Source organism: Vigna unguiculata, chromosome 4, assembly GCF_037176805.1.
Source record: "Vigna unguiculata cultivar grain cowpea cultivar isolate G323 ecotype 2 chromosome 4, ASM3717680v1, whole genome shotgun sequence".
Lineage (NCBI taxonomy): Eukaryota > Viridiplantae > Streptophyta > Magnoliopsida > Fabales > Fabaceae > Vigna > Vigna unguiculata.
The window spans coordinates 21,533,090-21,605,178 of NC_140795.1; the positions used below are offsets into that span (position 1 = coordinate 21,533,090).

Sequence of the window (72,089 nt, forward strand, 5' to 3'; positions counted from 1 at the left end):
CTCTTGAGCTTTGTGAAAGGAACCTTCACATTTAGATAGATTGATATCTTAATGTCCAATGGGGATTTCACTTAGCTTTCTTAATCAACTCACACCATATTCAATCATCTTAAAAAGGAACAAGATAAAGCTTCATCATTTGGTATCTAGAGCCTAGGTTATCTTGGATATGGTGTTTTTCATGTGCTAAACTTGTCTTGTTGTAGCTATCTTGGTATGGTTCAAATCCACTTCCATGACATACAAAAACAGTGCTGACAGAAAACGTAACAATTTTAAAACATTAAACTGCACCAGCTCAGCGGTGTCAAAAGAAAGCTCTTTGAGTCTATTTTCCAGAAAAAAAAGAACCAACGCATTTGGAGTTCTATGGAGAAAGTTATGATCAAATTAGTGAGCAAAGGTTAGATATGCCAAGAATACGTGAATCAGCGTTTTTAGGTTTTGTTGTGGTAGTTTGGCTACGGTTTTTACACCTCTTTAAGCTCCTAAATGTGGTTGGATAACATGTCTTTGGATGCTTAGTCTTTGAGCCTCAAATCCATGAGTTTAAATGCATGATAGCTACATGTTTGTGTCTTTGTGTATGTCATGTTGAGTCTTTAAATGTGCCTAACTTTTGCTTGAATCATATGTCATATGTTAACTTGAAGTTTTCTTATTCTTGTTTTTCCAAGTATTTGAATATTGCTTTAACTTTATGTCTTTCTTGATGTAAGCTCCATGAAATTGATTTTGGCCTATAACTTGAGGAACTAAGTGTCCAAGCCACCTAAAACTCTTTCTCACCATTTTATGAAACTAGTTGTGAAAGAAGAAAATTTTACACCAATTTTTGCCTAAAAACCAAGAGCAACCTTGCTCCAGTGTGAACTAAAAGTGTGTTTTTCACTAGGTGTTACTAGTTTTCATACTAGAGAATTGGGTGATATTGGCTAATTAGTTCCATATTTTAACTTGGTTATGATCTTTCTTGGTATATGCATGATTTAAGACTTGAAGATGCTTGTCGAGTACTTTCCCTAGAGTCTTTAAAATGTGCTTTTCTTGTTTTAGTCTTGCTAAAAGTTTTGTCTCAAACTCTTCTTCTTTAGAGTTTAGCTTTCCTTGTTTTTGTGCTTTTCTTGCTTGTCACTAGGTGTCCTTTGTTTTGTCTTACTAGTTTTCTTTTCTTGAAACTCTTGGGGTGTTGTGGCTGAATCACTTGTCTTGCATTTGAAAGGTTTTGCACAAGTTTTTAAAAGTGTTCTCTTCAATCCTTTGGTGGATTTTGAGTGCTAGCCTTGCCTTGTTACTTTGAGAGTGTGATCTAAACACTTGGGTTGCATTTTGGGTTGGAATTGGTCTCGGTTTTCATGTTGTCTAACCCCTAATTCATTTATTTTGTCTTGGCTTTGAGTGTTTTGTTGTAGGAATCATGGCAAGTTCATCAAATGCACCTACTCCAAACAAAAACAATACATTAATGAGAGTGCTTCGGGATTTGGAGTTGTCTAGGAAGGAGTCCTTTGAACAATTGAGAAAAGAAAAGGAGAAAAGTGACCTAAGAATCCAAGAGCACATTCAAAGGCTTGAAGCTAAAGAGCAAGAAAGAGAGGCTAGGAAAAGAGGACATTCTAAGCGCAACCCATCACAAGAGAAGCAAACTCCAAAGATTCCTAAGTTCTATGGTGGAAGTGATCCAAAAATCTTCCTTGATTGGGAAGCTAAAGTTGATCAAATTTTCAATGAAAATCATGTAAAGGATCAAGCACAAGTTGATCTAGTAGTTTTAGGATTTTTAGAGTATGCCAATACTTGGTGGCATAAAGTTTGTAAGAATTATGACCAAGGGCCACCCGCGGCTTCTTGGATGGACATTAAAACTCTTATGCGTGCTAGATTTGTTCCTCCCTCCTATAGAAAGGAACTTCTTTTGAAACTCCAAAGGCTTCACCAAGGTTCTATGAGTGTGAGTGAGTACTTTAAAGAATTAGAGTCTCAAATGCGTAGGGTTGAAATAAAAGAAACTAACAAAGAGAAAATAAAAAGATTTGTGAGTTGTCTTAGGAGAGACATACAAGACCAAGTAGAGTTGTATGAGTACTCCACTCTTGAAAATGTTTTCACACTTGCCCTTGGGATTGAAATTCAATTGAAAAGAAAAAGAAGGGCAAGGAAGAGTTACTCACCCAACCACTACTTTAGTCACTCATGGAAGGGAAAGGATAAAAAGAAACATTATAAGTTCCCTTCTAACTCTCATCAAGAACCACCAAGTAAAAGTAAGTCACCAAGTGATCACATTCACCATTCCACTTCTTCAAGATCAAGTTCCATTAAATGTTTTAAATGTTTGGGTTATAATCACATTGCTTTAAATTTCCCAACCAAGAGGACCATGATCTTAAAGAAGAGTAATGATGTTGAAAGTGAACACTCATCTCCCCTTTCTCTTTCAAAAGAATCTTCTTCCTCTAGTAAAACAAATTTTTTTGAGAAAGACCCTATGTTATTAAGGCGCATGATATGTCAAGATCAAAGTGAGCTTGAGCCAACTCAAAGAGAAAACATTTTTCAATCTAGATGCAAAATTAACAAATGGGTTTGCTATCTAATTATTGATGGAGGAAGTAGTACCAATGTAGCTAGCACAAGGTTGGTGGAAAAGCTTAGCTTAGAGACCATTCCTCATGCTAAGCCCTATAAGCTTGCTTGGATAAGTAAAAAGGGAGAAATAGATGTCAATAAACAAGTCCTAATTAACTTCTCCATAGGAAGCTACAAAGATGAGGTGCTATGTGATGTTGTTCCCATGGAAGTCACACATATCTTACTAGATAGGCCATGGCAATTTGATAAACAAACTTTATATGATGGTTATATGATGAGTGCGTATTTTTGCCCTCATTCAGTGTTTAATTCTGGGTATTTAATTGAATTTATGTGCTTAAAGAGTGATTTAATTGATAATTCTAACAATTAGGCTATTTGAGTTTGTGTGATAAAAATGTCTTAAAAAGTGATTTTTAGCTGCATAAATTATTTTTGGATATTTTAACGTTTGTTGATGCAGGTGAAGTTAAGATTAAGCTTATTTAAAGGTGGGAAATTAAATTGATTGAAATTACAAAACACCTTTTAATAAGGCTGAAATTAACAAGTTCTGAAAAAATCACTTCTGCACCGAGTTTTTACTTATACATTCCCTTCTTCCTACAAGTGGACCACAAAAACCTGTTATGTACCCCACTTTCTACTAAGTTGCACCCCTTCTATCACTTAAACTCCACTCAACCAAATCACACCATGTGGCAATCCCCACCTTTCAAATCAGGCCAACCATATGCTGACACGTGTCATAATCCTCCACTCACCAAATTGACCAATCAGATCTTGCCACGTCACCATCTCCCAAAATGGAACCCTAACCCTAATTTTCCTCCTCTCCTACCATCACCATGGCAGCCGCCGTCCGCCCTCCATCATTCTCACCGACGGCCACCGCCTGCACAACATCACCACTGCAACAACTCCTCCAACCTTTCGGCCACCATAGCTCTCGTCCATTTTCTCCGCAACGAACTAGTCACGGCCACTACACCTACTACAGCAACAACGCGAACCATCACCATGACGGAGTGCAGCAGCGACCCATGGCAGTGGAAGCTCGACCACTGCTCCATGAGCCATCAACCTTCAGCACAACAGCCGTGAAAAGCTTCAACCACCAGCGCACCACCTCCACGCAGCCTTGTCCCCAGAATCTGCACCACAAAACCGCGAGCAAAGCTGCAACCATCGTTCTCCACCACTACGCGCACCTGAACCCGAAACGTCGTCCCTCTAGTAGCCACAACGAATCAGATCTTCACGCACCACGCACAACTTCATCCATCGCCGGAAAACGCACAGGCAACAGCGAACCACCACCAAGCTGGACCACCACACCGTCAGCCATGGAAACGCAGCAGCCGTCACGAGAAACTTACCTTCATTATGTGGCAGAAACCCTAATTTGGGAGAGAGAAGGAGCTGCCATGTGTCATACTCTCAATGGACACTGAATGGTCAAAGTTTGTCAAATTTGGTCAAAGAGTCAAAGATTGGTCAAAGGATAGGGGTTTAATTGCAAATATTGATATTTTTGGATGTCTCTGCAAATTTGGACTACAGGATTAAAAATGGGATATTTAGAAAATTAATACAAATATTATTTGGTGATAATTTATCAGATATCTTTAAATAATTAATTTATTTAATTATATCATAAATTATTAACCAACTATATTTGTCAAATAGTCTATATCTCTCCATATATTTTTCAATATTTATCTTTATCTTTATTTTAAAAGATATTGGAGAGGTTTTAGCAACAGAAAAGCCTAGTCCAATTTCTGTATAAAGAGACCAAGGGAGAAGCAGAAAGGAACAAGCTCGGCACGTCGGAATTGAGGAACCCTTAGGGGGGCCTACTTTCTTTCTCTCTCTTTTCTTCTCTCTATTCTTCTTTTATTTCTTTTGTATTTCATGGAGTGCTAAACTTCTTGGGTTGATTCCAATGTAATTTCATTATGGATTCTGAGGTTAGAATGAAATAATTTCTTTGTTCTTTTTATTATTGTTGAGGTTTTCATTCATCTATGTCTTTTATCTTTAAATCACGTAAAAAGTAATGATTTTAAATCTACACGCATGTTAATCATATGAGTTAAAGGGTTTTTAATTTCAATTGAGACTTTACTTTGATTTTATTTAGAAACTTTCATGTGATTGAATGAGTTTTACCGGTAATTGAGACTTTACTTTGGTTAAAGGTATTTACTCTAACGAAAATTAATCGAGACTTTACTTTGATTAATTAAGCTTTTTATTTGGTGAGGAGATAAAAGAATAGACATGATTAGGCATAGTAAAATTTGATTGAGACTGTACTTTGGTTGAATTTACTGTGGATAATCTAAAAGTTCTCACTTTTAATTGAGACTGTACTTTGGTTAAAAGTGAGAACGCCAACAAATTAATTGAGACTTTACATTGATTAATTTGCAAATCTACAACAATAATTAATTGAGCAATAATCTTTAGATTACCGATGATGAATCTATTTTGAAAAAGCAATGGAATCAATCTATTTTCTTTACAATTGTTTTTATCTATTTTTATATTTTCTATTTCTATCTTTGTTCATCTTAATCCCCTATATTTTTATTTTATTTGACTAACCGTTTTGTATAGATTTTATAAGAACTAACTTGTTAAAAATCAATTTCGTGTTCGTTGGGAGACGACTTAGGGTTACTTTACCCTTTCTATTTTCTTGACTACTATCTTAGCAATACTGACGTTGCTATAGTTTAGTAGTATTAATTTGATCGCGTCAACGATAGCGTTATCAAATATGAACCAACCAATACATTTTCTTCATAAATGGGAAAAAGACCATTACAACCTCTATCACCTCAAGAAGTTAATAAAGATAGAAATATAATACGAAAAGATAAAGAAGAAAAACAAAAGGGGCAAACTTTCACCAAGGTGTTACTTGCCTACAAAAAAAATCTTCCAAAGCAAGATGTGCATCACCCTTCCTTCTCTTCCCAAGCCAAAAAAGAAGGCCCAAAGCACAAGCAAGAGAGGAAGAGTACTCTAAAAAATAAAGATGGCCTAACCAAAGCTAAGGGTAATATCCTTAGAAAGGATGGAACAAGAGCTCAAAAAAGGGAGGCGCAAATCCTCTCCCAAATCAAGTCAAGCTCCATCTACAAAGGCTTAAAGAATTTGTGGTCAAATTCTCTCCAAGGAGGGGAGGATGATGAAGGATTGACCCCAACCAAGGATGAAGGCACATGCTTAAGAAGACTAAGAAGGTTTAGAAAGAAAGTTCATTAATCCTCCATCCCTTTCATTTTTGTTTGTTACTTTTTATTCCTAAAGTTGACTTAGTTGAATCAACTTTAGTTGACTTGTTGACCTTTGACTAAGTTTGACTTGTTGACTATAGTTGACTTGACTTGAGCCAGCATGTTAATCTATGTTTATTTGCTTTGTAGGTTAATTAGGAGTAAGAAAGCAATGCTAGGTGGCCCATGGTGATTGGGGAGCATAAATGATGTGGAGGAGAGAGTAAAGCAAAGGCATAAAGCATAAAGTAAAAGGCATGAAGCAAGTGTACCTATGTACCTTTGGTCTCCTTTGTTTTTAGCACACTTTGGCCACTTTTTGGAGACATATGAGACACATTCGTTGTCTCCTTTTGTGCTAAAACGAAATTAGCCTTGCAAACACCATAGTTAGCTCTTTTATCTCTCATTTTTTGTAACCTTATTTGACCTAGTTTTTAGAAGCTAGGGTTAGGTTTTTGTAGAGACATCCTTAGGTATCTTTTATTTGCTTAGAGGCCCCTAAAATCTTCTATAAAAGGGGTGCTCCTAGACATGTAAAAGGGTTGAACATTTTGAAGTAAAAACACTCTTGTGTCTCAACCATTTGTGAGAGTTTCCACCCTTGGAAGTGAAACTTTTAAGCCTTATCTTGCATAGCAAGTGGCGGCACACATCCACTCATCTTCAAGGGTGCCATGGCTTCTAGCCTAGCCTTGTAGTGGCGTGCTTCTCACATTTTTACCATTTCTTTCCTTTCCATTTTATGTTTTCTTCTTCCTTTAATTCTTCTTGGTTTTCTATGGTTTACGTGCTTTCCATTTCCTTTTTGTTTTGAATCAATCCATCATCATCTTCTCTTGAGCTTTGTGAAAGGAACCTTCACATCTAGATAGCTTGCTATCTTAATGTCCAGTGGGGATTTCACTTAGCTTTCTTAATCAACTCACACCATATTCAATCATCTTAAAAAGGAACAAGATAATCCTTCATCACCGAGGAACTTACACGTGGCACCTCATTTAACACCGTTATTACACCACTACCGGAAAGGACTTGATTACATCAAACTTCCCAAAATAGGGACCAAATTGAGATAAAAAAAATAAAGGGACCAAATTTATATTTTGCTACGAAAATGGGGACCAAATGTATAATTTAACCTAACTTTTTTTATTGTATAAAAAAGAGATTCATTAGAATTTAAAAAATTGAAGTAAACAGACATTTAAAATATATTTTAATTTGAATATTTGTTTTCCTTTTATATATTTTTTAAATACTTTTTAATTTTATCAACTAAGTTTCATTAATGTTGTATAATTTATGTCAAAGTATTTGATATGGAAGAAACAATCACCTTCCTAATACTGAATATTTGAAAATAAAAGTAGAAAATAAGGTGAAACAAAATTTTCTTTAAATATTTTCAAACCTTAATTTTAGAAAAAAAAAAGAAAAAAAAAGAGAGAAAAAAAAAGAAAAAAGGAGGAAGAGCCCAATTTGTTATTAATTTTCATGAGCCCAATAACTCACTCAAATATTTTCTACCTTTGTTCCTATTAGAGAAATTAATTATATAATAATAATTAGAAGCAATATCTCTTCAAATGGTAAGAATCAATATTACTAATTGGGATTGATTTTGTGCTCTGATTTGTTAATGGTTAGAATCAATATTATTAATTGGGATTAATTTTGTGCTCATTTGCTATTGATGATGATTGATTTTGTACTCTGTTTTGTTGCGATTTGATACTCATAATTTGCTACTATCATGATCAATTTCTTCCTTATATTGTTCGTTACAATTAAGGCTGAGATTGCATTGACATTGCAAGTTGTGAATATAAATACGCACTCTATCATGACCGAAAAAAAAAAAGATTCTCTACACTTCTCTAATTCTTTTCCCATCATCACTCCCACATACACATCTCCTCTCTCATCTCTCTTTAAAAACACAAAACATATTGAAGGAGGTAAAAAAAAAAAAGAGAGAAGAAGATTCTCTATACTCCCTCTTTCTCTCTTATTGCCACTCACACAAACGCATCTCATTTTTATCTCTCTTGGAAAAAATACAAAAATATTACAAAGGAGGCCAGAAAAAAAAAGGGAAAAGGTACGTCATTCTTAGTTTCTTTTTCTTTTGATTTATTTTATGTTTTTTTTTTAATTTTCATTATTTTTTTAAATCATAGAAAAAACATTCATTTCTTTAGTGTGTGTCCGACCGCTCGCGTCGCATGACATCCAATCTAAGAATAAAAAAATAGTTTTCTTTGTTTACTTTTTAATATCTATGTGGTTGCTCACGTCGCACTAACATCCACATCCACTCTTAAATAACTAAAACAAATATAAAAAATTATAAAAGATTAAAAAGATAAAAAAATCAAAGAGTAGAAAAAAAGAGAATTTATTTAAAGTGTGTGTCCTACCACTCGCGTCGTGTGACACCAATTTTAAAATAATACTAAAATTTAAATAAAAAGGTTTTCAAAATTATAAAACAAAATAAATCATTTTTCAAATAGTTTTCCAAATAGATTTTTCAAAAAGAAATACGTAACCCTGATTCTCCATTCACATGGAGATACGTAGGAGTGAGGATTAATCCTCGTCGGGCCCAAAAAATCAAAAAAATAGTTTTGTTATTTTTTGTACATTCTTTTATTAATATTTTTGGGGAAAATTAAATATTTTGAAAAAACCACACAACTTTAGCACATTTAATTAAAGGTACCGTCTTAAGACGGGCGTTGTGGGATGCTAATACCTTCCCCACGCGTAACCGACTCCCGAACCCTGGTTTTTCGCATACCTTGCTCTTTTTTATAGTTTTCCATAGTTTCCTATAATAACTATGGTGCCGATTCCAAACTCTATTTTTTTACAAATTTTATTTTTTGGTTCGTCGTCCCGTCGCGATATCGGTTGTGACACTTGTCATGATGAGCATCTTGTCCTTCCTTCTTTTTTCTCTTTCCACTTTCCATTATGAGAATCTTGTCATATATTATTTTTCGTCTTCAAACTTTACTAATGGAGATCTTGTCATATCTTCTTTTATTCAAACATATCATAAGGGTTGAATTGACTATTTTCTTCTTCAGAGTCAGTCTTTGATGTTGTTGATTTTGCCTTGATTACTTGCTCAAATTCCTTCATACTTGTTGCTGCTAATTCTTCTAATAACTGTTGTTTTTCTACTAGAAATAATGATTCTTGAGTCAAGGATAAATTTATTTCTTCCTTCTTTTGTCGATAATTTGCTTGCCATTGATCGATATTTCTTTTGCTGATGAAACCCATATTAAACTTTGACAAGCACTTGATTTTTAACTTTCTTGATAGAGATTTGATGTCTACATTTTCATATGTTGGTTCAATAATGTAATCCCAAGCCATAATCCAGGTTATAGATTGAGTAGCAACATAGGATATTAATCTATATCTAGATTCAAGCGAAGTTTTTTCTGGAAAATAAGAATACACTTCAGTAACTTGAGAGGAAGATTGTCAGTAATGGACCAAATTCAAAAAAGCATTTAATGAACCACTTTGGAAATTTTAGGGAGATTCCTCTCCTAAACCATACGAGAACCAAAGAGCTCGAGACCTGGTTTGAGAGAAAATTGTGAGTTGGTGAGGGATGGAGGCACGACGATACGAGACTAAAAAGAGGAGTTTGAAGAGTGGCCCGATGGCACACATACAGGAAGGAAGCCTAGCTAGGTCAAAGGCACGTTGGGTGCCCTTGGGTTTCAATCTGATTTATTACGAAAGAAGAGTGTTAATCGAGTTCTATAGGGGTTTTTCCCTGGTATAAATAAAGAGAACCGAGAGTTATGAGAAGGGAAATTTTTTTTGGATGTTCTAGCATACAGGTTAGGTTATTCTTTCTTTTGGGAATGTTTTTAGAGAGAGTCACTATAAAGTGAGGGTTTCTTCTTTTGCAATGAGCACAAAGTGGTCGGTGAGATTGGAACTCCTTCACTGTGCAAGGTAGCTTTGCTTGGTTCAACCACAAGCACAAAGTGATCAAGGCTATTTAGAGTAAAACTTCTTTGTACTATTTCATTCCTATAACTCGCGTAATGTTAATTTTTCTATTTGTGATGAAATACAAGTTGCAACTAAGTTTTAATGCTTACTTTTAAGCTTATGAGTTTTGTTTGTTCAATTTAGTTTCTTCTCATGCTCTTCATCTTTTAATTGTTGGTTCCTTTAATTTTCATTTTCTATTTTCAAATTTATGATTCAGTCTTGTGCTGTTGTAATGGTGTATTGAGCATTGGAATCATGAATCTCACTACAGCATTTACGGGTTATAGTAACATTTTCTTAGTGACATTTATTAGAAATGTTACTAAATATATTTTATAGCTACATTTTCTTAAAATTGTTACCATAGAGAATATTAACAAAATGAAATGTAACATTTTTAAAAATGTCACTATAGATTATTAAATTTTTTATACTTTTAGTAACATTTTTTATATTATAATTATTAAAAATGTTAATATACATAATTTTATAGATTGTAGTAATTTTTTTAAATAAATATTATTGTAAATTATTTAACATTTTTTAAAAGACTATACTGTTTTGTTCTTGTCCTTGATTTATGAATTTATTTAACACTAAAAAAAATCATATTTAATAGAAGTTATTTATCAGTAATTAGTTTAAGGGAGGTTTTTTTAACTTTGGTTAAATTTCAAAAGTTTAGTTGTAAACTCCAGAAGATGTCTTTAGTTTTGTTTTAGACCTTAATAAATAAATACAAACAAATAATTTTTATTTTATTTTTTTCCTCTACTTTTTTTTTTTTCTTTTCCCTCTTTCTCTTCGTTCTTTGTTTAAACCCTACATCCAAATTTCCAATGCCTTCCATCTCTCGTGCACAAACAAATAATCAACATTCTAGCACCGTGCTTTTTTTTTTCTTTTCCCTCATTCTCTTCGTTCTTTGTTTAAACCCTACATCCAAATTTCCAGTGCCTTCCATCTCTCGTGCACAAACAAATAATCAACATTCTAGCACCGCGCCTCACCGCTGCCGCTGCACTGGAGTTCGGATTAGAAGGAAGTTAGATTTTTGCATAGCTTCCATAAAAAGGTTAGTTTCTTCCATAAAAAGTTAGATTTTAGACCAATTTCATACATTAGAAGGTTAGGTTTGTCTCTCAATGAGGATTCATCTTCATCTCCATTTCCACCAAACTTTCTTTTCGGACTGCATCTTCTTCGTTTCAGGTTCTTTCTCTGTGAAACACTGTGATTGGTTATTCTTCTTATTTTCTCCAGTGATTTTGCCAAACAATGAACGATTTCGCAGATTGAAGGACCTTACTTGGCTGATGGAAAGGGGCTAAATAACTGGGATGTTTTCTCTCACAAGCCAGGTTCACATTTCTTACTCATTATTTTCTAAAACATTTATTGTTTATATTGGGGAAAAAAATCCAATGGTATATATGGTTGTACATTTCAGGAACTGTCACTGATGGAAGTAATGGTGACATTGTTGATGACCATTACCATCATTATAAGGTATCATCTTCTAATATGTCTCATTATTCCATTCCCTAGCTACATTTTCTTCTCTTTATTAACCGTTTGATAAACATTATTACATCCTTCATTTTTTTTTCTTCTCTTTATTAACCGTTTGATAGATACATTACAAAAGTAAAATTTTTCTCTTTATTCACCTATTACTTCTATTTTGTTCAATTGTTGTATCTTTTTCTATATTATCTTTAGCTTCTACAAATTTGTTAAACCACGAGCTTTACCTAAACGATGTTTGTATATAACCTTCTCGGTTTTATTTTCGTATCGTTTTGATTTAGGTAATTGATGGATTCAAGCCATACAGGGCGATCTAAGAATATATAAACATGGACAAAAAGTGGATGGTAGCACCTAGATCATCTACTAGGTATTTGGATGGATTGGATTTTTTTCTAAATTTTGCATTTGAGAATAGTGCTCAAGGAGATCAAATTCTATGTCCTTGCAAGGAGTGTAACAATTGTAGTTGGGGTAGTCGAAAGGAAGTGCATGAGCATTTAATGTGTGTCGGATTTGATAGAAACTATACAAAGTGGGTTTTTCATGGAGAATGTGGCTCTTCAAATAAGATGTATAGTGATGAACGAGAGAAATTTAGTATGCATAATGATTTGGATAGTTTGTTAGAGGAAACGTTCATGATTCCCCCAAATTTAGGAGAAAATGATTTTGATGACACTATAGATGAAGATAATTGTGAGTTTGACACTGAAACAACTAGGTTTCTCCAAGTTATCAATCATTGTTCGATTGCTACATATTAAGAATCTCCATGGGTGGAGCAATGTGTCATTTGATATGTTGCTAAAATTTTTAGAAGAGTTACTTCCTGAAAACTCTTGTTTGCCATCATCATATCAAGAATGCAAGTTGATCATTAAGGACTTAGGTTTTAGTTATGAAAAAATTGATGCTTGTCCTAATGATTGTGTCTTATTTCGAAAGGAGTATGAGAATGAAGTTAGATGTCCTAAATGTCATGCTTCTAGATATAAAGAAATGAAACATCAAAGATTTAGAAGAAAAGTTTCTTCTAAGGTAGCTTCACTTCCAATTCCAGCCAAAGTTTTGAGGTACTTTCCTTTAAAACAAAGGATCAAAAGGCTATTCATGTCATCAAAAACTGCTAAATCAATGAAATGGCATGATGAAGGCCGCACCAAAGATGGAAAGCTAAGACATCCAGCTGATTCACTTGCTTGGAAAACCTTTGATTCTCTCCATCCTAACTTTGCATCAGATCCTCGAAATGTGAGGCTTGGGTTAGCAAGTGATGGATTTACTCCATTTAAGATGATGGCCAAAGGACATAGTATTTGGCCTGTAGTTCTGATGACATATAATTTAGCTCCATGGGATTGTATGAAACAACCTTACTTGATGTTGTCACTGCTAATTCCTGGTCCTTCTTCCCCTAAAAGTAGTATTGATGTTTATTTGGAACCTCTTATTGACGAGTTGAAGGAGTTGTGGGAGAAAGGGTTTGAAACTTATGATGCTTCTAATAAAGAATTTTTCCAGGCACATGTTGCAATACTTTGGACTATTAATGACTTGCCTACTTATTCTATGTTATCAGGTTGGACTACAAGTGGAAAATTGGCATGTCCTGTATGTAACTACCACACATGCTCAAGGTACTTAAACAATAGTAAAAAGATGTGTTATATGTGTCATCGAAGGTGGTTAGACTCAAAACATAGGTGGCGAAAGGATAAAAATTGTTTTGATGGTACCCAAGAATTGAGAGGAGCACCTACTCCGTTAACAGGGTCTAACATATTGGATATATTAGGTGATAGAAAAAATTCATTTGGCAATGCTCAAAAAAAGAAAAGAAAGAAGGGTGATCCTTGGTCAAAATTGAGTATATTCTTTAACTTGCCATATTGGAAGACTAATTTGCTTCGTCACAATCTTGATGTGATACATATTGAAAAGAATATATGTGAAAATGTAATAAGAACAATACTCGTATGTCTTTTGTGAACTCACCAAGTCATTTGTCAAGTAAGAAAATATTCATATTTTTGTCTTTTGTGTGAGATTTTAAATTTTGTGAACTTATTCATTTTTTTTTTGTAGAGAACATGAGGAATTCCTCTCTAGTAATGTTTATGAAAATTCAACAAGAACATGGAATATGACAAAAGATCAATCTCTTACATTTCACAAGTGGTTTGAATACCATGTCAAAAATTTGGTTGAGTGAGGAGGTTAAATGGTTGGCTAAAGGGCCTAATACTGTTGCTAGAAGATTTTCAACTTTTGTGATAAATGGTTACAAGTTCATTATTGAGGGTTGTGAGAGACAAACACAAAACTTTGGAGTAATGGTTACTTCATCTACTGTGAGGTTTCGAAATAAAGAAGATGAAAATCCTGACGTAGAAAATGTTACCTACTATGGAGTTTTGAAAGATATAATACAGTTAGACTATTATGGACACTCTGAATTTGTGTTATTTAAATGTGATTGGTTTGAAAGTAAGCAAGATCATTTTGGATTAACACTTGTAAATTTTGGAAAGTTGATTTACAAAAGTGACCCTTTCGTATTTGCAACCCAAGTAAAGCAAGTATATTATAAAGAAGATCCAGGGGATAATTGGCAAGTTGTCACTAAAACTACCCCTAGAGATTTGTTTGATGTATATGGAGATTTAGAGAATAATGATTTGGAAAAATACTTGGGAGATGAATTAAAGAGTCCACTTTTGTATCAACCTGTGATTGATGAAGATGAATGTGAAGATGTTAGTTGGTTTAGGGATGATGTGCCTGGAACAACAATTGACACAAGATGAATGTGGTTTAATTCGGCATAGGAGGGTCTCGTGGAGATAAGGGAAGATAATGTGGAGGAAGATTCAAATGAAGGGGAATTCGAATCAGGCATGTTCCAGCTTTACATATATATTTTTTTCCAATATTTAAGATTGATATAAGATGATAGTTAAAGTTCATGATAAGTGGAAACTGGTAGAGAGAAGGCTGGAATGTCTGGATAAATTGAAGTCTTTTGTCTAAGATTTTATATTTTTATTAAGATTATAGATATAACAGTAATTGCCATCCTCATGCAAATCAAATTTCATTTCTGCTTTACTTTGACTTTTACATTCTATTACAATTTGATGGCAGTAGCATTTATGATTTATTATTTTGATGGATATGCAAATATTTTGTTTGGATTTGCATGGAAGACTTGACATTTTTTACCATTCTTCTTAAACTCTGTATTTATGTTTTCAATTTTATGATAAACAAATTGCAAAGCCACTTCCAGTTCTTTTTCCATTTCACACACTTATGTCCAAGCTATTAGCTTTCAGATACTACTTATGCTTATTCAAATAAATTTTATATTTGAAATCAGCCATGTAGATTCTAATATAGTGTTGAGTACTAATCCCCTATGCTTTGTTTCGTTGTTTCTTTCACTTTCTGAGTACTAGTCAAAATATGTTTGGATTAAATCAACTTTTTGTGTTTGTTTTACTTTTGTAGGAAGAAACATATATGTACATTGTTTCTGAACTATCAGAGAGGGGAAAACATGTAGAATCCATTATCCTAGTGAAAAGTATAAATGTTACAAAAAATCAATAGTAACATGGGGAATACGTAACATGTGATAAAATGTTACTAAATTCTATTAATAACATTTTTCATGATTTAGTAACATTTTTTTAGTGTTAGTGTACATTATATATCTAGTAGTGTATGCACACACTATTTGGAAACCATGTGACCCAAAAGTGGGCATAGATTATTGATATGTCTTCTCAACTACAAAAGAATCCATGTTCAGTCACTAAAGTATTTTTTAATTGTATGTTTATTCTGCAGTGTTGATTTCGTGAACTTGTTTCGAATTCTAGATTTACTATTTTGTGATTCTAATCTTAGTTTAAATTTTTTTGTTTTAGGGATAGTGTTTTCCTGCTTGGCATATATCAGTCGCTTTATAGTTTTCTCGCATTTTGAATTTTATAATTTCTGCTTGGCATTTCTCATTATTGCAGCATAGCATACAACATCATTTCATGCATATTTCTGTTTCGTGCATCTATTTTACATTCTCGTTTGAATTTGTCAAAGAGTAAATAAAGTTAGGATAGTTTATTACATTGCATAAATGATTCTATATATATACATAAGTAGTTCATTCCACATTTGCATTGAATTAAGCCACATTCATCATCTACTATAGTGTCGTCTGCATTCTAAAAGAAAAAAGAAGAAATGTATGTACATTAATTTACTTTTTCTGCATTAAACACAATTTCCACCATCACGTATCATGCATCTAGGTTAGTTTAGGTTTATATAATTCTGTCAATTTTGGCTTTTATTTCATTTTCCCCAATTTGTATTGTGTTTCTTATTTTAGTAAGGTTTAATTGTACAAGCTAAGCTTAATATGCACCATTCCCTTGGGTTCAATCCTCAGTCATCTTCCCTACTACAATACAGGGGTAATTTTGGTTTGTTAGCCTTTAACGCGACTAAAAAGGTAGATAACGAATATCTTTCAAAAACCTACTCTTGATACCAATTGTAAGTTTTAAAGGACTTTCTTAGCCAAGAAAGGGGGTTGAATTGATTGTGATTGAAAATTAGTTTCAATTCAAATTTATGAAAAGTCTTTACTTTAAACTAGATTGATCTATAAATCAATATGCAATTATTACAAGAACACACATTTTCAATTGATTGAAAACAAAGTTAACAGATTGATTTCACTTAACAAACAATCAGACATATAGACCAATATGATTAAACAAATTAAAATATTGATTCAACAAATTGAAATACTGGGAAAATTATGTAGAAAAATGCAATTGATGATAAACTTAGAAACAACTTACACAACCAATCAAGATTGATCTCAATCAGTAGAACAAACATAGTTACAACTCTATATTACATCAATTCACTAGAATACCATAAAAAGATTGCTTATTACAAATTTCTTGAAACTTTTTATCAAAGAACAAATAAGGAGAAATGACTTTGATGCATGGAGATTTGATGATGATATTACATAGGAACTTGTTGAAGATATTACATGGTAAATTGATGAATGTAAGACCCGTGAAATTTAATTAATTAGCTCAAGTGGTTGAGAGTACTTAATTGTATGAGAGGACTTGGGTTCAAATCCTATGTATGTCAATTGTGTGTTATTTAATTATCATTGTTTAAATAATATGATTGAGCATGTTGAATGATGAGATAATTACTATAATACAAGAATACGATACGTGATTCCTAATTAGAGACCAATTATTGTGGACAAATATAATAAATATATGATTGTTAATGTGTGAATCCAAAATTCCTAATTAATTAGAGACCAATTATTGTGGTAGCCAAAACTTAGTAGTTAATGTTAGTGATCAATTTATAATTGAAATTATTTTAATTATCAATTTAGAAACTAATTATAATTTTTTGGAACTATTTTAGTTGTCAATTTGGTTACTATATAGTGACTAATTATTTTTTATCACTAAAATTGTTCATTATTCAAATATTTTATTGTAGTGTATTACGACATTATAAAATAGATACTTCATTGATAAGTATTGTTAAAGTATTCTAAAGTATCAAACACGACACGATATCTTGTTTCCTTTTAGAGTTATGAATATGGTGAAGTTGTTTAAGAAAGCTTTTTGAAAATTCTCACTGGACATTAAGATAGCATGCTATCTAAATGTGAAGGTTCATTTCTCAAGCTCATGAAAGGAAGAAGAGAGTTGGATTCAAGCTTAAACACACACGACACCTAAAGAGCAATAACAACACCTAAAGAGCAAAATGAAAGAAGAAACAATAAAAATGGAAAGCATAGAAGATGAAGAATGGAAGAAGCACGCCACTCATAGGGGGATCTAAGCCAACCAAGCCCTAGAGATGAGTGATGGTGTCGCCACTTGCAAGCAAGATAAGGCAAAGGTGAGTTCACTTCTAGGAAGGAGAGCTCACGAAAATTGGTGGTTGAATGCACAAAGTTTATAACAAAATGATCAACCCTTTTACAAGACAAGGAGCACCCTTTAAATAGGAGTTCATAGGGGTCCTTTAGCAAATACAAAAACATGAAAAAGGATTAACTAGCAAACCCTAAACCTAATGTGAGAGTGAGTCTTGGCCAAGTGAAGGGAGATGATTGGTGGAGGCATTCCCATGAGGATTCTAGGCCAAAAGAGGAAGGAGACCAAGTGACCTTCTAAGGCATAAACCACAAAGGCAAAAGGAGACAAGGTACATGTCTACTTTTGCTTTTGCTTTATGCTTTATGCTTTTTGCTTTCCTATCTCTTCCACTTCATCCAAGTGCTACAATCACCAAGTGCCACCTAGCCATGTCCTACTTTCTCTTAATTACCTACAAAACAAGACAAACAAGGATTAACATGGTGGTTTAAGTTAATCTAATATTGGTCAAAAGTCAACTTTGGATCAAAGTTAACTATTAAATGGGATGAAATATAAATTGCTCAATTTGATTTACCATACAAACTTTGAAAGATGAATATAAACACTTTCAACTCTATAATACATTATCTCTCTAAGTTAACATTTCCTATAATACACTACATAAAGTTCCTTCAATAAATCAAAATTATTGACGAAAGAGCGACAACAAAAAATTAGTCGAAAAATTTTAATCGATGGATAGAAAAAATTCGTTGACAATTATTGATGACCAAAATTTGTTAGTAAATATTGTGATTTGATTTCTTCACCACAACCGCCTTTGCCACCGCCTCCAACTCCTCTTTGCTTCCCCTCTTCCTATTCTTCCTCTTTTTTCTTTTCTTTGTCTCATCAATCTCCAATTAATTTATAAGAAATGTTTTGTCAGTTGATGAGAAATTTGACATCCATTTTATTGATTGATTAAAAATTATTTACCAACGAATCTCAAAAAATTAAATTATTGATAGACTTTATCGATAAAATTTTAAAAAAATTAATTATTAACAAATTCATCAACGAATTTTCAAAAAAATTAATTACGAAGAAATTTACAAATGAATTGTAAAATAAAATTAATTATTCATTAATTTTACTAATAAAATTTAAAAATTTGAATTATTAATAAATTTGTACACAACTTTTAAAAAACATTAATTACCAACATATTTATTGACAAATTAAAAACAAAATTAATTATCAACAATTTTACTAAAAAACAATTAAAGCTGAATACAAAATATTTGACGGTTCATTTTACAAACAAAATTTACAAAAAGAACAAAACCTCAAACAGGTTTATTATCAACAAAAACATCACAAAAATAATTTTTTATTATCAACAAATTTTATTATGCTCCACGATAATAAAGGGGTCCCTACGTATTTAAAATAGCATTACCATTTACTAATTAGGTATGTCGTACAATAAAGAGTCGTTATTTTAAATGCCATGTGTTACCTGGAATATAATATTTGAAGCTAGAAAATCTATTGACTTCAGAGTTCCCATGCCAATTTAAAATGGGATTACGTCTTTAGCGCATATATATCTATATATATATATATATATATATATATATATATATATATATATATATATATATATATATATATATATATATATATATTAATTAGAGAAACAACTTCACAATTACAATTCCAGAATTAATTTTAGCACGTTATAATACTAATTATTTCAGTTAGATATACACAGTTAATTTGGCATTTCTTAATTCATGTCACACGGGTTGGCTTATCACGAGCCGGGTTGAAAATGAGTGAACCTAACCCGGCTCACTTTATGGTGAGTCAGAAATTTTGTAATCTGCCTCAACCCACCACGGGTTGGTGGGTTAAGTGGGTTGACTCACCAACCCACCTAAAAAAATTATTTATTTATTTATTTATTAGTATTCAAATATTTAAATAAATTTTTAAGTAACCCATGAGATAACAATCATAGCAAAATCAAGAACCAATATTTTGATCATGCTCACCACCAATATATGAAGAATTATTTTCAAGAAAGTATCCATATAGTCTAAGAAAGAATGGTTAATATTACAAATTTTCTGTCATGCTATTCAACAAAATATAAATTAAAAAACTATACAATTTTTTTCATGCTAATTTAGAAAAAATTGTTTATAAGACCGTTACTTGAGTAATTTAGTATAAAGATTATAATTAAAGATTAAAGTATCAACATATATAACTCGACAATTAAATTAATTAAACATTCAAACTATTTAAATATAATTAAGCAACATTTTAGCATTTAAAAATATGACATTGTGAACAAATATAATAGGAGTAGTAAATAATTATTAAAATAATTAAAAAAAATTAAAAAAAATTAAAAAAAAATTTAAAAAAATATTTGTGGGTTAAGTGAGCCAACTCACCTTCAACCCTTGAAAAAGTTGAATTTTTCTCAACCCAACCCAACTCAAACCCGTGGTGAGTCAGATTAACTCACAGATTGAAATCCATTTTGACATCTTTATCCATGTCATATACACTAATACTAACTATAAAATTTAGAACTATAAATTCGGATAAAATATATAATAAATATAAATAAAAAATTAAAAAATTAAAAAACGCTGATGTAACGAATGAAAAAGACGCACCTTTTTGTTTGACAGTGACGGCGGCGAAAATTGCACAATGCTGACAAGGACGAAATGGTTCGCGTGATTGGTGGCAGCAATTGCAGAATGGATAAGCTCGAACTCAAATGATGGTGGCAAAGAGGATCGAAAGAAATGAGAGTAGCGACCAACCATGCCGAAGAGAAGAGACAAAATTTTGTAGCAATTATGAGATGTAATCATTGCAATGCATAAATCTCCGTGGTTGTATGCTATAACGACAACTTATTTTAACCTTCTCAAGATAAATTACATAAAAATATTATAAAAATTGATGAAAAACATATATGAAAAACTTTAACGAGTGAATTAGTCTATATAATCTCATCTATAGAAGATAAAATTTTCAAATGTTGAAAATGAGGAAGTTTCAGATTTCCATTACAAAAATAGAAGACACTGATAAAAATAATAATTGTTATGACATAGTTAATAAAAAGTTTAATTATTCTTTTTTTTTTCTAAAAATATTAAATTGGTCGTTCAGTTTTTCATAGTCTCAATTTGATTTTGGTTTTAAAAAAATCGGTGCAATTTGATTATTTTCATTAAATTTCACTATTAAAAAAATTCATATTTCCTGTCGATTTTTTTTTTGAATTTTTTTTCCAGAAAATACTTATATATTTTGTTATGAAAAAAATGGCAGAAAATTACTGTCAATTTTTTTGCAAAATATTTTGTATAAGAAACTTTTCATAACAAATTATATACGAAATACTTGCGAATTTTATAATTTTGTAAAAAATGATTACCCACGAATGAATTACCTACCAAATTAAATTCTTAGAAAAAAAATAATAGAAAAAAGTCTTTTCTTGCAATTTTTTTAACAAATTTGCAAGAAAATTCTCATGTAATGTGACCCCATTAAGGCTCATAGCTTGGGCCATTGGCTAGGTCCATTTCATTTAATTCTTTTATTTTTGATGAAATATTATGTTATTTCCTTTTAGAGTTATGAATATGATGAAGTTGTTTAAGAAAGCTTTTTGAAAATTCCCACTGGACATTAAGATAACATGCTATCTAGATGTGAAGGTCATTTCTCAAGCTCATGAAAGAAAGAAGAGAGTTGGATTCAAGCTTAAACACACACGGCAATAACAACACTTAAAGAGCAAAATGAAAGAAGAAACAATAAAAATGGAAAGCATAGAAGATGAAGAATAGAAGAAGCATGCCACTCATAGGGGGGATCTAAGCCAACTAAACCCTAGAGATGAGTGATGGTGCCGCCACTTGCAAGCAAGATAAGGCAAAGGTGAGCTCACTTCTAGAAAGGAGAGCTCACGAAAATTGGTGGTTGAATGCACAAAGTTTATAACAAAATGATCAACCCTTTTACAAGACAAGGAGCACCCTTTAAATAGGAGTTCATAGGGGTCCTTTAGCAAATACAACAACATGAAAAAGGATTAACTAACAAACCCTAAACCTAATGTGAGAGTGAGTCTTGGCCAAGTGAAGGGAGATGATTGGTGGAGGCATTCCCATGAGGATTCTAGGCCAAAAGAGGAAGGAGACCAAGTGACCTTCAAAGGCATAAACCACAAAGGCAAAAGGAGACAAGGTACATGTCTACTTTTGCTTTTGCTTTATGCTTTTTTTGCTTTCCTCTCTCTTCCACTTGATCCAAGTGCTCCAATTACCAAGTGCCACCTAACCATGCTCTACTTTCTCTTACATACCTACAAAACAAGACAAACAAGGATTAGCATGTTGGTTTAAGTTAATGTAATCTTGGTCAAAGGTCAACTTTGGATCAAAGTCAACAAGTGAACCAAAATAAGTCAACTAGAAACCAACTTAGGGAATTCAAACTAAAGTAATGCAAAACAAAGATAAAGGTGATGGAATAGAAGACTCCCCCTCTAGACATACTTCTAGTGATCCTTCTTGAGGGAGCTTCTAAGGAGGTAGTCACGCCTTCCTCATCCTCCCATTCTTGGAGAGAATTCGACCACGAATTTTTAAACCCTACATCAAAAGGAGAAAGGTCTTAAACATTGAATGAGTTACTTATGTTGTAGCTTGGGGGTAAGTCTAACTCATAAGCATTGTTGTTAATCCTGCTAATGACTTGAAAGGGGCCATCCCCTCTAGGGAAAAGTTTAGACTTCCTTTGAGTAGGGAATCTCTCCTTTCTCAAGTGAAGCCATACCCAATCTCCCTCTTGGAAGATGACTTCCTTTCTTCCCTTATTACCATCCTCTTGTTGTTTCTTAACTCTCCTCTCAATGGTTTCCTTGACTTGCGAATGCAAGCCTTGGATGTAATTGGCTTTGGCCTCACTATCTTGGCAGGTCCATGCCTCATGAGTGGGTATGGGAAGGAGGTCTAAAGGAGTTAGGAGATTGAACCCATACACAACCTCAAAAGGGGAATGAGAAGTAGTGGAATGCACAACCCTATTGTAGGCAAACTCTATGTGGGGAACAAGTTCCTCCCACTCTCTAATGTTTTGCACTATCATACATCTCAACATTTTCCCTAGGGTTCTATTAACCACCTCAGTTTGGCAATCACTTTGGGGGTGGCAAGTGGTGGAGAAAAGAAGCTTGGTGCCAAGTTTACCCCACAAAGTTCTCCAAAAATGGCTTAGGAACTTTGAGTCCCTATCACTAACAATGGACCTAGGTAGGCCATGTAGTCTTACCACTTCCTTGAAGAAAAGATTTGTAATATAAGTTGCATCATCAATCTTATAGCAAGGAATGAAATGGGCCATCTTAAAGAACTTATCCACCACCATAAAAATGGAATCCCTACCTTTTTTTGTCCTTGGGAGGCCTAAGACAAAATCCATAGAGATGTCAACCCAAGGCTTGGAAGGAATAGGCAAGGGAGTATAAAGACCATGGGGTTGGACTCTAGACTTGGCTTTCATGCATGCTATGCAACTCTTGCAATGCCTATCTACATGCTTCCTCATGTGAGGCCAATAGAAGTGTTCCTTTAAGACTTCCAAAGTCTTCTTTGGCCCAAAATGCCCCATTAAACCTCCCTCATATGCCTCTCTAATGAGTGAGGCTCTTAAAGAACCTTGGGGAATGCAAAGTCTCTTACCTTTGAAAAGATATTGATTGAGAAGGTAAAAGCCTTTGTAAGTCCCTTGGTGACACTCACTAAGAATGGGGGAGAAATCAACATCCTTGGGATACAATTCCTTAATATGATCAAAACTAAGAAATTTAGTTTCAAGAATGGAAAGAAGGGAATGCCTTCTTGAAAGCGCATCCGCCACTAATATTAGCCATAATATTGCTCTAAGAACTCTACCCACCTAGCATGTCTCTTTTTTAACTTGCCTTGGCTTTTCAAAAATTTGAGTGACTCATGGTCACTATGTATCACAAACTCCTTTGAAAGAAGATAGTGTTGCCAAGTTTGCAAAGTCCTCACAAGAGCATAAAGGTCTTTGTCATAGGTGGAGTAGTTAATGTGACATCCCTTGAGTTTCTCACTAAAATAGGCTATAGGGTGTCCTTCCTTGAGAAGCACGACCCCAATGCCTACATTGGATGCATCACACTCAATTTCAAAAGTTTTGGAGAAGTTAGGGAGGGCTAAGAGTGGTGCATTGATCAATTTTTGTTTCAAAGTTTCAAAAGCCTTTTCTTGATCTTTGCCCCACTTATAGACTACACCTTTCTTGGCCAATTCATTGAGAGGGACGACTATGGTGCTAAAGTTTGGCACAAATATTCTATAAAAACTAGCCAACCCTTAGAAGGAGCTAAGCTCACTCACATTCTTTGGGGGAGGCCAATCCTTGACGGCCATCACCTTTTCTTGGTCCACATGGACCCCATGTTGATTTATTTTGAAACCTAGGAAGATCATATGATCCATCCCAAACACACATTTCTCCATGTTAGCATACAAGGATGCCTTCCTCAAGGTCTCTAACACACTCCTTAAATGATGCAAGTGGTCATCTTGAGACATACTATAAATGAGAATGTCATCAAAGTACACCACAACAAACTTCCCTAAGAACTCTCTAAGAACATGGTGCATGAGTCTCATGAATGTACTAGGTGCATTGGTCAAGCCAAAAGGCATGACTAAACACTCATATAGTCCAAAGTTAATCTTGAAAGAGGTTTTCCATTCATCACCTTCTTTGATTCTAATTTGATTGTACCCACTCTTTAAGTCTATTTTGGAAAATATGGTTGCACCATGTAACTCATCAATCAAATCATCTAATCTAGGAATGGGATGCCTATACTTGATGGTTATGTTGTTGATAGCCCTACAATCTATGCACATTCTCCATGTTCCATCCTTTTTGGGGACAAGAATCACAAGCATTGCACAAGGACTCATGTTATGTTGCACCCACCCCTTTTCTAACAACTCATTCACTTGTTTTTGAATTTCCTTAGCCTCCTCGGAACTAGTCCTATAGGTTGGCCTATTAGGCAAAGATGAGCCTTGTATAAAATCAATTTGGTGTTCTATACCTCTTAGGGGTGGAAGGCCCTTTGGAGGTTCTTGAAAAATATCTTTGAACTCATCTAAGACTAATGACAAGTCTAGGGGACATCTAGAGTGAGGATTTTGGAAGGAGGGGGAAGATTCACTAGGATAAGCTAAGAAGATAGGTTTTTGGGCAAGCATTACCTTTTTCACCCCTTTGAGGGTGATCATGCTCTTCTTGGACTCATTGCCATGCCCTTGCGCCTTCCTTTGCACCTTCTCTCCTTTTATTTTCTTTAACATTTGAATTTGGTCCTCATTGACTTCTCTTGGTGAAAGAGATAGTAATATAATCTTTTTGCCTTGGAAACTAAAGGAAAACTTGTTGGCATGGCCATCATGAAAAGCTTTTCTATCAAATTGCCATTGCCTTCCTAGTAAAATATGAGTTGCTTCCACAGGCACCTAGTCACATAACACCTCATCTTTGTAGTTTCCAATGGAGAAGTTAATAAGGACTTGTTTGTCCATTTTGATCTCACCGTCCTCACTAAGCCAAGAGAGCTTATAGGGCTTGGCATGAGGGATGGTTTTCAAGCTAAGCTTGTCCACAACCCTTGTGCTAGCCACATTGACACAACTTCCACTATCAATTATGAGGGAGCAAGTTTTGTTGTTGATTTGGCACCTTGAGTGAAAAATATTCTCTCTTTGGTTTTCAAATTCTTTAGGCACTTGGCCTAACATGCGCCTAACCACCAACAAACCTCCTTCATTAGGTTTGATTTCATCCTCACTTGAAGATTGGGAAGAAGTGTGGGGGGAAGAACTTTTTGGGGAGGGGGGAGAAGAATGTTCACTTTCAACCTCTCCTTTAGGGTTCAAGATCATGTTCCTTTTTGTTGGGAAATTTGAAGCAATGTGACCATAGTCCAAACACTTAAAACATTATACGGAACTAGTTCTTGAACCTTGGGAAGAGTTTGCACTTTCATGGGAGGTTCTAGACGAATTGGTCCTAGGTGGGTGGTCTTTGGAAGGAGGTTTCTCATCATTTCTTTTTTTTCCTTTCCAAGTCCTAGAGTAGTAGTCATTGTAAGGAGTACTCCTCTTGGCCTCTTGTTTCTTTTTCAATTGACTTTCAACTTTTAAGGCCAAGTGTAAAATTTTGTCAAGAGTAGAGTACTCATACAACTCAACTACATCTTGAACTTCTCTTCTAAGACCACTCACAAATCTAGCTACCTTTTCTTCTTCACTTTCAAATTGGATTCCTACTTTGAGAAACATGGACTCCATCATTTTAAAATACTCATTCACACACATGGACCCTTGTTGAAGCCTTTGGAGCTTCAAAAGAGTCTCCATCCTATAGTAGGAAGGAACAAATCTAGCGCGCATCAAAGTTTTTATGTCCATCCAAGAGGCCGCGGGTGGCTCTTGGTTAATATTGTCCATACACAATTGATGCCACCATGTCATGGCATAATCCTCAAATTCTAAAACTACTAAGTCTAATTTCTCTTGATCACTAACTAATTGAATATTAAATATTTGGTCCACTTTTTGCTCCCATTCAATGTAGAGGTTTGGATCATTCTCCCCCTTGAACTTTGGAATCTTGATTGGTGGAGGTTGTCTTTGTGGGAGTTGATTACGCCTTCCACCACGATCATGGTCGTGCCTTCTTCTTCTTCCACCATGGCTAGAGTCCTCGGAAGAGGACCTCCTCCTTCTCCTCTCATCTTCTCTAAACTCAAGTCTTTGGATGTGCTCTTGTAGGAAGATCTCACTTTGTCTCCTATCCGCCCTCAATTGATCAAAAGTTTCCCTTCTACTTACTTCCATCTCACGTAGGATGTTGGCAAGGGTGATTTGTTCACTTTCTTGGGCCATAGGAGTCACCATGGGAGAGGAATAAGGTGAAGCCGATTCTTCCTCCTCTTCTACCTCCAAGATTGGATCCATATTCATGTTCCTACACCAAAAATCACCAAAAACCGAGACAAGCAAGATGTTAGATAATAAAACAAGCCAAACCCGATACCAAGTGTGTTCTTCACAAGCACCCAAGTGTTTTTTTATCACACTCCCAAAGCACACAAGCAAGGTAGCACTCAAAAAACCTTCCAAACAAGTGAAAACACCTTAAAAAAGATGAAAACCTTTCAAAAGCAAAGCAAGTGGCTTGACCACAACACTCTAGGAAAACAAGGAAATGAAAACAACTAAGACAAAACAAGGATCACCTAAAGACAAGCAAGCAAAGCTCTAAAACAAGAAAGTTTAACTTCTAAGGAAATTTTGTTTTAAAGACAAAACTTGAACAAGACTAAAGCAATGAAAAACACTTTTGAAGACTCTATGGAAAGCATTTGAACAAGTCAAGATTATACCTCAAATTATGCATACACCAAGAAAGATCATAACCAAGTTAAAGCATGGAACTAATTTGCCAATATCACCCAAAATCCAAGTATACAATTTGGTAGCATAACACCTAGTAAAAATGGCCTAATGGATTCACCAAGCAACACATTAGCTCTCGGCCAAACTGTTTTTGGTCATGAAAATAATTTTTCTTTTCAAAACTAGGTACTTAAGATGATGAGAAGGAAATTTTAGGGTGTCTTGAACACTTAGTTCCTTAAAAATTAGGTCAAAATCAATTTCAAGGAGCATGCTACAACAAAAGGCATAGATCTCATGCAATAGCTCAAATACTTAGAAACAAGAACAAGAAAACTCAAAGAAGCATATGACAAGAGACTCAAGCAAAAGTTAGACACATTTAAAGACTCAACATGACATACATAAAGACACAAACATGTAGCTATCATGCCTTTAAACTCATGGATTTGAGGCTCAAAGACTAAGCATCAAAAGACATGTTATCCAACCACATTTAGGAGCAAAAGAGTCACAAAACCGAAGCCAAAATTGCCACAACATAACGTGAAAACGTTGTTTTTCGTATTCTCGGCAGCTCTAACCTTTGCTCACTCATTTGATCATAAGTCTCTCCAAAGAACTCCAAATGCGTCAATTCTTTTTTTGTTGCAAACTAGACTCACAGGGCTTTCTTTTGATATAAAGAACGTTACTTTTGGACTACTTAGCTAGTTGCAGTAGTTTTTTCAAAAACGCACACGTTGCTGCCAACACTATTTTTATGTGGACCATTCAAAGATAGCTACACAAGACAAGGTTAGAACATGAAAACACCATATTCAAGGACAACAAAAGCTCTAGATACCAACTGATGAAGGATTATCTTGTTTCCTTTTAGAGTTATGAATATGGTGATGTTGTTTAAGAAAGCTTTTTGAAAATTCCCACTGGACATTAAGATAACATGCTATCTAGATGTGAAGGTTCATTTCTCAAGCTCATGAAAGGAAGAAGAGAGTTGGATTCAAGCTTAAACACACACGGCAATAACAACACTTAAAGAGCAAAATGAAAGAAGAAACAATAAAAATGGAAAGCATAGAAGATGAAGAATAGAAGAAGCATGCCACTCATAGGGGGGATCTAAGCCAACTAAACCCTAGAGATGAGTGATGGTGCCGCCACTTGCAAGCAAGATAAGGCAAAGGTGAGCTCACTTCTAGAAAGGAGAGCTCACGAAAATTGGTGGTTGAATGCACAAAGTTTATAACAAAATGATCAACCCTTTTACAAGACAAGGGGCACCCTTTAAATAGGAGTTCATAGGGGTCCTTTAGCAAATACAAAAACATGAAAAAGTATTAACTAGCAAACCCTAAACCTAATGTGAGAGTGAGTCTTGGCCAAGTGAAGGGAGATGATTGGTGGAGACATTCCCATGAGGATTCTAGGCCAAAAGAGGAAGGAGACCAAGTGACCTTCTAAGACATAAACCACAAAGGCAAAAGGAGACAAGGTACATGTCTACTTTTGCTTTTGCTTTATGCTTTTTGCTTTCCTCTCTCTTCCACTTCATCCAAGTGCTCCAATCACCAAGTGCCACCTAGCCATGTTCTACTTTCTCTTAATTATCTACAAAATAAGACAAACAAGGATTAACATGTTGGTTAAAATTAATCTAATATTGGTCAAAAGTCAACTTTGGATCAAAGTCAACAAGTCAACCAAAATGAGTCAACTAGAAACCAACTTAGGGAATTCAAACTAAAGTAATGCAAAACAAAGATAAAGGTGATGGAATAGAAGACTTCCCTCTAGACATACTTCTAGTGATCCTTCTTGAGGGAGCTTCTAAGGAGGTGGTCACGCCTTCATCAAAAGGGTAGATGAAACCCTAACTGCCAAGGAGGGCTCGAAAACCTTCATGAGACAACTAATGAATGATAATTAACATTAGATTGATGCTATTTTTGTTTTTATGCCATTAAACCACATTAAAAGGCCAATTAGAGGTAAGAGAAAAGGTTTTGTTGGGCTGCCATTGCGCTTGCAGAGGAGAGAATGAATTTTGAGAGTGGTGAGGATTAAGTCGAGCATTGAGGCTGAATTGAGAGAAACCAAGGAAGGGCATTTGTGAAGCAAGGGAGAACCAAGGGCTACTCAAGTTTTAAGCTAAGGAAACCAGGTTAGGGGAGCTTTACACGTTAGAATTTACGTTTAGGTTTGAATTGCATGACATATTCTGAGTTGTATGAACATTTCTTGTTCTGGTTGCATTTTTCGTAATTCAGGAAAATTTCCAAAAACCGCCTGGCGAGCTGTTCATAGCTGCCAAGCGGCACATGAGTTCTTAACCTGTTCTAGGTTCCTGAAGGGGAACCGCCTGGCGGTAAGCTCCCGACTGCTAGGCGACACAAAGTTTTCACCCAATTTACTAGGTTTTGGATGAAGGGCATGGCGATGACGTTCGAACCGCCAGGCGGCGCGAGCATCTTGGCTCGATTTCAGGTATTCTAGTATTCTGGGATGATTTTGATCATTGGGAAATCGAGGGTTAGTGGTTAAGAGAAGATATAATGTCGTATTTCCTTGAATTCCAGTATAATTGATGGGTAAAGCTGATGGAATAGTGGAAAGGGAACCTTAGGGTTTTCATATTAAGGGTTTTTGCAGAACTGGACGTAATTGGTATTAATTACACTATAATGGTTGCTAGAGTTAGTCAAAGTGATTAGTGTTGCCATTATCATCATGTTCTTGGGGAAAGCAACAAATGTGGTAGGTTGAGGAGATCATCAAAATAGAGTGAGAGATGTTTCGCAAGTGCTAAGAGGTTGGGAATTACCCAGAAATACATGCATCGCCTGGCGGCAGACCATCACAACGGTAGTGATTCTGCGTGGCTGCAAGATGTAGTGCTAGTTTTGGGTATTTTGGATGTCCAGTGTGTAACATTCCGTCAAGATATTACGGATTTAATAAAACTAAAATAAACTCGAATAAATAACTAGTCGTATTTAACGTAATTCCTCATTTCCCAAAATGCGGGAAATTTAAAACTTTATTACTACCAAATATAATTCCAAAACCAAAGTTTATAAAACCAAAATAATAAACAAAATGTCTCATGAAAGTTTACAACTTTATTTCCAAAACATAACAAGTAAAAAGACTCCCATGCTATCCCCGCTCCGAGTCTAAGCATCACCAGCACCACTTGCACCAACATCCTCTGCTCACGTGTACCGCACACACGATCATCGCCAAAGACAAGCAGATAGGGTGAGCTTAACAAAAATCAGCATACAATCATATTGATATACACATAAGTAGTCATTTATATAATTCATGCAAACACCCAAATAAAGTCTCTCACTCTATTTCGTATCAACAGGCCACAACCAGATCATTCGTGTTCTACCTCTTTTAGTGATTACCCCGAGGTGACTTGCTGCCATACCTATCGGCCACAACCGATAGAGCACGTGCGGGAACCATTGCTATGGATCATACACTGTAACGCTAGGTGGAGTTCCCAAATACGAACATAGTTCGCATCGTACTGGCCACAACCAGCACACTCACATCGGCAACACTCGCCAACCCGAGCTCAACTCAAGGGTTCCTCGTGTTCATCCGCCATCCTGAGCTTAACTCGAGGGATGCCATTCCGAGCTCAACTCGAGGAATGATATGTGCTTAACCCCTATCCCGAGCTCAGGTCAAGGGATACGTTTCGAGCTCAACTCAAGGAACCTAGCATTCCCACCTTTGAAGCATCACCAAAAGGCTTGTAGATCACGCTTGCAAAATCCAACAACTAGGACTTACAACAACCAATTCGCCTAGCGAGGGACAGGTACCACTAGGCGCTAGCAACTTCCAAACCACCTGGTGGAGGACACGTATTGCCAAGCGCCAAGCGCCTAAGAACCACAAATTCTACAACCACCGCCCGGCGGAACAGTCCCCACCGCCAGGCGGACGTGCTCCAAGAGGATACTTTTTCCACCATCGTCTGGCGGGACCTTTCCCTCCACCAGGCGCCATCTGCACCAGAACCTCTCTGTTTCCTTGCTATCGCCTGGCGGATGCCGCTATACCGCCAAGCATTCTACCAGTAATCTGCACTGTACTGACATCCAAGCATCCTAACTAGATTACACTCTGATTTAACTTACTACCCACAGTTTGAACTTCGATTTAGGTTCAACTATCTAAGTGCTTAAAATTGGTTTTCTTAAGTAAACCCCATTCGTTTCTCCATAGCACAAGGTGCCCACAATACCTAATTCTAAATGTCACAATTGCCTGAATACCAGAGTCACTCTCGTAATTATTCCAAATCTTGATTCTTATTGCACCATGCCTTAACTTGGCTAAGTCTTGAATCCCTAATATCAAAACAGTTTACTTAGTAGTCATTCCCATTTCATTTTAAATGCATTCTTTGTTCCCCTGAACTGTTTTCCCACCTGGTCTTACTCTTTCTTAATCCAGTCATCCAATTTCTAATATATCATGACTAAGCTTTAATAAGAGTTACACTAAATGTTCTCACTTAAACTCACCTCCTCATCCAGCCCTCATTCTATGATTATCCACTACCAACCCCAATTATTTTTTTTTCCAAAATCCACTGCCTATCAAAAACCTCTAAAACCGAACTACACCTCAAACCACGCAGAAATGCCAGCCTTGCGCTGGCGCTTTGCGGCAAGCCCTGTACCGCCAGGCAGTGCATGCTTTCTGGCAGTTTCCCAAAACTCCCTCACCCAATGCGAATCTGAAACACCAAACACTCATTTTTGTTCCCTAATCTTTCCATTCAATTCACGTCCATTATGTAATTAAGATGAACACTCCTCCTAAACCCCCAAAAATACAAAATTTCTTATATTTGCTCACTTAATTTACCCAATATGAGAAATTCCCAATTTCAACCCTAAAATTTACCTTCATAATATTCCATTAATTTTCTCCATTAATTATACTGAATTCAACAAATCACGATGTCAGATCATTCCCTAGGTATTAACCCGTGAGTTTTACCCGATCAGAATCATGCCAAAACGTTTAGAACAGCAAAAATCGAGTCACAGACTCGCGTCACCTAGCGATTCAACCAATACCGCCAAGCCCTTCATCCAGAAGAACCCATAATTGGGTAAGGGCCATGCATCGCCTGGCGGCCGGGATAGTGCCGCCAGGCGGTTCCTTCCTAGGAACCCAGAACCACATTAAAATACATGTGCTGCCTGCCAGCTATAAACAGCACGCCAGGCGGTTTCTGGAAAATTTCTAGAATTACGAAAATGCAACAAAGCAAGGAAAACATGCATATAGTTTATGGCATCATTTAAACAGTTCATACTCAAACATCAAATTTGCGAGTAAAACTCCCCTAAAGTGGAATTCCTTCGCTTAAAATATAGTGCTTGAGTGCTTTCCTTGAGTTCCAACAATTCCTCTAAGCTCTCCCACTGTCCAGCCCTTCAATTCCACTCCCTATTCACTATTTCTCTCTGAATTCGTGCATCACTCAATACCTCTAATGTTCAGACTCCAAAAGCCTCATCTCTCTCACAATTAGCCTTTTATTATTGCCCTTAATGCTTGTTTAATTACCAAAAACGAAAAATAAGCTTAATGGTAATGTTTAGGACCATTCAATGATCTTTTATGGTATGTTTTTCAGCCCCTTCCAGGATTCCTAGCTGCCCATTCATATAGGTTTTCCATCAACTCTTCACATTCAGCCCAAACTAAGATTTAGCAAAAATAAAGTCTAATTTGGGTTCTCCAAGGTTTGAACCCACAACCATGCAATGCCAACTCAATGCCAAACCATTCAACCAATTTAGATTTCATTCTAACTAATATAATCCAAATATCACATTATTCCACAGCATGATTAACATATATTTAAAACAATAACAAATAATAACACAAAATAGGCATACATAGGACTTGGACCCAAGTCCTCTCACACATAATCAAAGTACTCTCAACCATTAGAGCTAGTACTTTTCCACGTCATACCAATCAGAATTTAATGTCATAAATGCTCTTCCCATCCACATTAATTAATTATTTATTTATTTAATTAATTAAATTCTACGGGTCTTACACAATGAGGGAAAGGAATGGAATTGGAATAGGATAATTGGAGAATTAGAAATGTTTTAAGTGGAGGATAGAGTTGAGATAGGAAGAATATGGAACTTTAGTACCTTCCAAATTTGTGACTAAAACCAATATCGATAAGGGAGATTGGGTGGAAAGATAAAAGAGAAGAGGGTGAGGCTTAGGGATTACGAGGGGATACCAAATATACCCAGAAAGTAACTAACTTGCCTAGTAGTAGAATAATGTTAAATGAGCTTGAAAGGATAATTGAATAGTGGCAAAACAAATTATAGTAAAGAGTTGGGACTGGTATAAAACTGCTTAGAGGAAAGTAATAAACCTAAGGGTGTGAGTTGGTATACTTGGGGGAAAACTCAGAACTAATGACATGTTAGTGATTCAATTGATATTGAGTAAGTTAACTTGAGGATATAATGACAATTGGGAGCCATAGAGGATAGAGAGTGGCAATAACATAACTATTAAGAGAATTGATTTTCTAGAAATGTGCAAGGACTCGATGGAGGGCTAGCATTTGAATAAAATTGTAGGAAAAATCAGAACCGTGGCTGTTCTGGTATAACGCCTGACGATTTGGTGGGAACCGCCAGGCAAAAGTGACAATTCTAGGGAGGCATTGAACGTGTGGTGCCTGGCGGACATGAGGGTTCCGCTAAGCGGTATCTAGAAGCAGTGGGTGCTCTGAGGCGCTTGGCGCCTGGCGTTACGCGTCACTCGCCAAGTAGTCTGGAAGCGGCTACGCCCGGCGTTAGGTGTCCCCCGCTAGGCAATTTTGCTGCTGCAGCCTTGGGTTACTAGTTTTGCATGTGTGATCTACAAGGCTTTTAGGATACTTTAAAGGTGGGTTGCTGGTGTTCCTTGAGTTGAGCTCGGAACGTATCCCTTGAGTTCAGCTCGGGATAGGGGTTAAACACGTGGCATTCCTCGAGTTGAGCTCAAAATGGCATCCCTCGAGTTGAGCTCGGGATGGCGGATGAACACGAGGAACCCTTGAGTTGAGCTTGGGTTGGCGAGTGTTGCTGGTGTGAGTGTGCTGGTTGTGGCTAGTATGGATGGGTCTAGATAGATTGCCCTTCTCATAAGTTGACTGACGAGTTTGGTAGTCTTGGGACGTTGCGAACTATGTTTGTATTTGAGAACTCCACCTGGCATTACGGTGTTAGATTCGTAGCAATGGTTTCCCGCATGTCGGTTGTGGCCGATAGGTATGGCAAAAAGACACCTTGAAGTAGTCATTAGAAGATGTAGAACACGATTAAGATGGTTGTGACCATGTTTGATTTGGAATCAAATGAGGGGATTCTTTTGGTGTGGTTGTATAATATATAAATATAAAGGTGTTTTATTTGTGTATGTATATTTATATGTTTATTTTGTTAAGCTCACCCTATCTGCTTGTGGTTGGCGATGATCGTGTATGCGGTACATAAGAGTAGATGATGTTGTTGTAGGTGGTTTTGGTGAAGCTTAGCGACGGAGCAGGGATAGCTTGGGAGATTATTATTTTATGGATTTGAAATAATTAGTAAACTCTTATGAGAGGCTTTTATATTATTTCAAGTCTTATAAACTATGGATTTTGGATTTTAATTGGAAGTAATAAAATGTTTTAAATTTATCGCATTTTGGGAAATGATGCATTATTAAATAAGGCTGACATAATATTTCTTATTTATTGTTTAAAATCCGTAATATTCTGACGGGATATTACAATGAACACTTGATAGATTGATGAAAACTTGAGGAAATGTTGTGTTGATCAAGCCGTTGTGTGCTTAATTTGTCTATCATGTGAAGATATTGAAGCTTGAAGATTGAAGATTTAAGCTTGAAGATTGAAGCTCAACATGAAGATAATTTGACATAGAATATGTGTCTTGTGTGTGGTTTCAATCTTTTAGTTTGTTAAATGGGTTTTTAACATGTTAATTAGGTAGTTGCTATAGTTGTGTTATTAACACTTTCAATCAACTAAATTATTATTGAATCAACTAATTTCACTCAAGTCAAGTGAAATCAATAGATTAAACAAATAAATCAACATGTTGAATATGTTAACATACATACTATAAAGCCTGATTTTTCTTAGAGAGATTTGTAACAATTGTCATATTGAGAGTGAAATCAGTGTGAATACTTTGAAACATTCTCTCTCTCTCTAAACTATACAAATCTACAACTGTTCGTAAAGTGTTTTTTGCAATCTTGGAGCGTTTTGCTTAGTGTAAGAAACTTAAAGAAAGTGGTTTGGTTGGCTAGGGAGAGTCATCACCAATGTTTAGTTTCTCTTAAGTTTCTGGGTGTTGCTTGTGGTGATTTCAGGTCTGCAAATGAGAGTCTTGTTGAGCTTTGTTTAGATTTTTTAGGGATTCAAGGGTCTTGGTGTAGTTTCATGTTTTCAAAGGTGTAATCTTGTAGGATTTTGTTAAACTTTTGGTATAATGGAGTATCAGGCTATCAGGCTAAGGTTGCCTTAACAAACTGGATGTAGCTCAATTTTGAGTGTGACCCTAACGATTCTATCTAGACAAATATATATATATATATATATATATATATATATATATATATATATATATATATATATATATATATATATATATATATATATATATATATATATATATATATCCTTCAAACAAAAATTATCATTTGTTCATAAAATATTGTACTTCATCTATTTGTGAACAACAAAATCTATTTCAATTCGTGATCATCGCGCAACTTGGTTTCTGGCCAAATAAGGGTGACAACAACTATTAAATGGGATGAAATATAAATTGCTCAATTTGATTTACCACACAAACTTTGAAAGATGAATATAAACACTTTCAACTCTATAATACATTATCTCTCTAAGTTAACATTTCCTACAATACACTACATAAAGTTCCTTCAATAAATCAAAATTATTGACAAAAGAGCGACAACAAAAAATTAGTCGAAAAATTTTAATCGATGGATAGAAAAAATTCGTTGACAATTATTGATGACCAAAATTTGTTAGTAAATATTGTGATTTGATTTCTTCACCACAACCGCCTCCAACTCCTCTTTGTTTCCCCTCCTCCTATTCTTCCTCTTTTTTCTTTTCTTCGTCTCATCAATCTCCAATTAATTTATAAGAAATGTTTTGTTAGTTGATGAGAAATTTGACGTCCATTTTATTGATTGATTAAAAATTATTTACCAACGAATCTCAAAAAATTAAATTATTGATAGACTTTATCGATAAAATTTTAAAAAAATTAATTATTAACAAATTCATCAACGAATTTTAAAAAAAATTAATTACCAACAAACTTACAAATGAATTGTAAAATAAAATTAATTATTCATTAATTTTACTAATAAAATTTAAAAATTTGAATCATTAATAAATTTGTACACAACTTTTAAAAAACATTAATTACCAACATATTTATTGACAAATTAAAAACAAAATTAATTATCAACAATTTTACTAAAAAACAATTAAAGCTGAATACAAAATATTTGACGGTTCATTTTACAAACAAAATTTACAAAAAGAACAAAACCTCAATAGATTTATTATCAACAAAAACATCACAAAAATAATTTTATAAATCAACAAATTTTATAAATAAAGTTTATTAATGATTCATTAAAATTTTTTTTATCTAAAATTACAAATTTATCGATAAATTTGTTACGGATAGAAATATTTATCCGTAGTATAAAATTTAAAATGCATTTGTAGAATCTATTTATTAATTATATTTTTCCAGTAAATTGGCTTTTCGGTACAGATACATGTGTACATGTATTAATTCGGTGTGTCGTTTAGCAGAGTCATTATTTCAAATGCCATATCCCTTAAATATAAATAGAAAATTTATGGTCCACGATAATAAAGGGGTCCCTACGTAGTTAAAATAGCATTACCATTTACTAATTAGGTATCTCGTACAATAAAGAGTCGTTATTTTAAATGCCATGTGTTACCTGGAATATAATATTTGAAGCTAGAAAATCTATTGACTTCAGAGTTCCCATGCCAATTTAAAATGGGATTACGTCTTTAGCATATATATATATATATATATATATATATATATATATATATATATATATATATATATATATATATATATATAAAAGACAAGGTTAAAACATGAAAACACCATATTTAAGGACAAAAAACTCTAGATACCAAATGATGAAAGATTATATTGTTTCCTTTTAGAGTTATGAATATGATGAAGTTGTTTAAGAAAGCTTTTTGAAAATTCCCACTGGACATTAAGATAACATGCTATCTAGATGTGAAGGTTCATTTCTCAAGCTCATGAAAGGAAGAAGAGAGTTCGATTCAAGCTTAAACACACACGGCAATAACAACACTTAAAGAGTAAAATGAAAGAAGAAACAATAAAAATGGAAAGCATAGAAGATGAAGAATGGAAGAAGCATGCCACTCATAGGGGGGATCTAAGCCAACTAAACCCTAGAGATGAGTGATGGTGCCGCCACTTGCAAGCAAGATAAGGCAAATGTGAGCTCACTTCTAGGAAGGAGAGCTCACGAAAATTGGTGGTTGAATGCACAAAGTTTATAACAAAATGATCAACCCTTTTACAAGACAAGGAGCACCCTTTAAATAGGAATTCATAGGGGTCCTTTAGCAAATACAACAACATGAAAAAGGATTAACTAATAAACCCTAAACCTAATGTGAGAGTGAGTCTTGGCCAAGTGAAGGGAGATGATTGGTGGAGGCATTCCCATGAGGATTCTAGGCCAAAAGAGGAAGGAGACCAAGTGACCTTCAAAGGCATAAACCACAAAGGCAAAAGGAGACAAGGTACATGTCTACTTTTGCTTTTGCTTTATGCTTTTTTTGCTTTCCTCTCTCTTCCACTTGATCCAAGTGCTCCAATTACCAAGTGCCACCTAACCATGCTCTACTTTCTCTTACATACCTACAAAACAAGACAAACAAGGATTAGCATGTTGGTTTAAGTTAATGTAATCTTGGTCAAAGGTCAACTTTGGATCAAAGTCAACAAGTGAACCAAAATAAGTCAACTAGAAACCAACTTATGGAATTCAAACTAAAGTAATGCAAAACAAAGATAAAGGTGATGGAATAGAAGACTCCCCTCTAGACATACTTCTAGTGATCCTTCTTGAGGGAGCTTCTAAGGAGGTAGTCACGCCTTCCTCATCCTCCCATTCTTGGAGAGAATTCGACCACGAATTTTTAAACCCTACATCAAAAGGAGAAAGGTCTCAAACATTGAATGAGTTACTTATGTTGTAGCTTGGGGGTAAGTCTAACTCATAAGCATTGTTGTTAATCCTGCTAATGACTTGAAAGGGGCCATCCCCCCTAGGGAGAAGTTTAGACTTCCTTTGAGTAGGGAATCTCTCCTTTCTCAAGTGAAGCCATACCCAATCTCCCTCTTGGAAGATGACTTCCTTTCTTCCCTTTTTACCATCCTCTTGTTGTTTCTTAACTCTCCTCTCAATGGTTTTCTTGACTTGCGAATGCAAGCCTTGGATGTAATTGGCTTTGGCCTCACTATCTTGGCAGGTCCATGCCTCATGAGTGGGTATGGGAAGGAGGTCTAAAGGAGTTAGGGGATTGAACCCATACACAACCTCAAAAGGGGAATGAGAAGTAGTGGAATGCACAACCCTATTGTAGGCAAACTCTATGTGGGGAACAAGTTCCTCCCACTCTCTAATGTTTTGCACTATCATACATCTCAACATTTTCCCTAGGGTTCTATTAACCACCTCAGTTTGGCAATCACTTTGGGGGTGGCAAGTGGTGGAGAAAAGAAGCTTGGTGCCAAGTTTACCCCACAAAGTTCTCCAAAAATGGCTTAGGAACTTTGAGTCCCTATCACTAACAATGGACCTAGGTAGGCCATGTAGTCTTACCACTTCCTTGAAGAAAAGATTTGCAATATAAGTTGCATCATCAATCTTATAGCAAGGAATGAAATGAGCCATCTTAAAGAACTTATCCACCACCACAAAAATGGAATCCCTACCTTTTTTTGTCCTTGGGAGGCCTAAGACAAAATCCATAGAGATGTCAACCCAAGGCTTGGAAGGAATAGGCAAGGGAGTATAAAGACCATGGGGTTGGACTCTAGACTTGGCTTTCATGCATGCTATGCAACTCTTGCAATGCCTATCTACATGCTTCCTCATGTGAGGCCAATAGAAGTGTTCCTTTAAGACTTCTAAAGTCTTCTTTGGCCCAAAATGCCCCATTAAACCTCCCTCATATGCCTCTCTAATGAGTGAGGCTCTTAAAGAACCTTGGGGAATGCAAAGTCTCTTACCTTTGAAAAGATATTGATTGAGAAGGTAAAAGCCTTTGTAAGTCCCTTGGTGACACTCACTAAGAATGGGGGAGAAATCAACATCCTTGGGATACAATTCGTTAATATGATCAAAACTAAGAAATTTAGTTTCAAGAATGGAAAGGAGGGAATGCCTTCTTGAAAGTGCATCCGCCATAATATTAGCCTTTCCTTGCTTATGTTTGATCACATAGGGGAATTGCTCTGAGAACTCTACCTACCTAGCATGTCTCTTGTTTAACTTGCCTTGGCTTTTCAAAAATTTGAGTGACTCATGGTCACTATGTATCACAAACTCCTTTGAAAGAAGATAGTGTTGCCAAGTTTGCAAAGTTCTCACAAGAGCATAAAGGTCTTTGTCATAGGTGGAGTAGTTATGTGACATCCCTTGAGTTTCTCACTAAAATAGGCTATGGGGTGTCCTTCCTTGAGAAGCACGACCCCAATGCCTACATTGGATGCATCACACTCAATTTCAAAAGTTTTGGAGAAGTTAGGGAGGGCTAAGAGTGGTGCACTGATCAATTTTTGTTTCAAAGTTTCAAAAGCCTTTTCTTGATCTTTGCCCCACTTATAGACCACACCTTTCTTGGCCAATTCATTGAGAGGGGCGGATATGGTGCTAAAGTTTGGCACAAATATTCTATAAAAACTAGCCAACCCTTAGAAGGAGCTAAGCTCACTCACATTCTTTGGGGGAGGCCAATCCTTGACGGCCATCACCTTTTCTTGGTCCACATGGACCCCATGTTGATTTATTTTGAAACCTAGGAAGATCATATGATCCATCCCAAACACACATTTCTCCATGTTAGCATACAAGGATGCCTTCCTCAAGGTCTCTAACACACTCCTTAAATGATGCAAGTGGTCATCTTGAGACATACTATAAATGAGAATGTCATCAAAGTACACCACAACAAACTTCCCTAAGAACTCTCTAAGAACATGGTGCATGAGTCTCATGAATGTACTAGGTGCATTGGTCAAGCCAAAAGGCATGACTAACCACTCATATAACCCAAACTTAGTCTTGAAAGAGGTTTTCCATTCATCACCTTCTTTGATTCTAATTTGATTGTACCCACTCTTCAAGTCTATTTTGGAAAATATGGTTGCACCATGTAACTCATCAATCAAATCATCTAATCTAGGAATGGGATGTCTATACTTGATGGTTATGTTGTTGATAGCCCTACAATCTATGCACATTCTCCATGTTCCATCCTTTTTGGGGACAAGAATCACAAGCATTGCACAAGGACTCATGTTATGTTGCACCCACCCCTTTTCTAACAACTCATTCACTTGTTTTTGAATTTCCTTAGCCTCCTCGGAACTAGTCCTATAGGTTGGCCTATTAGGCAAAGACGAGCCTTGTATAAAATCAATTTGGTGTTCTATACCTCTTAGGGGTGGAAGGCCCTTTGGAGGTTCTTGAAAAATATCTTTGAACTCATCTAAGACTAATGACAAGTCTAGGGGACATCTAGAGTGAGGATTTTGGAAGGAGGGGGAAGATTCACTAGGATAAGCTAAGAAGATAGGTTTTTGGGCAAGCATTACCTTTTTCACCCCTTTGAGGGTGATCATGCTCTTCTTGGACTCATTGCCATGCCCTTGCGCCTTCCTTTGCACCTTCTCTCCTTTTCTTTTCTTTAACATTTGAATTTGGTCCTCATTGACTTCTCTTGGTGAAAGAGATAGTAATATAATCTTTTTGCCTTGGAAACTAAAGGAAAACTTGTTGGCATGGCCATCATGAAAAGCTTTTCTATCAAATTGCCATGGCCTTCCTAGTAAAATGTGAGTTGCTTCCACAGGCACCTAGTCACATAACACCTCATCTTTGTAGTTTCCAATGGAGAAGTTAATAAGGACTTGTTTGTCCATTTTGATCTCACCGTCCTCACTAAGCCAAGAGAGCTTATAGCGCTTGGCATGAGGGATGGTTTTCAAGCCAAGCTTGTCCACAACCCTTGTGCTAGCCACATTGACACAACTTCCACTATCAATTATGAGGGAGCAAGTTTTGTTGTTGATTTGGCACCTTGAGTGAAAAATATTCTCTCTTAGGTTTTCAAATTCTTTAGACACTTGGCCTAACATGCGCCTAACCACCAACAAACCTCCTTCATTAGGTTTGATTTCATCCTCACTTGAAGATTAAGAAGAAGTGTGGGGGGAAGAACTTTTTGGGGAGGGGGGAGAAGAATGTTCACTTTCAACCTCTCCTTTAGGGTTCAAGATAGTGTTCCTTTTTGTTGGGCAATTTGAAGCAATGTGACCATAGTCCAAACACTTAAAACATTGTATGGAACTAGTTCTTGAACCTTGGGAAGAGTTTGCACTTTCATGGGAGGTTCTAGACGAATTGGTCCTAGGTGGGTGGTCTTTGGAAGGAGGTTTCTCATCTTTTCTTTCTTTTCCTTTCCAAGTCCTAGAGTAGTAGTCATTGTAAGGAGTACTCCTCTTGGCCTCTTGTTTCTTTTTCAATTGACTTTCAACTTTTAAGGCCAAGTGTAAAATTTTGTCAAGAGTAGAGTACTCATACAACTCAACTACATCTTGAACTTCTCTTCTAAGACCACTCACAAAGCTAGCTACCTTTTCTTCTTCACTGTCAAATTGGAGTCCTACTTTGAGAAGCATGGACTCCATCATTTTAAAATACTCATTCACACACATGGACCCTTGTTGAAGCCTTTGGAGCTTCAAAAGAGTCTCCCTCCTATAGTAGGAAGGAACAAATCTAGCGCGCATCAAAGTTTTTATGTCCATCCAAGAGGCCGCGGGTGGCTCTTGGTTAATATTGTCCATACACAATTGATGTCACCATGTCATGGCATAATTCTCAAATTCTAAAACTACTAAGTCTAATTTCTCTTGATCACTAACTAATTGAATATTAAATATTTGGTCCACTTTTTGCTCCCATTCAATGTAGAGGTTTGGATCATTTTCCCCCTTGAACTTTGGAATCTTGATTGGTGGAGGTTGTCTTTGTGGGAGTTGATTGCGCCTTCCACCACGATCATGGTCGTGCCTTCTTCTTCTTCCACCATGGCCAGAGTCCTCGGAAGAGGACCTCCTCCTTCTCCTCTCATCTTCTCTAAACTCAAGTCTTTGGATGTGCTCTTGTAGGAAGATCTCACTTTGTCTCCTATCCACCCTCAATTGATCAAAAGTTTCCCTTCTACTTACTTCCATCTCACGTAGGATGTTGGCAAAGGTGATTTGTTCACTTTCTTGGGCCATTGGAGTCACCATGGGAGAGGAATAAGGTGAAGCTGATTCTTCCTCCTCTTTTACCTCCAAGATTGGATCCATATTCATGTTCTTACACCAAAAATCACCAAAAACCGAGACAAGCAAGATGTTAGATAATAAAACAAGCCAAACCCGATACCAAGTGTGGTCTTCACAAGCACCCAAGTGTTTTTTTATCACACTCCCAAAGCACACAAGCAAGGTAGCACTCAAAAATCCTTCCAAACAAGTGAAAACACCTTAAAAGAGATGAAAACCTTTCAAAAGCAAAGCAAGTGGCTCGACCACAACACTCTAGGAAAACAAGGAAATGAAAACAACTAAGACAAAACAAGGATCACCTAAAGACAACCAAGCAAAGCTCTAAAACAAGAAAGTTTAACTTCTAAGGAAATTTTGTTTTAAAGACAAAACTTGAACAAGACTAAAGCAATGAAAAGCACTTTTAAAGACTCTATGGAAAGCATTTGAACAAGCCAAGATTATACCTCAAATTATGCATACACCAAGAAAGATCAGAACCAAGTTAAAGCATGAAACTAATTTGCCAATATCACCCAAAATCCAAGTATAAAATTTGGTAGCATAACACCTAGTAAAAATGGCCAAATGGATTCACCAAGCAACACATTAGCTCTCGGCCAAACTGTTTTTGGTCATGAAAATAATTTTTCCTTTCAAAACTAGGTACTTAGGATGATGAGAAGGATATTTTAGGGTGTCTTGAACACTTAGTTACCAAAAAAAATTAGGTCAAAATCAATTTCAAGGAGCATACAATAACAAAAGGCGTAGATCTCATGCAATAACTCAAATACTTAGAAACAAGAACAAGAAAACTCAAAGAAGCATATGACATATGACTCAATCAAAAGTTAGGCACATATAAAGACTCAACATGACATACACAAAGACACAAACATGTAGCTATCATGCATTTAAACTCATGGATTTGAGGCTCAAAGACTAAGCACCCAATGACATGTTATCCAACCACATTTAGAAGTTTAAAGAGTTGCAAAAACCGTAGCCAAACTGCTACAACATAACCTGAAAACGTTGATTCCCGTATTCATGGCAAATCTGACCTTTGCTTACTAATTTAATCATAACTTTCTCATCAAAACTCTAAATGTGTTGGTTCTTTTTCTTCTGGAAACTAGACTCAAGGAGCTTTCTTTTGACACCACAAACGTAATTTTTGGGCCGTTGAGCTGGTGCAATTTAATGTTTTAAAATCGTAACATTTTCTGCGAGCACTGTTTTTGTGTGTCATGGAAGTGGATTTGAACCATAACAAGATAGCTACAACAAGACAAGGTTAGCACATGAAAAACACCATATTGAAGATAACGTAGGCTCTAGATACCAAATGATGAAGGATTATGTTGTTTCCTTTTAGAGTTATGAATATGGTGAAGTTGTTTAAGAAAGGTTTTTGAAAATTCCCACTGGACATTAAGATAGCATGCTATCTAGATGTGAAGGTTCATTTCTCAAGCTCATCAAAGGAATAAGAGAGTTGGATTCAAGCTTAAACACACACTACAATAACAACACTTAAAGAGAAAAATGAAAGAAGAAACAATAAAAATGGAAAGCATAAAAGATGAAGAATGGAAAAAGCACGCCACTCATAGGGGGGATCTAAGCCAACCAAACCCTAGAGATGAGTGATGGTGCTGCCACTTGCAAGCAAAATAAGGCAAAGGTGAGTTCACTTCTAGGAAGGAGAGCTCACGAAAAGTGGTGGTTGAATGCACAAGGTTTATAACAAAATGATCAACCCTTTTACAAGACAAGGAACACCCTTTAAATAGGAGTTCATAGGGGTCCTTTAGCAAATACAACAACATGAAAAAGGATTAACTAGCAAACCCTAAACCTAATGTGAGAGTGAGTCTTGGACAAGTGAAGGGAGATGATTGGTGGAGGCATTCCCATGAGGATTCTAGGCCAAAAGAGGAAGGAGACCAAGTGACCTTCTAAGGCATAAACCACAAAGGTAAAAGGAGACAAGGTACATGTCTACTTTTGCTTTTGCTTTATGCTTTTTTTGCTTTCCTCTCTCTTCTACTTCATCCAAGTGCTCCAATTATCAAGTGCCACCTAGCCATGCTCTACTTTCTCTTAATTACCTATAAAACAAGACAAACAAGGATTAGCATGTTGTTTTATTTATTTATTTGTTTATTTGGACTTATTATTTTGATTATTACATTATTTTTCTTTCTATTATTACAGCTCCTTTTTTTGTTTTACGTCTCTCATTCTAGTTTAATAAAAAAAAATAAAAAGAAAAAAAAAGAAAAAACAAAGAGAAGGGAAAGGGGAAAGAAAAAGGTAACGTAAAGCCTCTCTTTTGTCAGACCCAAGCATGCTATGCTATCATGGTTTTGTATTGGGAAAGGTCTGTGGCATGGTCATGATGGCTGAAGGAGCAGGAAGCAACATCTGCTCTCAGTCTGGTCCCAAATTTCAAAATTGGAAGGTGCAGAGGGTTACATAATAAAAAGGGGAAGATTCATGAGAGGAGGGGTCTTTTTTTGAATTACTACAGAGAGGGGAGAGGGCACTAGAAATCAGTGAGGGAGAGAAGGAGTCAAATTTGGAAACGGAAACAAAGCTGTTAGTGCATTAAGTTTTATTTTCACGGTAAGTGTTCTTAACTCCTCTTTAGTTTATGTTACCGTGACTTGATGTTGTTGTTGATGTTCATGGGTGTATGAATTAGAGCTTATGTTAATTTGATATTATGTTCATGAATGTATGGATGGTTTGAAATGAGCATGGTTATTCTTTTGTTTATTCCCATTGCAACTGGTACAATAAAGAACAGAGCACAATTTCTTTTATTTTATTTTTATTTTATCTGTTAAGATATGTTCTTGTTTGGATGTTACTGTTGTCCGGGTGAGTGCTGGAAAATAACCTCATCCTCAATCTCAATCTCTCTCGCCACCATCATCTTTCCCTCATCACCTTCACCTGCAAGACTGCCAAGCCAGAACCCAAACACAACACCACAAACAACCAGAATCACATTCATTTGTCATCATCACTGTCACATACTCGTTTTCACCAACACACGACTAGCACACGAACGAGCCAACATCTGTCTTGACTCACCTTCAAGTTCATCCACATGCACAAAAATCAGAATCACAGCCCTCACCCATGCAATCAAATACTGCATCGGATCAAAACCCCATTCTAGTCTCATTTTCTCCGATCAGTCACATCCAATCATAGCACAGAGATAGGCAAAGGAGTAGGAGGCCGCCGGCGGTTCGGAGCTTTGAACGGAAATCGCTGCGACCCTTGGTGTCGCGAGAGCAGCGCGACTCGAGCCTGAGAGAGGGAGAGTGAAGGTCGAGCGTCTCGGGGTTCTCGCCGTCAACGTCTGTGGTGGACGCCGCTGCCGCTGCCGAGAACGAGAGCGACGTCTCCGGCGTCGATTGACGCCGCCGGCAAGTTGGCCGTATGTTGGCGCAGAGGTACCTCACGCGAGGCGGATCGAATAACGACGTCGTCGCCGGCGGGGCTTGCGACGGTGGTCGGCATCGTCACCGGTGAGTCAGGCGGTGCAGGCGCGGTCCCAAAGGTCAAAGGTCGGAGTCGTGGTGGTGTCAAGGAGAAGCGGCTGCCATGTGAGGGGAGGAACCCTTTTGTTAGGGTTTTCTGGAAAAAAAGAAAAAAAGGGGGGGCTGCAGGCTTTGAGTTACCACACGCACCCCCTCTTTTACCTCAACCCCACCCTCCTCTTTTCTTTTCTTCGTGTACACCCCTTTTTTAATTCTTACACCTCTGCTTTGCGTTTCCTTAGCACATTCCTTTATTTACTGCACGCACCCCACCTGTTACTTCACGCACCTCTCACATGTGATACTCCTGCACCCCATGCCTTTGTCTTTTGTTTTTGGGTTTGTTGTTGTATTTGCTTTGTGCACCCCACCAATTACTCGTGCACCCTTACTTTTTTTGTTTTCCACTTTTATCCATCTTAAATATTTTCATCCTTTTATAAATTTACTTATTTATTTATTTATTTTTATTTATTTTATTTAAAAAAAAAAAGAAAACAATTATATTCGAACATTATAAAAATTAAAATATAGAAAAAAATCAAAAAATGGTTCTCTTTCATTTTTATTGTGTCTGTCCGACCGCCCGCGTCGTGTAACACTTTCTTCCAAATAATTTAAAAAATACTAAAATAATTTTCTCTCCCTTTTAGTGTCTGCCCGATCACTCGCATCGTATGACACATGTTTTCAAATAATTCAAAAACACCAAAAAATATATAAAATTTCAAAATACAAAAACATCAACGTTTTTAAACAAGATATCTTTTTAAGAACTACGTAACCCTGATTTCTCATTTTTAATGAGAATACGTAGGACCAAGGTCAATCCTTGTCGGGCCCAAAAAACAAAAAAATATTATTTTTGTTTCTTTTTAGTTTTTTTTTTTGTCTTATTTTTTTTTTGGGAAAAGTTAATATTTTGAAAACCACATCAACTTTGCATTTTTTAATTAAAGGTACCGCCCTTGGGCGGGCGCGATAGGGTGCTAACACCTTCCCTACGTGTAACCGACTCCCGAATCCAAAATATGGTTTTTCGCAGACTTGTCTTATCTTTATGGTTTTCCATAGTTTTCCAGAATAATTATGGTGGCGACTCCTAAATCTTTTTTAAACCCATTTCTTTTTTCGATTCGCCTTCCCGTCGCAATTCCGGTTGCGACAGCTGGCGACTCCACTGGGGACGTTAGAGAGTCAAGCTATTTAATTAGATATGCGGACTAAATGTGGTTTTCCTTTTTTCTTTCTTTTTATTTATTTATTTTCTCTTATTTCTTTTTTTCCCCTTTCTTTTATTTCATTATTATTTTTATTTTTATTTTTGTCTCTTTTTTTATTTGTATATTCTTGTCTCTATTTTAATTTATTTATATCTATCTCTTGGAATGATTGTGTGTAAATTGTTTCGCATATTTTGTTATATATCCGCCTGGGAAGTTTTCTGGTTGTTTTGCAGGTGGGGGTTATGGTATGCATCATCCTCCCTCCACACACACACACTTTGTGCATATCATGAGCGGGGCCCTATACCCGGGTCTGTGTAACTTAGAGTTAGAGGGGATTGTGTAGCAGTGCCACAGTGGATGAACTTCCCAAGTGGTCATTGTGAGAACCCCAGCTAGAGTTTGTTTACTTCGTTGGTACTCCCACATCTTGTTGTCTACCAACTGTTGTGGGAAATGCCTAGAAGTAGGCCATAGCTCTAGTGACCTTGATCCTTAAGTATTAGGGAACTATCCTGGTGAGCGCATATATTTTACTTTAGGACCATTAGGCATCGAACCTCTGATAAGGCACAAGGGGAGACATGTGCATTACCTTAATTCTCATCTTATTTTTCTCGCTTTATTTGAATTAGCAATGAAGTCATGTGTCTGTACTTTCTTTCACGGCATCATCATACATGCATTGTGATTATTTGTTCATGCATAACATGTACTTTGTCATGCCATGCCATAACATTTCTTGTGGTTCTAGGTCAGAAATTTTAAGGCTGTGATTGAGTTTGTGAAAAAAAAAGAAACACAAGAAATTAACATGGGATTTCAAGTCGGAGGGAATTTAGGGTCGGATGCCTTGAAGAAGAAGTTACCTATCAGGGTTATAGATAGCAATCTGAATGGTTTAAGGGAAATAGTGCAACAAATGAAGACTATACAGAGGAACGCTTTCAAGAAGCGGTATGGGAACTTATTGAGGTTGTTGAATGTGGAAGTCCAAGCGTCGGCAGTCACCGCTTTGGCCCAATATTATGATCCGCCGCTCAGATGTTTCACCTTCCAGGATTTTCAGTTGGCACCAGTAGTAGAAGAGTTCGAGCAGATTTTGGGTTTGTCGGTGGAAGATAAAGTCCCTTACGGATATTCTGAGCAACGAGCATCTATCTCTACGTTGGCAGGAATCTTGAAGGTACACCCTGCTGAGCTAGAGAGTAAAATGGCCTCCAAGGGCAACTCGAGGGGGATCCCCCAAGGGTATTTAGAAGGGCACTTGTGTCGTTTGGCTGAGAAAGAGATAGGGGAGACGTTCATGGATGTGTTGGCTCTCACACTATATGGAGTCGTGCTCTTCCCTAACATGGAGAATTTTATTGATCAAGCGACCATCGATGTGTTTGTTGCTTACAAGATTCATTCAGAAAGTCCAGTCACTGCGGTTCTAGCTGATGTGTACGGGGGTTTGAATTTGTGCTACGCACTCAAAAGGAAGAAGATGTTATGCTGTGTACCTATATTGTATGTATGGTTTATATCCCGAGTCCGCTTGGGTACAGTAAATGCTGAATGTTAGATTTGGGAATTGCCACATGGCGGCGTTGAAATTCGAGGGGCGAAAGAATGGGCCCAATTCTGTGCAGGTTTGGATGGGGGAAAGATTAGATGGTGTGTCCCTGGGCTGCCCAAGTCGCATGTCATTTCTTGTGGGGATTTCCCTAACGTCCCTCTGATAGGTACCAGAAGTTGTGTGAATTATAACCCTGTTCTGGCGCAACGACAGTTTGGGTGTCCAATTAAGAGCTCTCCAACTCCAGAATCTTTGGTCGCCATATGGACTTATTATGAAGAAGGAATTTCTCAAGATCTAATTCGACGAGTTAGGAGTGCCTGGGGTGAGGTTTTGCGTGCAGAAAAAGACCCAAGGCCATGGGTAATGGACGGGAAAATATCTTACCGACGATGGATTCTGGAAAGGGTTAATATGATCAAGTTACCTTTCAAATCGGACTCCCCTGCTCCGGAGCGATTGGAACCTGTTGAGTCTGAGGAGGTGAAAGGGCTAAAAGAAGAGATCGAGAAGATGAAATTAAAAAATGCCAAATTAATTAACGAGCTTCAAAGTCTCCGACATGAGTATGTGGATCTGAGGCGTGATAATGAGGAAATGACAAAAGCGTATGAAGGGATTCTTAGGCAACAAAGAGAAGAACGAGATCATGCTTTCAGAGTGAAACAGGATTTGGCCGCAGCAAGCACCGCATTAAAATCAAAGGACCGAGAGAGAGATGCAGCAGCAGCATCTAAGCGCCAAAGGGATCAGTTGTGTGAAGAATTTAAGAGAGAGAAAATTGAAGCACTAAGACGGTTGCACAATGCTCAAATGAGAATTAGTGAGGTTGAACAACAAATGAGAGAGGTGGTGTCGACCTATGAGGTGAAGATGGACGAGGAGCGTTGGCATAGAGCTGAATTGGAAAAGGAACATCGAGAGGTGATCAGTCGGATGAATGAGTACACGGCCGAGCAGGAAACGACTATAGAACATTGGAAGAGATGTTTCTCACAGCTAGCTGCCTTGGCGAATGGAGCAATTGAAGAAATCCCACGATTATTAGCTGAAGCAGAGGCTGCACTACCGATCTTCAATCCGCCAAGGGAGATTGAAGCCTTCTTTAATCATTGCAAGAAGTTGATGAGGGAGATGAAGAGCATGATAGTCAGGGGTAGGGAATAGGTTTTATTTCTTTTCTTGTTTAATCAATGTAGAAGACTTGTTAATGGTTGGGTTGTATCAGTTTCGTGTTAATTTCTATGATATATTTACCTTAACGTTCTCACAGCTTTAAAATTTCCGACTAGAATAAATGTTTTGCATTCATTTTATTTCTTTTCATTCTTCATAATTCATTTCATTTAACGAAATAATAGAGCAAAATCAAATACGACGGCAAAATTTCCACGACACCCTTATCGCACACGAGCTAACCACAGAAGCATGGAAGATTGGGAAGAAGCCCATGAAGCTGTGAAGGCTGACATTAACGAGCTAAAGGATCAAGTGGGCCAAATCCTAGAGGTTTTGAAGTCACTGAAGGCTTCAGGGGAGGCCTCATCCGCTAGGGTCGAGGAGAATGCTCATTCTTATGGTACGCCTCTAGGCGCGTCAGTTCCGTTCCCAATGTACGGCTTGCCTCCGGGATACACTCCTCCAGTTGGAGAATATTCAGATGCAGAACAAACTTCTTTCTCTTTTCCTGCAGCTAACAACACACTATCGAACGGTACTCAAGGGCCGATGTTAGCTTCGACACCCGTGATAGGAGCAGAGATGAATGAGACAGTCACATTCACAGGACCGAGGATGACTGTGGCGCCCCAGCCTCCGAAAACATTCATCGATGCAGATGCTGCGACTAAAGCTGCACCACACGCTACAGTCCAAGCAATATCCACTGTTGTTGATGGGGCTAAGAGTAAGCTTGAAATTCTTGAGGAAAGGATTCGTGCCATTGAGGGTGGTGGAAGCTAGAGATGGCAAATAAACCCATCCCTGTGGGTATTGCCCGAACCCGTCCCCGTTTTGACGGGGAATCCCCGCATTGACTGGGTATGGGTATGGGTATGGGGAATCCCCGACTTTTTCAATTGGGTATGGGGATGGGTATGGGGATGTACATATCCCCGCCATATTACCCGTCCCCGTTTAAATTATTAAAATATTCCTAATTAATTAAATAACCACATATATATATATATATATATATATATATATATATATATATATATATTATTTTTTATTTATTCTAATTATTTGGTTTGTCATTAAACTAATTTTACATATCAATTATATTTTTCATCTTATCATAATCTTTATGTAATTATGTTCAAAAATATGTATGTTAATTGAAAAATTTTATGTCTCACATTTGAATATTTCTATTATTTTTTAATATTTTTATTTAATGTATATTTTTCTTTCACATGAAAATGTTTAATACTCTCAATTTAAGTATTTAATAGCACAAACATTTCGTTTACTAGGTAATATAAAAAAAATCATTTACTTATTATTCTTATTATTAGTTTTTGTTTCATTTGAATAACTTTTTTATTTCACTAAAACATTTTTTGTTATTTCTAAAATACCGAGTATATATGTTGATATTTGAAAAGTTTTCTTAGATCTCTAAGATATTTTTCAGCTTATCATATCCTTAATTATACATTTGTTTTCTTTTGTGCGATTTCTTTCAATAGTCTCTCAAATTGCTTGTAAACATTTTTTAATTTTTTAATATTTTATTTCTTGTTTATTTTCATTATGTATAATACTATTTCGATATATTTTATTTAATTATTTTTTATTTTTTAACTCATTATCAATCATACTGTAATTTTTTCACTATAATTATATAAATAACTTTTATTTACTACAATATAAAAATTTAATGTAATTGTCATTAATATTTTTTTATCACCATCCAACATAATTGAAGTTCAAAAGATACAAGATCTATGTTAAAATTTTATTATTATGATTATTATTTGTTCTTTGTATCATTTTGATTAAGTAATGTATTATAACTTTTATTAGTGTATAAAAAAGAGATTCATTAGAATTTAAAATATTGAAGTAAACAAACATTTAAAATATATTTTAATTTTAATATTTGTTTCCTTTTATATTTTTTTAAAAGTATTTTTAAATTTCATCAACTAGGTTTCATTAATGTTTGCAAATTTAATAAATGTGTTGGTTCTCATAAAATTTTTTATGGTATTATAATCTAAAATGTAAATAATTATAATTTATTTTAAACTTTTATTATGATTATTATTTGTTCTTTGTATCATTTTGATCAAATGATGTATTATAACTTTTATTAGTATATAAAAAAGATATTCATTAGAATTTAAAAGATTGAAATAAACAAACATTTAAAATATATTTTAATTTGAATATTTGTTTTTTGCTTATACTTTTAAAAAAATATTTTTAAATATTATCAACTAGGTTTCATTAATGTTTGTAAATTTAATAAATGTGTTGGTTCTCATGAAACTTTATTTGGTATTATAATCTAAAATGTAAACAATTATAATTTATTTTAAACTTTTATTATGATTATTATTTGTTCTTTGTATCATTTTGATCAAATGATGTATTATAACTTTTATTAGTGTATAAAAAAGATATTTATTAGAATTTAAAAGATTGAAGTAAACAAACATTTAAAATATCAATTATGTTCTTTGTATCATTTTGATCAAATGATGTATTATAACTTTTATTAGTGTATAAAAAAAAGATTTATTAGAATTTAAAAGATTGAAGTAAACAAACATTTAAAATATATTTTAATTTGAATATTTGTTTTTCTTTTATATTTAAAAAAAAATATTTTTAAATTTTATCAATTATGTTTCATTAATATTTGCAAATTTAATAATTGTTTTAGTTCTAATGAAATTTTATTTGGTATTATTATATAAAATGTAAACAATTATAATTTATTTTAAAGTATTTGATATGGAAGAAACAATCATCATTCTAATATTGAATATTTGATAATATTATGTTTCCTTTATCATAAAAATTTTATTATTTTATAAAAATTAATTAAAATTAATATTGAAGTAGTAAGAAAATGGGTATGGGTATGGGTACGAGATTATACCCGTTACCCGGTGGGGATGGGGATGGGTCAAAAGTTTAATACCTGTTGGGTTTGGGTATGGGGATGGGGATGAATTTTTTTTACGGGGATGGGTATAGGATAGCGAAACCCGTGCCCGCCCCGCCCCGTTGCCATCCCTAGTGGAAGCTATGGGTTCGGTGATGTGGCGAGATTAAGCCTGGTTCCTGGTGTGATGATACCACACAAGTTTAAGGTCCCAGAATTTGAAAAGTATCACGGCACCACATGCCCTAAAAGCCATCTGACAATGTACAGTAGAAAGATGGCTGCTTATGCCTATGATGAAAAATTGCTAATACATTGTTTCCAAGATAGTTTGGCTGGGGTAGCATTGAATTGGTATACACACTTGGAGCCATCTCGAATTCATTCCTGGATGGATTTGGCCGACGCCTTTGTGAAACAGTATAAATACAACACAGATAGTGCGCCAGATAGATTGCAATTGCAAAACATGGCCAAGAAGGATACTGAGTCCTTCAAGGAATATGCACAACGGTGGAGAGAGTTGGCTGCTCAGGTTGAGCCACCTCTACTTGATAAGGAGATGGTGGCGACGTTTGTAAACACGCTGCAATCACCATTTTATGAGCATGTATTGGGGAATGTGTCTTCCAATTTCGCTGATATCATCATCATAGGGGAAAGAATAGAAATCGGGTTAAAAAGCGGAAAGATTGCATATGGCCCATTCGCGGCTGCAACTCCTAAGAAACCTAATTTTATTCCCGGAAAGAAGAAAGAAGCAGAAGTACAAGCGGCCTCAGTGATGCCTGTGTGGGAAAGTCGGGCTCCTACGATTAATTATCGACCACACTTGAACCAACCTCCTTATGTGGCCAATGCAATGTCTGTTCATCAAACACGACCTCAGCAACAAGGGTTTTATCAACCGTCGAATCTTTATCAACCACAACGTGCTCCAAACAGTGCTTGGAAAACCGAACCTAACTCGAATTTCAACAGAAACGCGGGACAAAACGCTAATCTAAGGAGGAATCAAGAGAGGAACTTCGTTCATTTCACTCCTATTCCTATGTCATATACGGAATTGTTGCCTCATCTCTTCCAAAAGCGTTTGGTGGCTATTTGTCCGATGAAGCCTGTGCAACCTCCGTTCCCCAAGAATTATGATCCAAATGCCAAATGTGATTATCACGGAGGGGGAGTTGGTCACTCTATTGAGAATTGTGTGTCTCTTAAACACAAGGTGGAAGCTTTAATCAACTCAGGATGGATAAAGTTCCATGAAGACAAACCTAGTGTTGAGGCTAATCCCCTTTCTGGTCTTGGGAACCCTTCGACAAATGCCATTGAGGTTAAGAAACACCGACTGGTGACGGATGTGAATGAAATTCGAAGCTCCAAGCGGTTTGTTTTTGAGACACTATTAAAATTGGGTTTGTTAAAAGGAGAATATAACCTGAGTAAAAAGTGTGGATTCCATCCGAGTGCTAAACATTCTATCGATGAATGCACAGAGTTCGAGGATGTTCTACAAAATCTTATAGACAGAAACTTTGTGCAAGTATGTCACGGACACATGGAGGATGAAGTATTTGCACAAGATGGTGCGGAACCCGGTGTGACTTTGCCAGAGCCATTGGTGATTCATTTCACTAGATCCACCTCTACCCCGACAATTCAAGAAAGACAATCTATTATTATCCAAACACCCTCCCCATTTCCCTACAAAAGTGAGAAAGCTGTCCCATGGAAATATGGTGCATACGTGTTAGGTGAGGAACAACGGGTAGGTGGTCAACCTAGCAGTGGTGAGTCAGTGGTGAAAAATATATCAGGCATCGGTGGAATTACAAGAAGTGGTCGAATCTTTACGCCTCCAAACTTGATGAAAGATGGAGTTGGCAATAATGAATCGGCGAATACCAAAAAGGCTAAGGAACTCTTGAAAGGGAAAACCATCCAAACCGACGAGGGTCTAAGAAAAGATGATGGGAAAGAAGTATCTGATGAGGAGGCTTGCGAGTTCTTGAAGTTCATACAACAAAGCGAGTATAAAGTGGTCGAACAGTTGAATCGCCTGCCTGCTCGAATCTCACTTTTAGAACTACTCATGCATTCAACCTCTCATAGAAAGTTGTTAATGAAGATACTCAATGGAGCGCATGTGGAGCAAAATATTTCTCTGGACAGTTTTAAGGGAATTGTTAACAATATCACTGCTAACAACTACCTGACGTTTACCGATGAAGAGATACCTACTGAAGGGAGGGGACACAACAAGGCCCTCCATGTCTCTGTAAAATGCTTGGATCATGTCATAGCACGTGTATTGATCGATAATGGATCTTCCCTGAATGTGATGCCAAAAACAACATTGGGAAAGCTACCGTGTGAAGGTATTCACATGAAACCAAGTGCAATGATAGTGAGAGCTTTCGATGGGAGTAAAAGAGAAGTAATGGGAGAGGTAGAATTGCCGATCCAAATAGGGCCATGTGTCTTTCAAATAACTTTCCAAGTGATGGACATCCTTCCAGCATATAGTTGCTTGTTGGGTCGTCCTTGGATTCACTCAGCGGGCGTAGTACCTTCAACCTTGCACCAAAAGTTAAAATATGTCATGGGTGACAAATTAGTGATTGTTTAAGGGGAGGAAGATATTTTAGTAAGTGGGCCTTCATCTTCTCGCTATATTGAAGCAGCAGAGGAAGCCCTCGAGACAACCTTCCAATCTTTGGAAATTGTGGGAAATGCCTATGTGGAGCCCTTTCCAATGAACCCACACTTGTCGCGTACTTCCCTTATGACGGCCAAGGTCATGTTGAAAGAGGGATATGAGTACGGAAAGGGGCTAGGCAAGTACGAGCAAGGATTGATGTATCCTTTAGAAGTCACCGAGAAAAAGAATAAATACGGCCTTGGATACAAGCCTACTAGAGAGGATAAGAGGAGGCTGGCGGAAGAAAGGAGAGAGCGCGGTGTGGCTCGAATCCAAGGAAAAGGACTGGGGTTAGGAAAGATTCGCATCTGTGACATCAGAGATAGCTTTCGCAGCGCGGGATGGATCAACACTAGTCAGATAGCAGCTGTCAGAGATGAAGATGAACCTGAAAGCTTGGTTTTTGTGCAGCCTTGTGCTCCAAATGCGCTACTCAACAATTGGGAGACTTTGGATCTACCCGTGATGTTTAATTTGGTTAAAATGTAATATTTTTAATTTATCCTATTGCTTTACCCGGAGCTTTAGGATTCATGACTTAACAGGATGACACCTTTTCCTTTATGCTCAGCGTGATAATCAATTTGTGTTTGCTACCTTTGTTATCTTTGTTTGCATTTTTCACTGTTTGTTTGTTTATTTATCTTTTTTTATAAACTCAAATAATGCAGATATGATAATGAATGTTTTGAAAATAACAATGTCGATGTCCCTAACTTCGAGCACCCTGTCAATAATATGGAAGATGATTATGAAGGTGACTCCGAACCCTCCCCTGAACTAATGAGATTAGTGGAACAAGAATCTAGGGAAATAAAACCCCATCAAGAAGATGTTGAAGTGCTTGACCTAAGTGAGGGGGATGAAAAGAAAGAAGTGAAAATTGGCACGAGTATGAAGAAAGAAGTGAAAGAAGAATTGTGTGTGCTGCTAAAGGAGTTTAGGGATGTGTTCGCTTGGTCGTACAATGATATGCCTGGTTTAGATACTGATATAGTACAACATAAGCTTCCACTCAAACCGGAATGCCCTCCAGTCAGACAAAAGCTAAGAAGGATGAAACCAGAAATGTCATTAAAGATTAAAGAAGAAGTGCAAAAGCAATTTGACGCTAGATTTCTAGCTGTGGCAAAATACCCTCAATGGGTGGCAAATATTGTACCCGTGCCCAAGAAGGATGGGAAGGTTCGGATGTGCATTGACTATAGAGATTTGAACCGGGCGAGCCCAAAAGACAACTTCCCATTACCGCACATCGATACATTAGTGGATAATACAGCCAAGTTCTCGCTATTTTCGTTTATGGATGGCTTCTCGGGATATAATCAGATTAAGATGGCACCTGAAGATATGGAAAAGACCACGTTTATCACATTGTGGGGGACATTTTGCTATAAGGTGATGTCTTTCGGGCTTAAGAATGTTGGGGCCACCTATCAAAGGGCCATGGTGGCACTTTTTCATGATATGATGCACAAAGAAATCGAGGTTTATGTAGATGACATGATCGCCAAGTCTGAGTCAGAAGAAGAACACATCCTCAACCTAAGGAAATTATTTGAGAGATTGAGGAAATTTAAACTTAAACTAAACCCAGCAAAATGCACATTCGGTGTGAGATCTGGAAAGTTGTTGGGTTTTGTTGTCAGTCAAAAGGGGATAGAAGTCGATCCCGACAAGATGCGTGCGATAATCGAAATGCCTGCTCCCAGTACAGAAAAGGAGGTACGGGGTTTCTTGGGCAGACTGAACTACATTGCTAGGTTCATCTCCCAGTTAACCGCCACTTGTGAACCAATATTCAAGCTATTGCGTAAAAACCAGGTTGTTGAGTGGAATGAAGACTGTCAGACTGCTTTTGATAAAATCAAACAATATCTACAAGATCCTCCTGTGTTACGCCCGCCCAAACCGGGGAAGCCACTCCTTATGTATTTGACGGTACTTGATGAGTCAATGGGTTGTGTGTTGGGTCAACATGACAAAACTGGAAAAAGAGAGCATGCCATATACTACCTGAGCAAGAAGTTCATGGAATGTGAACAGCGATACTCGTTTTTAGAGCGAACTTGTTGCGCATTGGCATGGGCTGCCCATCGTCTAAGACAACACATGTTGAGTCATTCTACCTGGTTGATATCCAAGACTGACCCTATCAAGTATATTTTTGAAAAGCCCGCTCTCACTGGAAGGATAGCCCGGTGGCAAATGCTATTGTCAGAATACGACATTGTGTATGTCACTCAGAAGTCCATCAAGGGTAGTGCTTTGGCTGAATATCTGGCCCAACAACCCGTTAACGATTATCAGTCGATGCAACCCGAATTTCCGGATGAGGACATCATGACCTTGTTTGAAGATGACCAAGAAGATGAGAACATAAAGAAATGGACGTTATTATTCGACGGGGCTTCTAACGTCATGGGACATGGTATAGGGGCAATACTAATATCTCCAGAAAACCAATACATTCCAATGACAACAAGGTTGTGTTTTAATTGCACAAACAATATCGCTGAATACGAAGCATGCGCTATGGGCATCCAAGCCGCGATTGAGTCAAAGGCAAAATTTTTGAATGTATATGGAGATTCAGCGTTGGTTATCCATCAACTAAGGGGAGAATGGGAAACTAGGGATCACAAGTTGATTCCCTACAAAACTTATATCATGGAATTGGTGGAGTATTTTGATTTCATTAAATTCCACCATATTCCGCGAGAGGATAACCAATTGGCAGATGCCTTAGCTACTTTATCATCGATGTTCAAGATTAATCAGGATGGGGTAATGCCGATGATCCAAATGAAGAGTCATGAAGGGCCAGCATATTGCCATTTCATTGAAGAAGAGTTAGACGGTAAGCCATGGTATTTTGATATTAAACGCTATATAAAAACCAGAGAATACCCCGAAGAAGCATCTGAGAATGATAAAAGGACACTGAGAAGGTTGGCTGCAAATTTTATCCTGAGTGGGAATGTGTTGTACAAGAGAAATCATGATATGGTTCTCCTTCGATGTGTGGATGCAAAAGAGGCCGAGTCAATATTGGAGGAAGTTCATGAAGGAACTTTTGGCACACACATGAATGGACACTCGATGGCTAGAAAGATCTTGAGGGCTGGTTACTTTTGGTTGACTATGGAGAATGATTGTTGCACACACGTGAGAAAGTGCGAGAAATGTCAGAAGTATGCAGACAATATCAATGCGGCACCCACTACTTTAAACTTAATGTCTGCCCCATGGCCGTTTTCAATGTGGGGGATAGATGTCATCGGGGCTATAGAGCCAAAAGCCTCAAACGGACATCGCTTCATTCTAGTTGCAATTGATTATTTCACTAAATGGGTGGAAGCTGCTTCCTACGCTAGTGTGACTAGGAAGGTTGTGACTAAATTTATAAAGAGAGAGTTAATTTGTAGGTACGGGTTGCCTAGCAAGATAATCACTGATAATGCCACCAATCTGAACAATCAAATGATGGCCGAATTGTGTGAAGGATTTAAAATTCAGCATCATAATTCTTCTCCTTATCGTCCAAAGATGAATGGGGCAGTCGAGGCTGCTAATAAGAATATCAAGAAGATTGTACAGAAAATGGTGGTCACGTATAAAGACTGGCATGAGATGCTTCCCTTTGCTTTGCATGGGTATCGCACCTCACTACGTACATCAACTAGGGCAACACCTTTTTCTCTAGTGTACGAAATGGAGGCAGTACTACCCTTCGAAGTAGAAATCCCATCCCTACGAGTGTTAATGGAGACCCAGTTGGAAGATGTAGAATGGGTTCAGGCCCGATTTGACCAGCTTAATCTCATTGAGGAAAAAAGGCTAGCGGCAGTGTGTCATGGACAGTTATACCAAAGAAGGATGAAAAAGGCGTTCGACAAGAGGGTGCATCCTAGAGAGTTCCTTGAAGGCGAGCTAGTCTTGAAAAAGATCTTACCTATACAAAAGGATCATAGGGGCAAGTGGACTCCAAATTATGAAGGCCCGTATGTGGTGAAGAAAGCATTTTCTGGTGGGGCACTAATTCTCACAAGGATGGATGGAGAGGAGTTACCGTTACCGGTCAATTCTGATGCGGTCAAAAAGTTTTATACATGATGATTCCTTGATAGGAAGTGCTACTAGGGGATATTGACATTGTCTCCAAATTTTGTTGTATTCTACTTTGTTTTTCATTCAATAAACACCATTTGTTTCTCTCCATAAATTTAAAGCAATGAATGTCACGCTGAGTTCGTAAAGAGAATAATGAACAAAAAAGAAGGGAATAAAAGTATGTGCATACTAACGAGGCATCACGGGTACATTCACTAAGAGTAGACTCATTTTTGGAGGGTGTCGTGGAAAAAAAATTAGTAAATAAAAAGGCAAAAAATAAAGCTTCATATGAACTTTATCCATGCATCCATGCATTTATGCATCCTCACCGCATTACATCTTTTGCCTAAAGATTGAATCTTGTCGGTTAAGCATTCAAGCAGTGTTTACTGACACATCAAAATCAAACTTCGGGTTCTCCTTTCATATATGGACATTCTCCCCTTAGTTTTCTTATGTTTACATCAAGGCCCTCTCCGATGGAATGGTCATTGATTTTCTTATGTTTACATCAAGGCCCTCTCCGATGGAATGGTCATTGATTTTCTTATGTTTACATCAAGGCCCTCTCTGATGGAATGGTCATTGATTTTCTTTCTTTACATCAAGGCCCTCTCCGATGGAATGGTCATTGATTTTCTTTCTTTACATCAAGGCCCTCTCCGATGGAATGGTCATTGATTTCCTTATGTTTACATCAAGGCCCTCTCCGATGGAATGGTCATTGATTTCCTTATGTTTACATCAAGGCCCTCTCCGATGGAATGGTCATTGATTTTCTTATGTTTACATCAAGGCCCTCTCCGATGGAATGGTCATTGATTTTCTTATGTTTACATCAAGGCCCTCTCCGATGGAATGGTCATTGATTTTCTTTCTTTACATCAAGGCCCTCTTCGATGGAATGGTCATTGATTTTCCTTCTTCACATCAAGGCCCTCTCCGATGGAATGGTCATTGATTTCTTTGTCACATCATGATCCTCTCCTTTAGAATGGTCGAGTTTGTTTTCTTCTTTTGATCACGACCCTTTTCTTTGAATTGGTCTTGTATATGCTTGTTTTGTTTTTTCCTCTTTTCCTTTAAAACCCAAACGAAATTAGTGTTTTTATCTTTACTCATCTTTTACTTTGATAACCTATGAAAGTTAAAATTTCATACTATCAAGTAAAATCTAAGTAAAGAGGGGTAGCTGTCAACACCCAATTTCGTCTGGGTAACAATGATAAAATAAAATAATTAATTAATTAATTAATTAATTAAAGTTCAATTGAGAAGAATAAATAAATAAATAATTAAGAAAAGAAAAGAAAAAATATGTTTTGGTTTGAGAAAAATAATTATCTATTTATTTTATTATTATTATTATTTTTTTTATATATATTTTATTTTAGTTTTGTTTTATTTATTTATTTGTTTATTTGGGCTTATTATTTTGATTATTACATTATTTTTCTTTCTATTATTACAGCTCCTTTTTTTGTTTTACGTCTCTCATTCTAGTTTAATAAAAAAAAATAAAAAGAAAAATAAAAAGAAAAAACAGAGAGAAAGGAAAGGGGAAAGAAAAAGGTAACGTAAAGCCTCTCTTTTGTCAGACCCAAGCATGCTATGCTATCATGGTTTTGTATTGGGAAAGGTCTGTGGCATGGTCATGATGGCTGAAGGAGCAGGAAGCAACATCTGCTCTCAGTCTGGTCCCAAATTTCAAAATTGGAAGGTGCAGAGGGTTACATAATAAAAAGGGGAAGATTCATGAGAGGAGGGGTCTTTTTTTGAATTACTACAGAGAGGGGAGATGGCACTAGAAATCAGTGAGGGAGAGAAGGAGTCAAATTTGGAAACGGAAACAAAGCTGTTAGTGCATTAAGTTTTATTTTCACGGTAAGTGTTCTTAACTCCTCTTTAGTTTATGTTACCGTGACTTGATGTTGTTGTCGATGTTCATGGGTGTATGAATTAGAGCTTATGTTAATTTGATATTGATGTTCATGAATGTATGGATGGTTTGAAATGAGCATGGTTATTCTTTTGTTTATTCCCATTGCAACTGGTACAATAAAGAACAGAGCACAATTTCTTTTATTTTATTTTTATTTTATCTGTTAAGATATGTTCTTGTTTGGATGTTACTGTTCTCCGGGTGAGTGCTGGAAAATAACCTCATCCTCAATCTCAATCTCTCTCGCCACCATCATCTTTCCCTCATCACCTTCACCTGCAAGACTGCCAAGCCAGAACCCAAACACAACACCATAAACAACCAGAATCACATTCATTTGTCATCATCACTGTCACATACTCGTTTTCACCAACACACGACTAGCACACGAACGAGCCAACATCTGTCTTGACTCACCTTCAAGTTCATCCACCTGCACAAAAATCAGAATCACAACCCTCACCCATGCAATCCAATACTGCATCGGATCAAAACCCCATTCTAGTCTCATTTTCTCCGATCAGTCACATCCAATCATAGCACAGAGATAGGCAAAGGAGTAGGAGGCCGCCGGCGGTTCGGAGCTTTGAACGGAAATCGCAGCGACCCTAGGTGTCGCGAGAGCAGCGCGACTCGAGCCTGAGAGAGGGAGAGTGAAGGTCGAGCGTCTCGGGGTTCTCGCCGTCAACGTCTGTGGTGGACGCCGCTGCCGCTGCCGAGAACGAGAGCGACGTCTCCGGCGTCGATTGACGCCGCCGGCAAGCTGGCCGTATGTTGGCGCAGAGGTACCTCACGCGAGGCGGATCGAATAACGACGTCGTCGCCGGCGGGGCTTGCGACGGTGGTCGGCATCGTCACCGGTGAGTCAGGCGGTGCAGGCGCGGTCCCAGAGGTCAGAGGTCGGAGTCGTGGTGGTGTCAAGGAGAAGCGGCTGCCATGTGAGGGGAGGAACCCTTTTGTTAGGGTTTTCTGGAAAAAAAGAAAAAAAAAGGGGGGGCTGCAGGCTTTGAGTTACCACACGCACCCCCTCTTTTACCTCAACCCCACCCTCCTCTTTTCTTTTCTTCGTGTACACCCCTTTTTTAATTCTTACACCTCTGCTTTGCGTTTCCTTAGCACATTCCTTTATTTACTGCACGCACCCCACCTGTTACTTCACGCACCTCTCACATGTGATACTCCTGCACCCCATGCCTTTGTCTTTTGTTTTTGGGTTTGTTGTTGTATTTGCTTTGTGCACCCCACCAATTACTCGTGCACCCTTACTTTTTTTGTTTTCCACTTTTATCCATCTTAAATATTTTCATCCTTTTATAAATTTACTTATTTATTTATTTATTTTTATTTATTTTATTTAAAAAAAAAAGAAAACAATTATATTCGAACATTATAAAAATTAAAATATAGAAAAAAATCAAAAAATGGTTCTCTTTCATTTTTATTGTGTTTGTCCGACCGCCCGCGTCGTGTGACACTTTCTTCCAAATAATTTAAAAAATACTAAAATAATTTTCTCTCCCTTTTAGTGTCTGCCCGATCACTCGCATCGTATGACACATGTTTTCAAATAATTCAAAAACACCAAAAAATATATAAAATTTCAAAATACAAAAACATCAACGTTTTTAAACAAGATATCTTTTTAAGAACTACGTAACCCTGATTTCTCATTTTTAATGAGAATACGTAGGACCAAGGTCAATCCTTGTCGGGCCCAAAAAACAAAAAAATATTATTTTTGTTTCTTTTTAGTTTTTTTTTTGTCTTATTTTTTTTTTTTTTTTTGGGAAAAGTTAATATTTTGAAAACCACATCAACTTTGCATTTTTTAATTAAAGGTACCGCCCTTGGGCGGGCGCGATAGGGTGCTAACACCTTCCCTACGTGTAACCGACTCACGAATCCAAAATATGGTTTTTCGCAGACTTGTCTTATCTTTATGGTTTTCCATAGTTTTCCAGAATAATTATGGTGGCGACTCCTAAATCTTTTTTAAACCCATTTCTTTTTTCGATTCGCCTTCCCGTCGCGATTCCGGTTGCGACAGGTGGTCACGCCTTCATCAATTTTTTGTATTACTTTTGTTAAATAAATGCTTGTCTAATTGGGTTATTTTCAAGTGCAACCCAAAATTTCTACATTAGTGCATCATGGATATTGCTGTGTAATAAGCATGCTTTGTTAAGCCATAATGTTGGAACTGCCACTGCCCAATTTCTTCTAGTTCTTCCACGTGTGCACCACCTTCAAACAACACCTTTCTCGTGTGGGAAACACAATGATTTCAGCCTTCATTTTGGGCTTGCAAAGTTGAAGCCCAAATTCTAGTCTGTGTGACCAACAACCAGGAATGCTTCCTCTTCATTCAGAAAGCTAGCCCAACTCTTCATACATGCTGCTAGAGTTCCCTCCCTTCATCACGCATATACGCCGCTGATAGGGTTTCTTTCACATCCCTTTCTTGCCTCACGCGAGCATCCTTTTCTCCCTGCATCATGCACCTCTAGTTCTTTTCTCTACTAGGGTTCACACCGTTAGGGTTTCACGTTTCTTCCACAACCCTTAGCTGTTAAAACATCTTGTTAGACAACGTTTCTGTTTTTGTTGATTTTCGGTTGCCTTCATCTATAAAAGGAGAGCCATTCTTTTGTAAGCTTAGCTTTGATGAATGTGAGATTGGTTGAGATTACTCACCCCATTCATCACTCACCCTTCACCTTAGTTGAGGATTTCTCCTCCTAGGGTTTCCAAACCAGTCAGATGCGAGCGTTAAACACCATATTCGAGTATTTCGCTGCCTTTCCCTTGCATTCTGCGAGTTTCAATCGGTAGAACACCGATTGGAGAGGCTTTCCGGCAAATCTCGTGACAGAATAGCCTCATCAAGTGGTATTCAGAGCCAATCGATTCTCGGAGGTCTTCAAAGATGAGTATTCTTCGTTTCATCTCTATTATTTCTTCTTATCTGTTTTGATTATGTCTTGTTCATTATTGCTTGTGTTTGAGTTTGAATTTCTGCGATTGAATTTGTGCCACTTTGTTAAATCCTTTGTTGAAATTGATTCAAGTTTGCCTGTTCTGATTTTTCTGAATCAATACCGTGATGATATCAATGTTTACGTGGAAGTCTTATTGGTTTGGACCACACATAGGCTGAGTCTTTGCTGTTTTGTTTGCATTAGTTGTTTTTACGTTCCACTCTGACTTTTATGCTATGTGAAAACTGCTTCAGTTTTGCTGGTCATTGTGCTTTGAATTCGAGCCATATTCATATGTTTGCAGTAAATTCATTTTGATCCTTGAAGTTGAATTCAAAAATGCATTTGTATATTTTCTTTGAAAGCTACATCACCAATTCTTGTTTTTTGTGATTATTCTTTGATGTGGTGCCTTTATGCTTGATTCCAATGTTGTTTGGACCATTAGCTATGTGTTAGAGTCATTTTTTCTACTATGGATTTTGTGCATGTGCTCCAAGTATATTGAAAACTATTTTTGGTGTTGTACAATTTCTTGACTATGTTTATTGGTTCACACACCAACCATTAGCTTTCCACTCTTTCCAATGCTGGTTTAATGGTTTTTTGAGTGTTTTCAAATCATGTTAATGATCAATTGGTCGAACCTATGCTAATATGATGCATTCTACATTGAATGTTATAGTAGTTATATTCTATATCTACAAATTTGCTATAGCACATTACTTTTGCTACATCCTATTTGGCCTTTGTTGTTGAGTGCAGTCGTTTTGGCCATTTCTGTTTCCAATTACCCAACCGATATGTGTTTGATAAAGTATTTTAGTTTGTTAATTGGAAAAATCCTGGCTAATTTGGTATGTGTTGTTACTATTTTACCAAATTCCAGTTTATTCGTGCTTAAATCTGTTTTGGTCAATTCTATTTGCTATATCACTATTTTTGTGTCTATGATTAGCCTAGTGTTTAGAGTTTTTGAGATTTCATGTGTATCTTGAGTGCAATAGTTTGTTTGGCCTCACTTTGCTTAGAAGCTTCTATTGTATCAGATTTTAAATGCACTGCCTGATCTGTTTCCTAGTTTGTCTTTCCAATTTCTTAGTTGAGTTATTTGCTTTGAACTTGACCATGTTGTTGCTAGCTGTTTTGGAGTGAAATAAATATTCTTTAAGTTGTGAATTGTAGCAAGAATATTTCAAGATATAAGTGTGAATTATATAGCCTTGTGATATGATACAAATAGAAAAAGAAATCTAGAAAAGAAATTTTGATGGCTTGTTGATTAAAAGAAAATGATAGTGCATTTCACAACTCCATCAAATACTCTTGATGCCTTCTTCACTTGCTAATTGTGCTTGTATGGGAGCTTCATTGAGTTTTGATTCTTTTATCTTCATTTCAGTTGCACCTATCTTGTCATGTATGATTCAATTTGTTTGTTTTTGAGTCTGTGTTTGCTTTTAGTTTTGTTCATCTTATTCTGGACACATTCTTTAGGTTCCTTTTGTGTGCCTTCTTCCTTTGTTAGCTTGGTTTCTTGATTGTCTTTCTTGGCTATTCTTTGAGTTTGTCATTCAATCTTTCACTTGATGTTGTCCAATTCTTCCGTTTGAGCTTTTATTGTGTTTCTGATTTGTACTCTCACGCAGTAGGTTGATTTGCACTTGGTTCTGTTTTGGATCCTGCATTCTCACTGTTTTGACAACCCTTGTAGGTGATGTAAGACCCACTAAATTTAAATAATTAAATAAATAATTATGTAATAAATGCGGGTAAGAGAAGCCTTTATGGCCTTAAATACTAACCTTTATGATGTGGAGAGATACTAGATCAAGTGGTTGAGAATACTTTGATTGTGAGAGAGGACTTGGGTTCGAGTCTTATGTATGCCATTTGCGCGTTATTTAATTTTCTATATTTTTTAGATGTGGTTGAGTGTGATAAGTAAGGATATAATTTGTTATGTATGAATATTATCATGAAAGATGGTTTGGTTGATTTGGTTATGCACTTGAATCGCAATTGTGTAGTGATGGGTTCAAGCCTTGGCTTGGACAAAATAAACTTTATTTTTGCCCATTTTAGTTTTTGGCATGAATGTGAAAGGGTAAGGGAAACCCTATATGGAGGAGTAGCCAATGGAAGCTGAAAACAATCCATTATCATCCATTGAATGGCAATTACTCTTCACCATTAACCATTTTCGTTTTTGCCAAATTAACTTTAATTAAAGTGCAATTAAAGAGGCAAATTAGGAGTGAGAGGAGGGTGAATTGAGAGCTGGAGTTATTCTGCAGTTTGAGAGGAGATACAGAACGAAATTGGAGAGTGTGTTGTGAGGGTGAGGCAAACTAGAGGCTAAATTGGGAGAGAGTTTGAAGAAGGGCATTAGCGAGCAAGTGGTGGAACACTCAATTGTCCAAATTTTAAGCAAGAATTCCAGGTTAGGGGAGTTCCTATTGGTTGTTTAATTTGCATTGTATGTAATCGTGATGTGTCAAGGGTTTGGGATTTCATTTTGTCGATTTTATCTAAGTTTCATTCAGGTTTCTGAAATTTTCAAGAAACCGCCTAGCGATCACGCACGACCTACCAGGCGACACAAGCTTCATACCCAATCTTCTGGGTTTTCTTCATGAACCGCCTGGCGGCGAAGGATGATCCGCCAGGCGATGCGAACAAGGAGGCCCAGTTTTGGTTGTTTTGGTATTTTTGTGTTCTTTGTGATGTTGCCATGATGATTTATATGCATGAACATGAATTTTATAGTATAAATGTCTGCGGGTAATATTTATATGTTGAATGTATGAATATTGCATGAAATTGGGGATTTAAGGTTCATGTTGGGGTTCATGATGAATAAGTATTGGATTGGTAATTTATAGATGAGTCATGGTATATAAATAGTGTTCATATGAATACAGTATGATTTTTGTATGATGTCTGCAATAGAATTTATGACAATATGATGGTGTGTGTTGAAATTGGGATACTTGGGTCATGACTGGTGCGAAAGCAGTCTGGGCATAACCTATTTTCATAAGCATCGCCTGGCGGTGTGTGGGGTTGCTGCTAGGCGACACCTCAGTTTGCCGGTTACTTTGTGTTTCTGTTGTGATTACACATTTTAGGTGTTATGCTAGACAATTCGAATGTATGTAAGGGAGGGAAATACAAGGTAGTGGCTGTCATTAAATGTCGACGGTATGTGATAAACCATAATCCAGAATGTATGCTAATGTGACAATAGGGAGATTTGCATTGAACTAATAAGGTTGTATATGGAAATATGATAAGGACTGTATTTATGTGAAATCGGTAATTAAGATATTAGGTGAGGCTAATTTGATGACTTTGGATTGGACTAATAGTAAAATGATGAATGTGCAGTAGAATGTGTAATTTTGGTTGTTGGGAATATGCTTGTATGAAGGAGATTGACACTTGGAAGTGGTCTATATTGCATGCTTCACTATTTGGATATGTAAGGGATATGTGCTATATTGAAAATTTGTATTTGCATGATTAGTTGTGTGGATGATAATCTAGCGATAGAACCATGCTTGGAGTGCCATAATTGTTCTATAATTTGGTGTGTTGTATGATTGGGATCACTTGGGGATCTGTTTAAAGTGCAAAAAACCAGTAGCTTTACGCTACTGGTATGGCGCCTGACAGCGTGGTGTGAGCCATCAGGCGGTAGAATTCAAAAACAGTGGCAGTGGTCCCTATACGAGCGAGGCGCCTGGTGGTAGTGTAGGTTCCGCTAGGCGGAAGAGGTGTAGTAGAGGCTCTGGAGGGTTCGAGGCGCCTGGCGGCAGGCTTAGGGTCCGCTAGGCGGTGACGGTGCAACAACACTCATGTTTGGCGCTTGGCGCCTGACAGTGTGTGATTTCTGCCAGGCGGTATAGACCCAGATTCTGCCTAGCGATGTGAGATGCGCGCTAGGCAGTTTTTGTCCCGTGATGGTGCGCGAGTAAGGGTTTCTACACAACTTTAGGTGATGTTCATGATGCGAGGCTTTGGCTGGGGGCCCTAGTTACAAGTGCAACTCGTATTAGGGTAACACGTGACCATTCTAGATTGTAGCCTAGTGGTTTAGGAAGTCCAATGGAGTGTGCAAGTTGTGGCTCGTACAGCGAGGTTTCAGGTGATTGCCCTCTTTAGTGTATTTTGATAGAGCTTTGGTAGTCTGGGAACAACTACAAACTTATGTTTGTTTTGTGGAGCTCCACTTAGTGTCACGGTGAGATGCTGTGGTAAAGTTATTCCCACGTGTGGACTATTAGGTGATGGCCTATAGTCGGAGGGGCGAGTAGACACTCGTGCACCAAAGATCGATCATTGATTTCACCTAAGGGGTATAGAAATGATAGACGTCTATTGTAAGTGTTGGAAATGGAGAACTAAGGAAAAAGGGAAAAAATACTAACGCGGGTTATAATTTTGAGATGATGTACTTAATATGATATTTGTTTGGTTTTATTTAAAGATCTCACCCTATCTGTGTGTGTGTGGCGATGATCATGTAACTTGCTACATTGGAGCAGATGTTGATGCAGGTGGGCAGGCTGATGCATAGAGACGGAGTGAGGACCTCTTGGGAATTTTCACTGATTTTATTTTGTCAAACCATGGATCTATTGTAATAGTTTTATAGACATTTATACTTGTAATACGGTATTGTCGTGAATTATATTATCTGGTTTGGCGCGTTGAACTTAAGGTTCTAAATATTTCCTGCGTTTTTGGGAAATTGATGAATAATAAATGATGTTATTTTATTCAAACTATTTTTCTTATTTATTTTAATAAGTAATTTCCGGCTAGGACGTTACAGGTGAAGTCTCTTCTTGGAGGAGGAGTGGTGAGTGAATCTCTTGTGGGAGCTTTATTCGAGAGAAATTGTGGGGTGAGCTGGGACTCCAAGGAAGATAAAATAATTGAGAGAATATCATTTTTGGGGGCTGGATTGAGAGGGAGCATAGCACAGGACACTGCAGCTCAAGACATAGGATAATTCTTTTGTTTGTGTTGATTCTATTTTGATGTCACAGACTTTGGGTTGTAATTCTTTTTCAGTTTGCTATTTTTGTTTCATTTGGCTTAGGTCAAAAAATGCTTTAGAGCAATCCCATCATTAACATTGAATTGTAATAGTTTAACCGTGTAGTGTAAAGCATTAAGGGGTTCGAAAGGCCACTTGCATCACTTAGATTTAATTTTCGTCTAGTTTATGTTTTCAGTCTTTATGTTTTCAGCTTTTATGTTCTGTTTTAAATGTCGAGGTTCTGTGTTATGTTTTGATGAAGGATTGACCCCAACCAAGGATGGAGGCACATGCTTAAGAAGACTAAGCATGTTTAGAAAGGAAGTTCACTAATCCTTCATCCTTTTCATTTGTGTTTGTTATTTTTGATTCCCTAAGTTGACTTAGTTGAATTAACTTTAGTTGACTTGTTGACCTTTGACTAGGTTTGACTTGTTGACTATAGTTGACTTGACTTAACCCAACATGCTAATCTATGTTTATTTACTTTGTAGGTTAATTAGGAGTAAGAAAGAAATGCTAGGTGGCACATAGTGATTGGGGAGCATAAATGATGTGGATGAGAGAGTAAAGCAAAGGCATAAAGCATAAATCATAAAACAAGTGTACCTATGTACCTTTGGTCTCCTTTGTTTTTAGCACACTTTGGCCACTTTTTGGAGACATATGAGACACATTCTTTGTCTCCTTTTGTGCTAGAACGAAATTAGTCTTGCACACACCATAGTTGGCTCTTTTGGTGTCTCATTTTTGTAACCTTATTTGACCTGGTTTCTAGAAGCTAGGGTTAGGTTTTTGTAGAGACATCCTTAGGTATCTTTTATTTGCTTAGAGACCCCTAAACTCTTCTATATAAGGGGTGCTCCTAGACATGTAAAAGGGTTGAACATTTTGAAGTAATAACACTCTTGTGTCTCAACCATTTGTGAGAGTTTCCTCCCTAGGGAGTGAACACTTTTAAGCCTTATCTTGCATAGCAAGTGGTGACACACATCCACTCATCTTCAAGGTTGCCATGGCTTCTAGCCTAGCCTTGTAGTGGCGTGCTTCTCACATTTTTACCATTTCTTTCCTTTCCATTTTGTGTTTTCTTCTTCCTTTAATTGTTCTTGGTTTTCTATGGTTTATGTGCTTTCCATTTCCTTTTCGTTTGAATCAATCCATCATCTTCTTCTCTTGAGTTTTGTGAAAGGAACCTTCACATCTAGATAGCTTGCTATCTTAATGTCTAGTGGGGATTTCACTTAGCTTTCTTAATCAACTCACACCATATTCAATAATCTTAAAAAGGAACAAGATAATCCTTCATCATTTGGTATCTAGAGCTTTGATTGTCCTTGAATATGGTGTTTTCGTGTTCTAACCATGGCTTGTGTAGCTATCTTTGAATGGTCCACATAAAAACAATGTTGGCAGAAACTGTTCACGATTTTAAAAGATTAAATTGCACCTGATCAGTGCTTCAAAAATTACGTTCTTGATGTCCAAAGAAAGCTCTGTTAGTATAGTTTTTAACAAAAAAAGAACCAATGCATTTGGAGTTCTGTGGAGAGAGTTATGAATGAAATAGTGAGCAAAGGTCAGAGCTGCCTAGATCACCGTGAATCAACGTTTTTCAGGTTATGTTGGGCAATTTTGGCTACTGTTTTTGTTACTCTTCATACTCCTTAATGTTGTTGGATAACATGTCTTTGTGTGCTTATTGATTGACCTTCATTTCCAATAGTTTAAATGCATGATAGCTACATGTTTAAGTCTTTAAATGTGCCTAACTTTTGCTTGAGTCATATGTCATATGTTAGCTTGAAGTTTTCTTATTCTTGTTTTTCCAAGTATTTGAATCTTGCTTTCACTTTATGTCTTGCTTGATGTATGCTCCATGAAATTGATTTTGGCCTAAAACTTGAGGAACTAAGTGTTCAAGCCACCCAAAACACCTTTCTTATCATTTTGTGAAACTAGTTTTTGAAAGAAGAAAAATTTTGGTACACTTTTACAATCTTACTAAGAGCAAGATGGCTCTTTGATGAACCAAAAGTGTGTTTGTCACTAAGTGTTATGCTACTAGTTTTCATGCTTGAGAAATGGGTGATATTGGCAAATTAGTTTCATTCTTTGACTTGGTTATGATCTTTCTTGG

At 36.6% G+C, this 72,089-nt stretch overlaps 1 long non-coding RNA gene and 3 pseudogenes across 2 annotated transcripts; all 4 read left to right on the forward strand.

Moving 5' to 3' along the window:
• Nucleotides 1–10,736: 10,736 nt before the first annotated feature.
• Nucleotides 10,737–15,310, forward strand: LOC146886935 (uncharacterized). Its single transcript, XR_014994327.1, has 4 exons — nt 10,737–10,989; nt 11,178–11,275; nt 11,365–11,423; nt 14,958–15,310. It is a non-coding gene; the product is annotated as an uncharacterized LOC146886935 (long non-coding RNA).
• LOC146886936 (uncharacterized) lies at nt 11,823–13,526 on the forward strand (annotated as a pseudogene).
• Nucleotides 13,525–15,310, forward strand: LOC146886937 (uncharacterized; annotated as a pseudogene). Its single transcript, XR_014994581.1, has 2 exons — nt 13,525–14,346; nt 14,962–15,310. The product of XR_014994581.1 is annotated as an uncharacterized LOC146886937 (transcript).
• A 35,163-nt stretch (nt 15,311–50,473) lies between these two features.
• LOC146886938 (uncharacterized) lies at nt 50,474–56,446 on the forward strand (annotated as a pseudogene).
• The last annotated feature ends 15,643 nt before the right edge of the window (nt 56,447–72,089 follow it).